Source organism: Macaca mulatta, chromosome 5, assembly GCF_049350105.2.
Source record: "Macaca mulatta isolate MMU2019108-1 chromosome 5, T2T-MMU8v2.0, whole genome shotgun sequence".
Classification (NCBI taxonomy): Eukaryota; Metazoa; Chordata; class Mammalia; order Primates; family Cercopithecidae; genus Macaca; species Macaca mulatta.
The window spans coordinates 187,700,383-187,772,471 of NC_133410.1; positions in this window are offsets into that span (position 1 = coordinate 187,700,383).

Genomic DNA, 72,089 nt, shown 5'->3' on the forward strand with positions numbered 1-72,089 from the left:
CCAAAAAGAAAAGGGAGAGTTTCTAGCGATTTGTACATGTAGACTGTTTCCATAGAATAATATCGGAATTATTTACAAATTCACTCTTGCTTGTCAGGGAGAAAGTAGGGGATTGAGACAATAAAGCAATGGTTCACAGAGCAAGAGGGAAAGTGGGAGATGGTTGACAGAGCTAGAAATGATGTTCTCACCACCTCATTTCTTGCAAGAATGAATCAATAGAAGAAACATATGGGATTTGTCTCTGTGTTGAGTATTTCCCTATGGTAATGTCAAGTCCTGTAAACACGCAAGCAACATGCCTTTGAAGATCAAAAGAAGGCAAGCAGAAAAGCAACTTAGTAGGAATTGGCATTCTCGTCCTAAGGAGTCTGACCATCCTTTCCAAATCCCTTTTCTTCATTTATTCCCTGCAATCCACGGTTCACCAACGTCATTTCCCATCTTGTGATTCTCTGGTTTCTGGATAAACTATATTACAGTTTCTGGAGAAAGGGTCTCCTGTTTACACATCTTCATATTGCAAACAACAGCTGACAGTTTTACACAATTGAATACTGATGGACCTAATTACCATATAGTATTAGTTGATTAGAGTCATGGCACTTCTTATATTATCTAGGTAGAAAGAAAAACGTGAAGCATTTTGCTTATTCCTACACTCAATAAATTGATATTAAGCTTCTCTTGTGTGCCAGGAACTGATATAAGCCCTGGAGATATAATATCAAACAAAACAAACAAAAACCCTTGCGTTCCTGGAGCTCATACTCTAGTTTAAAAGGAGGGACAATAAACAAAATAAATAAATAAACCGTATAATACTTTATGTGGTCATAGAGTCACTGAAACAAAATAAAGCAGAGAAGGGGACGGGATTGCACTTGGATTGTAATTCTACTTCAGGGTCTTGCTGTTTGCTTGTTTGTTTCACCCATGCAGATTTCCTTTATCAACCTCCAAAAGACTACATGTACTTTCCTGAAGTACTAAAAGAGGTTAATGAAGCTGTGAAACCAATTAATTATTGATTCCTTCAAGGCAAAGACAAATGTCACTAACAATTTTTTTGTGCGGAGAGTCTGTGTGTGTTTGATGCATGAGGAGATGGTATACTACTCATACCTCAACTACATATTGATCTTTGGCTGGAAAAATTCATATATAATTTTATCAGTGCAAGTAATCATTTTTTATGTTTAATTTATTATTCAAAGCCATGGCATGTGTTGATCATCCATGATACTAGCATTAATACATGACAAATAAGGGTTAATTCTTCAAAGCATCATTTTTCTGTCTTCCTACCAAAAGTATCACTGTCAACTCCAGGTCTTCTAACAGAGAAAGTAGATTTTTTTTTCTATAAAATATGGTAATCTGTGCCATGGAAATCTATTCACACATATTATAAACTTAATAAGCATTAATAGTCAATAAAAAATGAAAAAATAGAATTTTAAACATCAGGTCAAGGAGATACAAATATATTATCCTTATTGTCTAGAGCACAGGGACTTCAAGGCCTGTGATGATCTGAGCCATCTCTCTCTCTTTCTTTCTCTCTCAATCAAGCAAGCAATAAAACAACTGCATTGCAAAACTATGTTAGTACTTATATATGTGAATTAATTAGGCATCAATAAAAATACGAAATATCAGAAGCACCGAACCTTAACATTGGATATGAATATAGCAATAGATATAGAGTCAGTAGCAATGACTCTCCGTCCTAAAAATATATGAGAAGAATAAATACAGATAGGACAGTAATTACCAAATGAACAAAGAAAATTACTATGAATTTTTCATTTTTGACCAACTCTGTAATTTTGAAATGTTACTTTATACTAGCTAATTTCTCTATTTTTGATCCAAATTTTTGATAATATCTTTATGAGCCTAGGTCTAGTTTAATGAGTAGGCTTAGTTTTAGATTTGTAACAGATTTAATCTGTATATGCTTTTTGTACTCATTTTAAGAGCATTCTTTTAGGACCATATTAAAAATATGCTCAGCTTTTCCTGATATTTTTTCTGTTTATATTAATTATTTTAGTTGTATTTTTCTTGTTTAAAATATGTACAGTAATGCTTTTAAATTTACTTTTAAATAGTTGTGTACATATTATTCTATACCTCTTGAATGTGGATATTTCCATTGAACTTAGAGCAATAGGTTGTTTTTACCAACTTAGCAGCAAATCAGAGTTCTATATAAACAAGTAAAAACAAAGTGAATGAAATAACACAATGAAACTGGAATATTTTCAGGGAGAGAGCTACTGAGAAAAGGATTGAAATTGTACTACATTTAAAAATAATTCTCAATATGAAATAAAAATTTCACAATAAATATTGGAAAACAAATTTTTTCATCCCATAACTTGCACCATTATTTTGCTTGAATTGACAGACCCTTTTCCCAGTGGATATAAGCATAAGGGTCTGCCCATTACTGAGTTTTCCAGTAATCCAACTCTTCAGCATCATAGCCAGTCGGCATTTTTCCTGTGCTTTTTCCAGATGGTAATGACCCTGGCATTTCTGAGTCTTCCCAATGCAATTGCTCAGTGTTCCACATAATGAAGAATAAACTCTGCAGATGCCTGAGCAGCACATTAGTTACTTGCTTTGACAGATTAGCAAATCCAGCATCTCAAAAAGGGAATGTCCTTTAGAATCTCACACCTAGCACCATTTTGGCATAAAAAGAATATATATATATACACACACATATATATGTGTGTGTGTGTGTGTGTGTGTGTGTATTCCTATTTCTGTTAAAAGAGAAAGGCATGGTTTCTATTTTATAAAATTATTGTTTAATAAAACAAAGTAGATCTGTCACTCACCTATGGTTCTCAATTCTTAGGAAAATTGAACATGATGAGTCTGTCATGTCCCAACAGTACTTTACACCATGTAGTGAGTGTCTTGACAGCAAAATAGGAAACAGTGTTGAGAGGGTCACTGAAATCATTCAGCTGTACTGGAAAGTTTGCTCTTTGTTAGCAATGCCATGCAGCTCTTCCAGGTTTCTCCCTCACTGTACTTTCAGGGATGGACAAAAAATACCTTTCAGGCCAGTAGAAACTGCTTGGGCAACCTGTGAGGGAACAGTTGGCATATTGAAGCAGTTCTGAAGTGCAGTCAACTAAGAGGCTGTTCTCAAAAGCAATTCCCTTCTGGTCAGCTGTCCCAGCCCAGGAAGTTTATGACAACCACAGGGTCCCAGTCTGCTTCAAAAAAACAATCTTGTAACAGGAATTTGTGGATCATGATTTGCGTGAACTAATGAGTACCACATCTCTTTGCAAACCACTTGGCCTCACAGAGTTGAGCCTGTTCAGTTGCTTGGACATGCAAAAGAAAACAGGTAAACAAAATGCATCAAACAAGCTACACTCCTTTTGAGGTTTTAAGAGTCTATATTGGCATCGAAATGTTTGTATACACAGAGATATATAGGTAGACATAGACACAGACACAGGTAGCCATCGAGTTAGAGACAGAGATATATCTATGTGACTGTATGTGTGTGTGTGTGTTGGGGTAGTGGAGGGACATAACTGTGTATGCATGGTTGGGAAAGACCAGCATGGAAACATTGGTAGACTTCCATGTTTAATCTTTTTCAAGATGACTCAGCCTGAACTTAACGTGAGAATGAAGACTACTGATACTCAAAAGGAAAATCCATATCGAAGTTAGAAAGTGACACATCTTGGCTCAGAATAGCATCTTTTATGTCATTATATCCAGTACTTGCCGCAAAGGTATCCTTTTTCTAGATGTTGATTGCATATACGGCTTGCTTACTGGCTTGCACCCCATTACAGCCTTAATGAACATAAAGATCCATCATAAAATAAAATAATTGGGCAGACATTAAAATGCTGGAATGATGTTACTAACTATGCAAGGGTGTTGTCACTTTGCCTTTAGTTTGTCAATTTGCAAAATACTTCATTTTTCTTGCAACATGCTCCATTTTTTGTCATTTTCATATTTGGGGGACTACATTATAGGAAATTACTTTTGTCCAAATGTCTACAATTAGTGAAAATGTAAATGTTGGACCTCAACTATTTTAACTACAAAATCTAGAAATATCATAATAATAACCAATTCTGATTAAAAATGCTGTCGTGTTCTTTAAAATAACTTGTCAGTCCCTTTTTGTCATTCAATAGTGATCAGATAAGGAATCAGTTTTCTTTATAATTTCAACGAGGGCATATTTTAGATTAGTATATTATTTAAATGTGCAAACTACAAATTGACAACATCTGGTACTTTAATGAAAGATGATATGGCACTGATTGTAAGATCAAGGTTATAGGATTTGACACAGGATCTTTATGCATTAAAAATAGCAATGATTAATTCAAGGCTGCAACTGACTGCATTTTGATGCCCTTTGAACTTTGAAATGAGAAGATCTGTAGTATACTCTTAATTGGTACACAAAAGGAACATAGAAATGAATAATGGAAATATGACATGCTTTAAAAATGAGAATAGCTGCATGATTAATAACTTTTGCATTCAGGACCATTAAATAAAGTATGTTTTCTAAGTGGTCATTGAGATCTAATATATTACTGACTATCTCACTGTAAATCAATGATATTTCATTATTAAGTTTATTTTGAGGTAAGTTATTTCTTCATAGAACAAGATTCAAAAATAACATGTTATTTGAAAGAGAAAAAATATCTGACATTGGGCAGTTAAGCAAAACAAATATGTTCTATATATACAAGTGAAAATTACTATAAAATAATATTATCCATAGGTATCTAATAATTTCTTCAAAAGTATTTAAAGTAAGACAAAATTATTTTTAAAGGTTAACTCAAAAGAAAGCCATAATAAATAACAAATTTTACTCACTAATTAGGGTTCTGTCAGTTGGTGAGAAACTGCTCAATATACATTTTCTCTTTTACTAAGCACGTTAAAAACATAATTATATTTCATTACCAAGAAAAAATATACTTAACCTTTTTATCTACTTCAAGTGAGTGTAAAAAAATATAAAGCTGAAAGCTGCAACAAATAAAGAAAGTCATTAACATAAAGAAATCAAGTTTTTTTATCCTTACCACCAATTTATTAATATATTCAACAACACCTTGAAACAATCTGTATTTATTTCTATCTCTGAAATGTCATTAAAAATCATTTCTAAGAGCGTTACAAACAGCAGGGAAAAATTTTGTAAAGATCAATCACTAAGACAATAAATATGGAATTTTATAAAATTTTGAATTTTTTTACGACAATTTCAAAAAGTACTGAAATATTTTATTGATATTAGATGTGTAATCTGAGAAATGCAACATAGTTTAGTACTTAAAAGAGGACATTATAAGTCATTAATTTTATTCTCAATTTCTATTAGCTGTGAAATGCTCTCAGAATAGCCTCTTTTTTTTTTTTTTTTGGAGAGGAAGTCTCACTCTGGCACCCAGACTGGAGTGCAATGGCACAATCTCAGCTCACTGTGACCTTCGCCTCCTGGGTTCAAGCGATTCTTCTGCCTCAGCCTCCCAAGTAGCTGGGATTACAGGTGTGTGCCACTCCACCAGGCTAATTTTTGTATTTTTAGTAGTGACAGAGTTTCCCCATGTTGGCCAGGCTAGTCTGGAACTCCTGACCTCAGGTGATCCACCCACCCTGGTCTCTCAAAGTGCTGGGATTACAGACATGAGCCACTGCACCTGGCAGCTTCATATATATATTTTACGCAGGGAGAAAATACGGATAATAATATTTGCTTCTTGTCAGAAAAAAATGTTCTAAGGATTCACAGGCTACTCTTAAAAAAAGCTTTGAAGTCTGTAAGGGAAGAGAACTGTGTCATTTATAGCTATCAAATATTACTTCACAACTGAACTATGAATCTTTGCTTATCCTGAATTTCAAAATTAATCTCAAAAGAAAAGAATTCTATGCAGAATTTTTTTCTTGGTTAAAATGTCATGAACTTGGCAAAATCTTTAGTGATTCAGGAAAGGATCGACATCTGAATAAATTTTCAGAGTTGAAACTTTTGGAATTGTCTCTAGGTATTTTAAATAATATATAAATATTAGTATACAAGTGTTGAAATTTTTGCTCAGCACAAAGGTGGGCTGTGTCTTAGAGGATGACATTAGCACTAAGGAGAGATAGGTCATCTTCCAGGAGCTCCCAAAGCTCTCCCAAAGTTCTCCTGATTTTATTCCATTTTACTGTGAAATAGTGACCATGTTTCCAACAAGATCCTCAATCAAATCTAAAAGAATGGATTATGGATAGATATTGAATGTTTGAGTATGTAAGAATGTAGAAAGCAAGAGAAGGGCGTATATTAGTGTCTTGCATTTATGCTTCAACACATTCAACACATTCAACAAGCCTCTTAAAATGAATTACTAGTTTTTTCATTGAAGAAACTGAAGTAAATCATGATTAAATAAATTATGGAGGGTTACAGAGTTAAATAGTTATTCACTAATAGGTCACCTGACTCTAAATCATTTTTATTTATGAAGTACCAACCAGGGACTAGATAATGTTCCCTAAGATCTGAATGTTTTGTTTGTAGTACAAATGATTGAACTAACTTGATTACCAGAGATAAAATATTTCATTTAACACAATGAATATATATATATGTGTGTGTGTGTGTGTGTGCACGCACGTGTATCTATATATACCCACAAGTATATATGTGTGTGTATAATTTATATATACATACACACGCATAACTTATACACACATGCACACACACAGACACACACACACATATATATATAACTTCACTATTTGCCCTGATAACACTTTCTCTATCTTCCTGAAACATTTAGAGTCAAACTGGATACTTGACCAAAGGGAAAATTACACAGAGGCATGAGCTAAGCTCTACCACATGATTTCAAATGCATAACTCTTAAAATATGGATAACTACAAACATATGGGGAATATATATGTGATCCGTCTGTTGAGTGTGTGTTAAAAAAATTGAGTAAGATTACTTCTCTGTTAGTAAAAGAACCATGTAGTTATTTTATTTTAAAACTCGGTAAGAGCTTCGTGTCCTAAGTTTATGCTAACACAGTCACAGCCTTATTGCCTCTTGGGACTGATGTAAAATATTAAAAGGGCACATATATTGTACATGTTTGTGGACTAGTTACCTAGACATTTACATGTGAGTTTTTTAGTTAAGCATTCTATGTTTTCTAGCTTCCAATATTGGTGCAGTAAAACATCTGAGGAAAAAAAATTCCAGGTAAAAAAACTTTACAATATCTATCAAAATTATATCTGCATTTTACACTCATTTTCCTGTGGTATAAATTGAATAGAGAAAAATTTCTTATATTCAGCTAAAGATCCAGTTAAGCACACTAAAGTACATTGTCAGGCACTGGTTAAACTTAACTTCCTATATGAAGAGAATATCTTTTTCAAAGTGGAGTTATTTTCCCCTGTGCAGTCATAATTATATAATCAAATTCTTTTTTCTCTTGTATGTAATATGTCTCCACACTTTAGTAGTCATATATATTTAAGTAAAATAATAGATGCTTTCCATCAAACAATCAGGATACTGTAGAAAGCTTGAGTAAGGAAAGAGTCCAGATATCATTAAGCCAAATACATAGCTTTGCCTTCTGGAAAAATCATGCCTAGGGAGACTGATTGGACAGTTCACAGTCACATGGTAGTGATCTAGTCAATACCCATGAGAATTGTAACAAAGAATCCTGATCCCTAGACTAGTATCTTGCCTCATGTTATAAATAATTTTAGGTAATAAGTACTGTCCTTAGACACAAATTTAAATAGTTTTCAGATTTCAGGGAAATAAAAAAATAGGTCCTCACTTTCATTGACTTTATTATGATAACATGGAAGAGAACTTTAAAAGAAAATGGAATACTTGAGACTAATTATTTTTTAATTTTTAATTTTTTGAGATGGAGTTTCACTATGTTGGTGAAGCAGGATTTTTCTCAGTCCTGCTTTGACAGCCGGAAACATGTGGCCAGCAGGGACTCAGCTTCTTTTTTCTCATTGCCCTGCTCCAGCCTGCAGCTCCCAGACTGGCCTGGTCCTGCTGCTGTTTCCCATCTCATGGAGATGCCACCTGGCACTGGCAAAGGATGGGAGGGCTATAGCATATACCTCTTTTTGCCCCTGCTGTTCAGGGGGCCCCAGGTTCTTGTCCCACATCCAAGAAGAATGAAGGGTGAGGAAGACAGGGACAAACTTTACTGAGTGACAGAACAGCTGTCAGTGGAGAGAGGATGCGAGGGTGATCCCCCATCTGATGTCAGGTGGTTTTTCCCCCAGTGTGGCTGGGTCCGGGGCTTTTATGGGCTGAGAATTGGGGAGTGCATGCTGATTGGTTTGTCAGTATGCAAAAAAGTTAAAACAAAGACACTACTCAAAAGTAGGCATGACAGAGTACAAAAATCAATTAGGGAAGATTAGGTATATGAAAATACATGAAGAATGAGGATCAATCAGAGGAAAGTGTGCCAAACGGGAAGTGAGGCTCCTAATCTGGTCCACGGATTTAACTTCTGGCTTGGCTTTCAGGCTTTAAACTGTCTTTGGCTTGAAGGTGGGGTTTCACCAGGGACTTTCCACTATCTGCCTAGATATTTGTTTCCTGCCACTATCAATTTTCCCCTCTGAAGAAGTACATCTAACTGCCATTAGGATAGGGATGATGACTGATCTTCACTGCTTCCTGCTGACAGGGGGCACTGTTTTAGGAAGACAGCAGTCATATCTCCCTTGGAGGCCTGTCTAAGGGTCCCTGTTAAAAGACAGCCATTGTCTGAGGCTCCCATTTGCTTGACCATTTTGGAGTTTGATGGCCTAAACGTGAGAAGAGACAAACTGGGTTATTAGAAGACATGGATCAAAACAAAACAATGGGGGAAGGACAGTTTAAAAATCCCAAGGCTGCCAACATGCCCAGATAACTGGAGGCTATGATTATACCTGCTAAGACTTGGGTGCATGGGTCTTGGCTTGGTTATCTCCATTGGTCTTATTTTCCATTATTGATCCATTTTGTTTCATCTGAGCTGCAGCCAGAGATCACTGGTTGGTTCATAGGGATAAGCAGGGTTAGTCTAAAATGCAGACAAGAACTTAAAGACAATTAATGATACTAGAATTTAATGACAAGTGTATGATCAGTTTTGAAACATAATTTTCCCTTTCCAGTTCTTATTTTTGCTAAAAACAAATCATAATAGAACTGATTTGTTTGCAAAATAAACTTTAGTCTTACATTTGGCCTGATTATTTGCATAAAGTGCAGCAAGAACAAATATTTTCACATAGGCTTTTTAAATTGGCTCAGATGGAAGTCTGGTCCATAAGGAACCTCAGGTAAGAATTTTTAAAGCTGAGCCCAGCCATGGGTTTTAGTCTCAAATACTTACGAACTGGGTAAATTCCTCTCTTCTTGAGGTCACAAGATAACTTGGGGCTCCTGGACCTGTAAAAAATTACATTCTTTACTTCCCACAGGTTAAGAACCCTGTACAGGAACTGTGTAAACAAGGTATGAGGTCAGTTTTCCCAAGGGGTTTTTACTGACTCTGCTTGATTCCTTGTAGGGAAGGACATTATTCCAGTCAAAGTCATAGTAAAACAACCAGCTTCTCCATTGTGTCCTGTTGCAAAAGAAAATGGATTCTTATTGCTCTTATGCAAATAATTATATTGTCATAAGTTAAGAATACTCACAAATAGTTTCCCCATTCTGGGGAAATCAGACGGAGAGAAACAAATATGCTCCAAATTTTGTTCACAAGAGTATGCCTTATTCAATTCTTAATAGCTGTAAATAGCTCAAAATGAAAGTTTCTATGACTCTGAAAAACAAAGTGTTTCAAGCAAAATGTTAAAAAGATTACTTTAGTCTTCTGTTTATTTAGTGCATTTAGTTAACTCTAGCTCTGCTTGATATTTATGAACATTTCAGTTCGCCATCAGTCCTAAATGTTTTTCCTCTATTCGAATGTCATAATCTCCAATAAGAAACCTGCATTTGAGAGCACCCGCCAAGGTCTTATAGCTGATTATAAACCACCTTTTGGGCTGTGAATGACAAAATTGTCTTCAGGTAGTCACAGTCAAAAACATGACTAACAAAGAAATTTGGTTATTTCTGTGGTTTATAATAACTTAACAATATAACCTTAATTATGAATGATAGGATGCACTCAGACATTACAGTTTTAGAAATCTCATGTAACTAAACACATCAAATAATCCTGTATACTTCTCTTTTGGATGCTCCAGGAGCCCTCTATAGTGTCCAAAAGTTAGGGGCTAGAAAAGACAAATTTGAAGCTAAAATTTGATTTTTGGAATCCCACCAAATATGTTAAAGGTTTAAAGCTTAATATTATGCTTAACCAGTTTGACCATGAGGGGAGATTCTTATAAACCTTTTATAACCCTTTACAAATTTTTGTTAAAGAGTAGATCAGTGTCTTAAGAAAACCTTGTTGTGCTTTGATTCCAATGGTCAATTTACAGAAAAACCAAATAATACCATTTTGAGTTTAGTCAATATGTTCATACAAAGAATTTATTTTACAAGATTTTTACAAACAGTCCACAACCTATTCAAACCTTTTGCTCTATCTAATTTGAAACAATCCTTTAACCCTCTAAGTGAGGCAAAAATTTACATTCCCATGCCTTCGTATAATCTTTTACTAAAAACACATTCTACTTTCCTTACACACCTTGCATGTAAATCTATCTTCAGTGGTCTCAATAACATTATAATGGTAATTCTTAGTAATTTTTAATTTTGGTGTAAAACTTGCCAAGTTATTTTAATTATGTACTAGGTGCAGATAGGGTCTGACTCTTTCCAGCATAGTTAGGGGCATGGTTAAGTCCACATGACTCCATGCCTTATCAAACTGTAAAGCAGGCAAGTCCAACATTTTTCAAAAGCCAAAGAAGCAACTTATAACCTTAAAACATTTAGCAGATCCAATATCTGACCATGTAATTTAGACCACATGTTTACATTTTGAAGACATTTTTGTTTTGCTAATAACCTTTAAAGCTGCTTTTATTTCTCAAAGGTTAAAGTCACATGAACTAAAAGGCATTACAGCTTTTATTTTTCCTTTAAAAATGTTTGATCTAAGTGCTTATTTTTTCTTTAAGCCAATTAATTGGAGCTTTTTAAAACTATGAACATGATACAAATTACACATATATAATTACACAGACAGACAGAAAAAGATCCAATAGTTGTATGATTTTTCATTTGCCAGTCTCCTAATTGATTACTGGCCTCAGGGTGGAGCCTTTCAAGAAGTATGGCTATGAAAAAAATGCAGTTTTTATGATTTAGCAAGAAGGCACAGCTGGAAGACAAAAACAGATTTTGAGAGGGATCTATTCACTTTTAATTCTTGGGTTCTGTGATGGTTAATATTGAGTGTCAACTTGATTGGATTGAAGGATGCAAAGTACTGTTCCTGGGTGTGTCTGTGAGGGTGTTAGCAAAAGAGATTAACATTTGAGTCAGTGGACTGGGAGAGGCAGACCCACCCTCAATCTGGTTGGGCACCATCTAATCAGCTTCCAGAATGGCAGGAAGGTGGAAGGGCAGACTTGCAGAGTCTTCTGGCCTTCATCTCTCTCCTGTGCCGAATGCTTCCTACCCCTGAACACCAGACTCCAAGTTCTTCAGCTTCTAGACTCTCAGACTTAACACTAGTGATTTGCCTGGGGCTCTTGGGACATCAGCCACAGACTGAAGGCTGTACTTTTGGCTTCCCTACTTTTGAAGTTTTGAGATTTGGACTGACTTATTTGCTCTTCAGCTTGAAGACAGCCTATGGTGGGACTTCACCTTATGATCATGTGAGTGAAGACTCCTTAATAAACTCCCTTTTACATATACATCTATCCTATTAGTCCTGTCCCTCTAGAGGACCTTGACTAATGCAGATTTTGGTACTAGTAGTGGTTCTAGAAGAACATAATTTTAAGGATGGATTTCTTTAGTGGGTTGTAGTTTTCTGGAGTTTGGTGCTTAACATGATTAGCCCCCTAAATGCTAGGGACTCTACTTCTAAGAGTATGGAGAACACTAATAGTTTATGGCATGAACTATTTAGAGAGTTATGCAAAATAAATGCATTTGACACTCATGATTCACTGCTAATTAGAGGCAACGAGTTTAGTGACTCTATACATATTACTTTTGACCGTATGTGGAGTATCAAGGAATATAATGAAGTTGTTTAGTTGCTTCTAAGTTTGCTGGACAAAGTGATAAAAGAAAAAGGATGAACTCAGGGATTCTAACTCCTGGCTGCAAAAGCACATACTGAGCCTCAAGTCTTCCAAGATTGCCAAATATGAGTCTTATCTCCTGTAGACAAAGGGCTGAAATTGCAGAAAATGGGGCACGAGCTCTTCTCATGCAAGTGGCTAACCTGCAATGAAAGGTACACAGTCAATCTCAACAAGTGTCTACTGTTAAAGTAAGGGTTTTGATTGGAAAAGAATAGGACCCTGCAGTTTGGATTAAGGAGAGTGAGAGGACCCTGTTGAAGCTGCGGATACTGAGCTTGTGAATTCTTATGAGTCCTTTTTTGCCAGAAGAAACAGCCTCCCCACCTCCAGTGGTAGCAGCATCCACTCCCTGACCCATGCTGCCTTCAGCCTTTCCACCTTTGTCTGAGGAGATTAACCATGCACTACCTGAGGAAACAGTGATGGCTTCCCCCGAGGCAGTTGTCAGTCAAGACAATGCTGATTCTCCCCAGGACCAACCCTAACACCGCTGTTTGCTTCTAGACCTGTAACAAAAGTCCTGGCAGGCCCTCAGAGGTGAGATTCAGAATGTGACCCATGAGGAGGTGCACTACACTCCAGAAGAACTGCTTGAGTTTTCTAATTTATACAGGCAGAAATCTGGAGAACAGGTATAGGAATGGATATTAAGGGTGTGGGATAACAGTGCAAGGAACATAAAGTTGGACCAGGCTGAATTTATTGATATGTGCCCACTAAATAGGGATCCTGCATTTAGTGTTGCAGCTCGGGGAGTTAAAAAATGTTCTTGTCATTTATTTGCTTGGTTAGCTGAAATATGGATCAAAAGAAGGCCCTCTGTGAGCAGGCTGGAAATGCCTGATCTTTTAATGTAGAAGGGATTCAAAGGCTTAGGGAGATAGGGAGATTGGAATGCTGGAGTGGATTAATCACTTTAGACCTTATAACTTTAGAGCTTACAGCTCCTTTGGACCATACTGCTCACCGGGTCCTAGATTCTTATCTCACATCCCAGAAGAATGAGTTTGCACTGACAACTGAAGTGGGAGAAGGGTGGAGAAGAATTTTATTAAGTGACAGAACAGTTCTCAGTGGAGAGGCGATGCGAGGGTGGTTCCCCACCATTGGGTGGTTTCTCTCCCAATGTGGCAAGGCTCAGGGCTTTTATGGGCTCAGAATGTGGGAGTGCATAGTGACTGGTTTGTGAGTATGCAGAAAAGCTAAAACAAAGAAGCCAGTCAAAGGTGGGCAGGGTAGTATAAAAAACCAATTAGGGAATAGTAGGTATATGTAAAACAGTCAAAGGTCAAGGATTAATCAGAAGAAAGGATGCTGAACAGGAAGAGAGGTTCTCAATCTCGTCCATGGATTTGACTTGTAGCTTGGCTTTCAGGGTTGAAAATGGGTTTCACCAGGCATCTGCACCTAACTGCTTGAGCGCTTACTGCTGCTCTCATTGGTCTTGAATTCTTGAGCTCAAGGGATCCTCCTGCTCCTGCTTCCCAAGTAGTTGGGACTACAGGCACACACCACTATGCCTGTCTTAAGGTTAATTTATAAATAAATGCATATATAGATCCAAATATAGAGTATGTGAGCAAACTTGGGTGTGTGTATAATATTCCTTTAAAATGGAGGGAGGTAAGTAAGAAACTACAAAAGGGAAATCAACAACAGATTTTTGACTGTTGAGGGCATTGAATTCATAGTTGCAAACTTCCTCACAAAGAAAACCCTAGTGGTAGATGGAATCCAAGTTATATTCTACCAAATATTTAAGAAAAAATTAAACTTATTCTACTCAAACTTTCCAGTAAATTGAAGAGGTGGAAATACTCCTTAATTCATCTTTGAGATCAGAATTACCATATATTGACAGCTGATTTTTTTAACAAAAGTATAAAAGCACATCAGTGAAGAAAAGACAGAGTTTTTAACAGATGTTTCTGAAACTATTGAATTTCTATTGGCAAAAATAAAAGCATTTTTATACATATCTCATACCATAGACAGGATTCACTCAAAATGTATAAGGCACCAAAAGTTAAAAACTGAAATTTTAAAATTCTACATAAAACATACAAGAATTCTTTTGCAAACTTGGTTAGACAAATATTTCTTAGATATAACATCACAAGCATGATTCAGAAATAAACAAATGTATTCATTAAACTTAATCAAAATTTTTAAATTTTGTCCTTTGAAAGATATTATTGAGAAAAGGAAAAGACCAGCCACACACTTAGAGAAAATATTTGAAAAATAAACACTTAATAAAGGTCTTGAAAAATAGAATCTATAAGCACAAATACAATAATAGCAGAAGACTGCAGTATTTCACTTTCATCAATGGATAAAATATCCAAATAGAAAATTAGTAAGGAAACATCAAACTTAAACAACACTATAGACCAAATGGACCTGACATATACAGAACATTCCATGCAACAGCAGCAAGACAAGCATTCTTCTCAAGAACACACAGAACATTATTAATGATACCTCACATGTTATGCCACAAAGCAAGTCTACATTTAAGAAGACTGAAATCATGTCGTTATGTTTTCCAACCACAATGGTATGAAACTATAAATCAATAACAGGAGGAAAATTGGAAAACTCAAAAGTACACAAAAATTAAACCAACAGTCCTAAACTCCCAGTGAGTCAAAGAAGAAATCAAAAGGGAACTGAAAAAGAAAATTAGAGAAATGAAAATGAAAACTAACATATCAAAATTTATAAATGTAGCAAAAGCAATCAGAAGGAAGTTTATAGCAATACATACCTACATAAAGAGAGATCTTTAATAAATAATCTAACCTTATGTCTCAAGTAACTAGAAAAGTAAAAAGAAACTAATCCCAAAGTTAGCTGAATGAAGAAAACAAAAAAGATTAGAGAATAAATCAAGTAAGTAGACTAGAAAAACAATAGATCCAGGAAACTAAGATTCTTTTCTTTAAAAAAAAAAAAAAGCATAAACGAAATAGGTAAACCTTTAGCTAGTCAAAGAAAATGAGAGAATACTCAAATAATAAAGCTATAAATGAAAGATAATAAATTATAACTGATGCTACAGAAATACTATTTTCAATTATATAGTAACAAAGTGCATAACCTAGAAGAAATGAATAACTTCCTAGAAACATACAACTTATCAAAACTGACTTATGAAGATACAGAAAGTCTCAACAGACAAATAATAAGTTAGGAGATTGAATCAAATCAAATATCTCCCAACAATGTAAGGACCAGATGGCTTCACTGGTGAATTCTACAAAATATTAAAAGAGGGATTAAGGTCAATTCTTCTCTAACTTTTTCAAAAAATATTGAACTGGAGAGAACATTTCCAAATTTATTTTATGAGACCAGCAATAACCTGATACCAATGCCTGACAAAGATGCTCTAAGAAAAGAAAATTACAGGACAATATCCTGCTGAATATAGATGTAGAAAATTCCAGCAAAATACAACCAAATTGAATTCAAGAGTACATTAGAAGGATCTTACTCCATGCTCAAATGGGATTTATTCCTGGGACGCAAGGATGGTTCAACATATGAAAGATAAAAAGCATATGATCATTTCGATAGATACAGACTAAAAATTGACACAGTTTAACACCCTCTCTCAATAAAAACGCTCAACAAACTAGGTTTATAGAAGGAATGTATCACAACTTAATAAAGGCTATATATCACAAGTGCAGGGCTAACATCATACTTCAAGGTGATAGGTTTGAAGTCAGGAGAGTTGGGGAGGAAATGATAGATATACACATTACCATGAATGTGGTGATGGTTTATGAGCATACAAATTTGTCAAAAGATATCAAATTTGTCACTTTAAACATGCAGTTTGTTGCAAGTAGATTCCTTCTCATGAAACCCTGCCTCTACTAAAAATACAAAAAAAAAAAAAAATTAGCGGGGCGTGGTGGCGGCGTCTGTAGTCCCAGCTACTCTGGAGGCTGAGGCAGGAGAATGGCGTGAACCCAGGAGGTGGAGCTTACAGTGAACTGAGATCGTGCCCCTGCACTCCAGCCTGGGCGCCAGAGTGTGACTCCGTTTCAAAAAAAAAAAAAAATTCGATATTCTTCCAAAATTGTTGTATTATTTATCAAAACATTTTTATTAAGAATATTTTGAAATCCATACACTGAGCTAGCTTACTACAATGTTAGAAGACAGAATAAGAAAACTGTATTTTACATTGATTTAGAAAGGACCAATTTAGAGAAAGTAAACTCTTTTCAGTGTAAAACCTTAACCATTACTAAGACAAAGTCAGGTTCAATATAGTACTGCAGAAAGAGAAAGACTTTGCATTTCAGACTTTCATTTTGAACTGTAATCAACAATGCTTATTTGAATATGGTGATTATTTTTCTGTTATAAGATGGTGGTTAAGGGGAATAAAAACCAAAATTCTACACCATCTGTATACAAATCTCAACCCTATCACTAAGTCTAAATATCTCTTTCCTCATCTGTAAATGGGGCAATACCAATAGTTACATGCATTCTGTGAAGACTGAGCTAGCAAACAGGTGGAGAGTAGAATGATAGATACCAGAAACTGGTAAGGGTATGTGAGTGGGATGAATAAAGGTTGGTTAATGGATACAAACACAGAATTACATGGAAGAAAAATGTTCTAATATTCAATAGCAGAGTAGGATGACTATAGTTAGCAACAATGTATTGTATATTTCACAGTATCTTCAAGAGAAAAGTTAAAATGGTCCCAACATATAGTGATGCTTAATACTCAAGGTGATGGATACCCCATATACCTTGACTTGATCATTACACATTCTATGGATGTAACAAACACTCACATGTACACCATAAATATGTGAAATATTATGTATCAATAAAATAAACTGAGTTGATACACAGAAAACAGAGTTTCTAGCACAAAGTAGATATTTTAAAAAGTCAGCCAATATTACTAATATCAGAAAGCTTTATTTTCTGATTATTCTGTTTACCAAAATTTTACTGCTTATCAAAAGAATTTAATCAATTATTCATATTCTGATCATTTCATAGTCTCTTATATTACTTATTTTGAAAAGCAAGTACAAACTTTCAGAAATGTGATTGAAAATGTTAGAAATTAATTTACTATAGATTTTCAATGAATTAAACACTAAGAACTAACATTCAACGTTCCTTTCATTAAGGCAAAAAAATCACTTGTGGCCAAACAACATACTGTGAGCACATACATTGTCAAGATGCAACTAACATATGGGAGATGTTTTAGAATGAAAATACAGTAACTATAATTGAATAAAATTCTTTTTGATTTACTTTTTATAATTACAGTAAATGCATATATTTACTTCTATCACTTTGGCATTTTATATGTGGTACTTTTGATTTTTTAATAATAATTAAACAGTAACATTAAAACAATAATGGTAATTGCTAAGGCTTATACAGCAGTTACTAGTTAATAGACACAAATTTACATTCTTTACATCTATTTACTACTATAATACTTGTAATATTCCTATAATTTAAGTATATTATTGTTCCGATGATGATAATAAAAATGAAGTAATTGAGATACAGGTAACTTGAATAATTGTCCAAGATCACACACCTAGAAAAGGGGCAGGATTAGGAATTGACAAAACACTCTCACACAAATTTACCTACTGACATTTCTTTATCTACATTACCATGCAAAATAGAATATATTCTACAACAGTCCATTTATCTATACCTTGATTTCTCTAGTCATCTGTATATTTCAATGTCTTCCGTGACACTCATTTATTATTTCAAAACTTTAAAGTTCAGTAGCTTTCAACAATATTCTTGCTAGCATGCGAACATATCTGTATTCACCCATGCTCTCCCTCTCTAGTGCTTTGTAACACTTGGTCATAGTGATAAATATGTGCAGTACCTACAGACACAAACATTAGCATTGCTTTGGCAATGATGACATTAGAATATGGCACAACCTACCTGCTTTCGTTGTGTGTTATGATGTTGACAAACATTGGCATAGATCACAGTTAAGTTTGAGTTATTATTATTATTATTGAGATGGAGTCTCACTTTGCCTTCCAGGCTGGAGTGCAGTGGCACGATCTCAGCTCACTGCAACCTCTGCCTCCCGTGTTCAAGCAATTCTACCTCAGCCTCCTGAGTAGCTGAGATTACAGGTGTGTACCACCACACTCAGCTAATTTTTGTATTTTTAGTGGAGATGGCATTTCACCATATTGGTTGGTCTCAAACTCTTGACCTCAGGTGATCCAACTGAGGCCTCAGCCTCCCAAAGAGCTGGGACTACAGGCGTGATCCACTGTGCAAATTTTTAAATGAATAAAATATTGTCATTGAGGTTGTACCTAAGTTGAAGGTTACATATATTTAGAGCAAATGCTTTGCAATTCCAACTGCACCATATGTATTTCATTTCCCATTACCTATATCACCATTTAGTTATTATTCTGTAGTAAAAATAATTTTTTTCATGCTGTGTATTTCTTACATGTCCCTTTCTTTGATAAAGCTCAAAATAAAGAAAGTTCATTTGAGTTCTACATGAGCAGGCAGGAAGGATACGGAAAAACATGCCTATGGGATAGGAATATTTTTATTATATGAAGTACATAGAAATTACTTGGCAAGGCACATTTGAATAAATGATAATACCTCTAAAAAGTAAAGGGAAGTGAAAATTATCTCCAGCTCTTTGCCCTGCTTCTGTTTGTAGTAGTTTTTTTTAAACAAACAAACAAAAACAAAAAACCATGCAACTTTTACAACCTAGTATACAAATATAATTATAGTAAAAGTTGATTTAACATATTTCTCTTTTTATTATACTTTAAGTTATAGGGTACATGTGCACAATGTGCAGGTTTGTCACATATGTATACATGTGCCATGTTGGTGTGCTGCATATTTCTAAGCCTGATTTATTTTTAAACCAATTGTAATGAAGATTCACAAGCAAAATAACTTTAGTCTTGTGGTTCTCGAACTGCCATCCTGTGTGCAGCAATGTATTCAAAAGGCACAATGGGATATTTTTAATTTTCTAGGGAAACACAACAGTACCTTTGGATATCCACGACTTCTACTATTAACTTTTTGTGCTTAACGACTTAATAAAAAGAATTGCTGGAAATTTATTTTAGCTTAGGAATAATTTTGAAAAATTACGTGCACCATAAACCAAAGAATTATGGGAATCCCTGTTTTAGACACTTCCTTATATTATTATATTAGAATTTTAGTTTTAATGGATACTACAGGGCTAATTTATGTGTGTCAATTGCTAAACCAGAATCTGGCATGATTTGTTTTATGCGACCACCAGAGCAGGCACCAGAGAAAAGACAAGTAGGCGAGGTAAAAAGAAACTTTATTAGCTAGCCAATGTGAAGGAAGAAAGGGCCAAGTTCACTGGTCTCCGGTGGTGGAGGCGGAGGAAGTCGCTCCGGCATTCTCCAGCGAGGTTCCTAGGTCCGCATAGGAGGAGAGGCCGAGGAAGTTCGCGCCTCACGCTTGCCAGGAGCGGCTTTTCTGTCTACGGCTTGGGAGTGGGAGGGCAATAGACGGGACACGGGCGTGTCGGGGGCATTCCGTAGGTGCGGCCAGGTAAGTTTCGGCTTATGCCATGTTGCGCCTGCGCAGTTGGTCTGTATTGTTCCCGGGCGTGGGCTGCATTTTCCCGCGCGCGGGTAAGTTGGTGATGAAGAACCCGGAAATGCGCCATCTTAGTCGTCTTTGTCCTCTCCCCGCGTCCAGACATGGCATGCGTATGGTGAGAATTCATCTGAAGGTAACAACAATTGAAACATGCTGTACCAATCCTCATGCCCTATTTCTCAAGCAGGTCTGTATCATTAGAGAAAAGGAAATTAATTGGTTCTCTCTACAGACTCTCTGTTTATGTTCTGTCAACAAAGTGTGGAGATCAGAAACCACCTTTTAACATTTTCCTCTTGCATGGTAATTGTTAAAAATCCACCCCCCAATGGCTTCCATTATTCTGCTAGGCTACTCTTTCCTTTTCACATATTTGCTTTCCCATTATTTTTCTACTATGCATTTATCCAGAAGTTTCAGTGTGAATTAATAGCTTTTCTTTCAAAGAAAAAATATTTCTTACAGGGTATGTTTTCATATGCAGCACTAGAGAAATAAACCCAACAAACTCCGTGACATAACATGCAAGCTAGAGTAACACACTCTGTCGACGAAATTAATAAGTCATCATGATATCAGATCCATCTCTAATTATAAAGACTTCTTCCGAGGGCCTCATGTTTCTTAGAGACCTATCATCTCCTCTTGTACTTTCGATAAATCTCAGATGTGTCTTAAGCTGTATATAATTATGTGACTTCAGATTGTGTATTTGAAACAAATTCCAGTTGAGTGAAGACTCTTAATACCTAATGATGTAGGAGCAAAGCACCAAGAGGGTCCCCTATTGTAACTACTTTGACAACCCCATCTTTTAGTGCTGAAATTCAGCTTTTTGGAAATAGCTACTTTGCAGTTCCATGGAATGAAACTCAATTTGTGTCACTGGCTGCTGTGCTGTAAAGGAGAATTTCAATGCCCTATTGAGTACTAAGTCTTTTGGTTAGTTTGTTTGCATGTTTGCAGAATAATCTTTACACTGACATAATGACATAACCATAAAATTTCCTGAATTGAACTTTTGCTTCCCTCTGGAAATGATGAGATTGGAAGAAAAAAAAATTAGTGTAAAACAAATGAATACAAAACAGAGTCTTCTCTGTAATTAAGGATACACGGGGCTCATTATTGCAATGTAGGAAGGGTATACCCAAGAAAAGATTTAAACATCCCTCAGTAAAACTGTGGAAGAAAACTCTGCTAGATGGTGAGAAATAACAACAGAGAACTGAGAGTGAACAGTTCTAGGAAGGATAAACACTTCCTGAATGTTAAGCTAATTTTTAAAAATTATGATCTGGTTATTTTAAAAATGTTAATCTATTACATTAGACCATTTTGTATTGCTAGAAAGGAATACTTGAGACTGAGTAATTTGTAAAGAAAAGAGATTTATTTATTTAGCTCACAGTTCTGCGGGTTGTACAAGAAGCATGGCACCAGCATCTGTTCCTGGCCAGTACCGCAGGAACCTTTCACTCATGCTAGAAAATGAAAAGGCGCAGGCGTGTCACATGGCAAGAGAGGGAGCAAGAGCGAAGGAAGCAAGAGAGATGCTAGTCTCTTTTAAACAAGCAGCTTTCCCGTTAACTGAAAGTGTGAAGACTGACCTATTGCCATGGGGAGGGCACCAAGTCATTCATGAGGGATCTTTCTCCATAACCCAAACACCTCCCACCAGGCCTCACCTCCAACACTGGGGATCAGATTTCAACATGAGATTTGGAGGGGACAAACATCCAAACTACAGCATCTATTAAAATGAATTTTAGTTACTGGAAACTAAAAAAGAACATATCTCAATAAAAATCTACTCCAAGAGATCTACTTTTAAAAAAAGGTTAAATAAATAAATGCAGGCATTTTATGGATTTTTAATGCAGAGCTCTTATTTCATGATCTTTATCGCCTGTTTCCCTTTATAAACGTAAAGTACTGCATTCTCTATGAAACGTTTTCTAATTCAATTCTGTTTTGACTAAAAAATATGTTTACATCTAATTTATTATTTTATTTATTGACTATCCGACCACTCGAGTTCTATTTTTTACTGACAGATTTTCTAAACATTTTAGAATTTATGTCTTCTATTGCGGGAACTTAGCCCATTTAAACTCACTGTTATACTTGATATTGTGTACTTCGTTGCTAGTATTTGCTATTGTCTGATTCTTTAACGGCTTATATATTTATTTACTTTTCTCTATTGTAGTTATTTGTTCTTCTTGAATCCTGTTCATTCTTTTTGATTGTTTCACTTTAATAAAATTTTTACTGAAGTGTAAATTGTCTACAAGTGCCAAGAAATTTAAAAGAAAAACTAATTACTTTTATTTTTCTATGCATTGGGAGTTATACCTGATGTAAATGACGAGTTGATGGGTGCTGACGAGTTGATGGGTGCAGCACACCAACATGGCACAAGTATACATATGTAACAAACCTGCACGTTATGCACATGTACCCTAGAACTTAAAGTATAATAATAATAAATTAATTAAAAAAAAAGGAAGAAAAAATTCAATTTTAGTTCAAAAATAATCTTCAGTCTTTCCAACCCCACTCTTTGAAATGTAAAAGGTGTATATCTACTCGAAATAAAATATGTTTAATATTATACAGTTATTTATTTATGTATTTATTTTTGAGACGGGATATTGTCTTGTTACCATGCCGGAGTGTGGTGGCATGGTCTTGGCTCACTGCAGCATCAACTTTCCAAGCTCAAACAATCCTCTCACCTCAGCTTCCCAAGTAGCTGGGATTATAGGCGTCCACCATCACGTCCAACTAATTTTGCTTATTTTTAGTAGAGAAAAGATCTCACTCTGTTGCCGAGATTGGTCTCAAATTCCTGAGCCCAATCTCCTGCCTTTGCCTCCCAAAATTTTAGGATTACAAGCATGAGCCACAGCACTCAGCCAATATTATACAATTTAAACCTACGCTTACATTCCCGAAATTATTTTTATTTCTGTATTTTATTTTTAAATCATAATCATAACAGGCATTACAGTTTAACTTCTTTACTACTGTGAAATTTCCTACTTGAGTTCTGGATTTTGATTAATTACTTAAAGAGTAGTTTTCATCCCAATGGAAAATCCTGTCTCATTGATAATATGTCCCTGCAGAAAATAACATTTCCCAGAGAGCTAACTGTACCTTTAACTCTTTTCCACTCCAGAAAGCATAACGGAGGTGTAAACTGTTTTCATCATGTCAGAATTATAGGCTACTATCTTGTTATTTTTTTATCTTGCAATTATATGTACCCTGCTATTTCTAATTATGGGTACTTTTCATTAATTTTGCTTAAAATATGGTGAACAATTCTGATTTATTGCATCATTGTTCTCTACTTCCACCTTTCTCTGTCCCCCTGCTTCCCTCTCTTTCCCTGTCTTTTTTCTCATCTTTCTCTCCTTGTTTCTCTCTTCTATGTCCTTCTTACCTTCTTCATCCCATCGTCTCTTGATTTATCTGTTTTCTTCATATTCTGAATTTTTGAAATTTCTTCTTTATACCAAACCAAAAAAAATTGTTCTTTTTTTCTAGTTGATAAGTTATTTACTGTTCATACCCTTAAACAGATATTTATTATTTTTCTGCTTCACTTTCTTCCTTATTTCTGTCATCTCTGTATTCATATTTACCTCTATATCACCCTTTTGTCTCTCTGCTATTATTTTCTAGAACCATTCCCATTGTATTATTTTCTTAAGAAATAAGGCTGATGTTAATGTTTTATATATTGGAAGATGCTTGCAAAGATGCTTGTGCTCTTCTGACTCTAGCTAGCCCTGGAATTTTGCTACATATGGAAGGTAGCTGAAAGGCCATAATATTGCTCCCTATTATCAGTGATATTAGCTACTTTTGCCATCTTAGGAAAAAAAAATAAAAATAAAAACTCCATGGCGTTTGGATGAGACTATGAATTACTGTCGCAGTCTGCTTAGTTCCTAGTTCAGCTAGGTCTGACTTCTTGTCCCATGACCAAGATCAATAAGATGCACAGACACGAAGAATGAGTAGAGTAGGATTTATTAAGCAAAAGGAGAGCTCTCAGCAAAGAGAGGGGACGTGAAAGCAGGTTGTCAGAAATGGGGCTGAGTTCTAGTTCTTTCATGTGGCAAGAGCAAGGAAGTCTTCCATGGGTTCTGCCCAAAATGGGAGAAGAGTGTTGCACCTGCACATGCTTGGGGTTGGCCAGAGTAACTCCATCTTGCTTATTACCCATGAGTGCCTTAGCAAACCCATGGCAGGGAGGCAGGGAGGCAAGGAGGTCGGGGGCTAAAAACCACAATATTAATGTCACGTTAATAACATTATAATGAGTTGGATCAAGTTAAGGACATTTAGGTTGATTTATTCTGCCGGGGCCTAAGTTGGGACAGTCCCACCTGAGCAACAACCTGGCATAAGGGAAAGTTCTTAAGCACATTTCTTCCTGTGAGCTGCAGAGGGAGTGTAGGCGCTCTCCTGTAGGTGTTCCTGTGAACGTTTACCTTCTGCGACCTTCCTTCTCTATCTGCCTAACCAGCCTTTAACTGCCTCCTCTCTCATTACTTTAAATCTGACACTTTAGAGACTTTTATGTAGTACAAATGTTCCATGAGAATGTTTTGCATTCTCCTGTTCAGTCAGTTTGTCTGACTTAAATAAGATTTCTTTTTTAAAAAAAAATAGGTTAGATACTGGTGTTAAAAGCCACAATTCACCCAAATATACCTTTCCCCCACTGTGTTTCCTGTCTGCTGTCTTCCTTTGCTTGAAGTTTAGGGGTTGGGAATAAAATAAAAATATTTCATTCTATGTTTCTTAACCACAATCAAGACTGCACTTACAGAACATTATATTTGAGTCATAGATATCAATTTTTCTTGTTGACAAAGTTTTTTTTTCTTAGAATTAGGTTTAAAAAATGAGAGTTACTAAATACTATTTCTTCATTCTTTGAAAAGCAGAAAAGCTAAGATTATAAATAGGTAATCTAGACATGTGCTCCTCACTCCTTCCTATAAATTAAAAAGAAATATAATCTAGAGGCTTGCTAAAACATTTTGCAAGATACTGTGGTGTAGTAAAGACCACAAAATTTAGAATCAAAGAGGTCAGGGTACTAGACTCCATTCTGAATATATGACTTTTGTTCAATACACACCCTGATGATATTCGATTTACCCTTTTCTCTCTCATAGAATTGTTGTGAATTCAATGCCAAGTACTCATTTACTTCAAGTCACACGTAATAACCAGGATTTTTAAGTAATGCTTTACTTTTGCTTAAAAGATGCTAAAATCAAAGAGTTGTATCTTTGTATCTCCTAATAAAATTAATAGCCAATCTTTTCTACAAATGATTATAAAAGTCACTGTGATGATATAAATCTTAGAGGAGAATAGTTTCAGATTAGAGGAATAATCATTTCTCATGACTTCAGAGAAAGACAAAGCAAAAATAAAATCCTAGAAGGTAAAGCCATTGGGGGGCCCTATGGGCAATAAGAGAGCCAGATTTGTGTGGCTCTTAAAGGTGTTTCTTTGAGGATTATTGATGACAATAACTATCTATTACATATTGATTTCTGGTATGCCATTGCTTTGAGTCTTGCAGACATGAAAGAAAGTAGCTTACATTATAAGTGTCATGATGACAAACATAAAACAAGTTCTGAATAGCTTTTGGGGGAAAATTACATTTTACATGGTGATTATGAGTGTGCTTTTTGTTCTCTATAACTTCAGTTTGGCATGTTTTTGCAGTTGCTGGTACTGATTGTTCCTTTCCATGTTTTAGTACTTCCTTCAGGAGCTCCTGTAAGGCAGGCCTGGTGGTGACAAAATCTTTCAGCATTTGTTTGTCTGTAAAGGATTTTATTTCTCCTTCACTTACGAAGCTTAGTTTCACCGGGGCCTATAGGGGAGTGGGGAGAGGAAGAAAGAATATTATTAGGAGATAGACCTAATGTAAATGACGAGTTAACAGGTGCAGCACACCAACATGGCACATGTATACATATGTAACAAACCTGCATGTTGTGCACATGTACCCTAGAACTTAAAGTATAATAAAAAATAATAATAATTTAAAAAATAAAAATAAAAAAATAAAGTCACAGTGAACATTCATTTGTTAAATTTGTTTTACATAAAAACATCTCTCTTGACTCAGGACCAGATTTATCACTAGGAAAATCCAGGCATTTTTTTCAGCACCTGGCTCTCTTTCTCTTGTCATCTGTATGATCATCATATTTATTTCCTCCCCTCTATGTTCCTATTAAGGATCTAGAACCATCACTATCTATCTCATGCTCCCCTTTCTTAAAAACTCTACTTTCTAAAGTGCATTAAAGTCCTTTTATGTAATGTTTTGTGTACATAACAACACTGGACAAATAATTAGTAATTAAAAAGTGGTGGTTAATTGACAAATATCTAAAATGATATGTTTGAGTTATTTACAGTAACTGATACAAAATTTCTGCAACCAAACAAGTTGAAACAAGAACTGGCGTGTCCTCATTTTCCTGTTTCACCTTTCCTCTGCTGCTTTGTGAATTTTGGGCTTCACTGGATATGATTCTAGAGGTTCTCATAACCTTTATATGGTCACTATGTCACATATTGTTGGTAGAATTTTCTGTAAATTCCCTCTTATATAAAAATTTAATCTAATTTTTTAAATATATTTTTCTAATTGCCTTCCCCCCAGAAGTAAATTTGTATTTTTAATTAAACAGAGAATTCTTCTAATAAGTAAAGAGAAATTAAAAAGCTAGTAGAAGGAAGACATTTCTTTAATAAATCTCATAGTTTCTGCTTTGAAACTAATTGCCATATTGAATTAAATGGGTATTTTTGCACACACATACATGAAGATATATACATACCTATTTTGAACTTAAAAAATAATTGTATATTATAAATGACAGAAACCTCTATGACATAGTGTTTGGCTATACAGAGTTCACACTTTGGCTTTAGTTAAATTCATCTTCTGAATAGTTATGTTCTATACCCAAAAAACTAGAAGCAAATATTACAAACCATCAAGGCCATAAGTATTTAATTCTTTGCCTACATGCCTTCATGGCTTCTGACTATGCTAATAAAAGACACAAAGTTTCAATAAGTATTTAAGTATTTATGAGCACAAAAGTTGAATAAACAGAGAATTAAAATACAGTTCTTTAAATCCTCTCAGCAATGTATGAAAAAATTGACTTTCATTCACATTTGATATGTAATAACAAATATTCTATAAATACAGATATATAGGTACAGATAGATGATAGATGACATAATATTAATAGATACAGTGATCGATGCAGAGACACATGATCTGAAACAGGATCCACAATCTACAATCTGTAGGCCAGGTTCAGTCACCACATTTTTCTGTAAATCTAGCTTTGTAGAAACACAATCATGTCCGTGTGTTGTGTTTCGTCAATGGCTGCTTTCGCAGAGTGAGAGATGACAAGGTTTGCAAAGCATAAAATATTTACTAGATGACTCTCTAGAAAACTTTCAGAAAATATTTGTGAACATTTGTTCTAGAACAAATGTTTTTGCAATGACATAAGAAGCTTGGACTAAAACAATGACCATTTGTCTGCATTCTCTGTTGTTCCGGAATGAAAGCAAGTTACTCTCACTGGTTGTTCTATTCCACATGGGCTTGGCTTAGATTATCTACTGGACGGAGTACACTTAGTTGGATTTGGAAGATCCAAGAAACAACTTCACTCATGCAGTTGGTGCTTCACTGCTTCCCTACAAAGTCTCTTTTCACCCTTCCCTTCTCTTGCCTCATCTCCTCTTTCTCACTGCACCCAGCCTATATTGGCTTCAGGTTTCACAGCGTGGTAGTCTAGGGCATTCAGACTTTATATGCCAGCTGCTTCAATAAAGGGCCTTTCAAAAGGAGAATTTGAAAGTTTCGGGGTTTTTTCCCTAGATTTAGTTGTCATAAAAAATAGCTTCCACCACTTTCTTTCTTTTTCTTTATGAGACCGAGTTTCGTTCTTGTTGCCCAGGCTGGAGTGCAATGGCGTGATCTTGACTCACTGCAACCTCCACTTCCTGGGTTCAAGCAATTCTCCTGCCTCAGCCTCCCGAGTAGCTGGGATTAAGGCATGCGCCACTATGCCCAGATAACTTTTTTTGTATTTTTAGTGGAGACAGGGTTTCTCCACGTTGGTCAGGCTGGTCTCGAACTGGGTCTGCACAGACCATAAGGCCAGTGCAGATACAAGGGGAGGGGGAACAAAGATACTTTTTCACAGGGAACTAGCAAAGTCACATTAAGGAGCACCACTTGCGATGAGAAATATTTTTGCACCAATCTTTAGAATCACCATCTACCAGAAGGATGCTTAATGACACAATCTTTTATATTCTGGCAGAGTTCTTCATCCCATCACAGAATGTTAACTAAAAGTGTGCAGAAAGCTAGCCAGTCCAAGGAACACATTGAGAAGTACTGACTTTGATCCTGGAACACTACAAAGAATTCTAAATTTTTTGATGATCTTAATGAGATAATTTAACATACTCATTTTATGTTGGATTATATATTTATATGTAGAAAACATTTTAGGAAAGATGTATTAGTAAATTTCTAGTAAATGTATACTCAAAATTGCATTTCCGAAATATATTTTTCCCAAACGAAATATTATTGAAAATTCGTCTTTGCTTAATCAAATTCTTAATACTTAAAAAGCTGGATATGGATTTGTGAAAGCAACCTTCGTTCTTCTTAAAAAAGTATTCTTATCCTTCCATTTAATTTGAGCTTATGCTTACTATATGTTACTAAAATTGACTGAAATAGACAATTTTTATACAAAGATGTCTTAGGTCTAGTCGTAATGACCAAAACTATAGATCATAATCTCTCAAGTAATTTCAAAAGACTTCACTCATGTGTTTGGTGTCTCACCACCAAAACGATAAGCTCTGAAAGAAAGTGAGCTGCCAATATTTGACAAATAATATTCCGTAAAGTAAAATATTTTTACTTATAATAACCTGAAAAAATGAAAAAAAAATCCATTTAGTTCTTAAAGTGATCAATTGTATATTTTCTATATTTCTATGCCACATGGGATATTAGGAATTTTTAATTATATTGTGGATAGCTTTGAGATCTTTTTTTAATAAGTTGATTCACGAATAAATTTAAAAGAATACAAAGTTTAAAAAACCTATAATTAAAATTGTTCTTGTTAGTAAACATGGAATAATAAGGTATTAAAATAAAACAATATTACATAAAGAATTATTTGAAATTTACATAGCATGTGATATACATATATAACCTTCCAAATGGTCTATGTGTCTGATTTCATTATATAATTTGAGGTGAAGATTATACATTCATTATGAGAGTAAAAACTATATATTAAAAGATTTTTGTTCAGAAAAAGACTAAGAAAATTATATCAGGAATAATTTGTGCAGTCATGTATTTCTGGGACTCTCCATGAAGTAGCGATTTAGCAATGCTTTCTCAAAATGATGGCTGACCAAAGCCATAAACTGTGTCCTAAGAAAAGTGTTTTTTGAAAACATGTTGTAGAGGTCTATACCCTTGAATAGGAATTTTAGCGTGGAATACAGTAACCATTTATTTATCATATATTTGCATACCTGTGAATGTAGACCTAGTGATGTTTTGTACTCTGGAAGAAGCATGTGGCTGCCACATCTTTATCTTTGTTTTAGTATTTGCCCTCTGGCTGTATTCATGGACATGGCTATCCAGGATGCTCCCACACACATGCCATTATTGACTAAATGGATTTAAATATACACTTGTAAATTCCGTAAAGAGTTGACTTTGTCTTCTGCAAAAATAAATGAGTAAAATGGTTCCCCAAATTTATTTTTTTTACTAATCACCTCCTATGGGCTTAATAGGAAAACCATAAGCACTGAAAGAAAGTGGGCAAATAAACTGAAAAACAAAAAAAACTTGGAAAAGTATAATATGTTAAAAAAATTCAAACCGTGTAGTATACGGGAACATGTCACTGCAGCAGAAAGTTTGAAAGTTGTGATATCCATGCAAGTCCTACCATAAATGCTAAGATGAGATGTAAGAATCAGAAATGTAACTAGAACGTTTGTAAGAGCCTCTCAAGCATTTGTTGTCTGTTAATGAGATTCCAGTGCTTATTTGTAGCAGTTTTATGTTCCCAGAGCACAGAGAGTATGGTAACAGAGAATGAGAAGGTGAAACATACACCCACACACCAACCCGGCCATGTCTAAGCAGCACTCCTGTCAGTATTAAATTTAATAGGGGTAACACACAAATTCATGTGTAGGTATGATTATATTTAGAGGGCACTACTCTTAGCAATATGCTGTGATATGTGGCATGAAGGCTCACCAAAGAGGTCAGTGTCCTGTGAAAATACTACTTTACATGACAAAAAGGGATTAAGGTTGCAGAAGGAATTAAGCTTGCTAATCACCTGACTTTCTGAGATGAAAATTATTCTCATAATAATTTGATGCTGGGCCCAATGTGATCATTTTTTTAAAATTGGAAGACGGAGAAGAAAGTGTTTGACTCAGAGTAGTGTGATGTGAGAAAATATGGCTCACTGTTGCTGGCTTTGAAGATGGAAGGGAGTCACTAGCCAAGGAATCATGGAAGCCTCTAGAATCAAGAAAAGGAAGGGATTGAACTCTCCCCGAGAGCCTCCAGAATGCAGCCCGTTGACGCCTTGATTTTAGCCCCGTGAAACCCATTCAGCACTTCTGATCTCCCTCGGTGCAATATAATAAAGTAGGGTGTGCTAAGCCCCTAAGTTTGTGGTTATATGTTACAGCAGCGATAGAAATCTAATAAATAGGTTTTGACTTATCCAGATACACTAAGCGCAGACTGCATCCTTCTGCCCAGGCTGTGAATGACCCAACAAAAACTTAATGGAGACCTTTCTCCCTTACCTGTTCCCCCACTTCTTTAAACATTGTTTTGCCCTCATTTCTGCCATGACTTACCCTCTACTGACTTCCCCACAAACACATGAAAAGTCTCTTAGAATAGCCTTCTTTGTACTGCAGCTACTGGACAGTTATGATCTTTGAATGTTTAAGTGTTGACTAAGAAAAAATCTAAAAATCAAATGAAGAAGGAATACCAGCTTTGAAAGTAAACTGCTACGAAGTCTGCCAGGATTTTACTTCTAATTACAACAATAAAAATTGAATGGCTGTTCATTCTGAAGAAAAAAATAAGTTTTTTCGCCACTACTACCAGAACCCAGCTGATTCTGGAAACTATAGAAGTGTGGAAAAAGAAATATAAAGGAAATATTTTTCTTTCTACGTGAGAGAATGTACAGAAATGCAACACACACACACACACTGAATTGAACAGAAATATTCTGGTGCCTACAAGCTTCCTGCAGGTTAATTCCCGCTGTGGTGGGAACTGGCCTGATTTGCACTGACATGCAATGCTCTTCATAGACAAATGCCTCCTGTAGAGAAGTGCCTTCCGGTTGCTCCTGTTTGGGACAGAACATTCTATTACACATACTTGGTTACATCTTATTTATCGTTAGACACATTTTTAGATAGAAAACATTCTCCATTTCCATCATTACAACTTTTGTTGAGATTCCAAAATAAATTATCCATGCTATCATACTCAGTCACAGTCAAACAATAAATATGGTAGTATATTAAAAAAATAAGATACATGACGAATGATAATAAAAGGCGAGAGCACTATTCTCATTAAATTCAGAGAGCCAGCTCTGGGATGTGTCAGATGTGATATTTGATGACAATAACTGCAATTAATCTTGCATAAAAATTTGCCTAATCCTGTAATGTAGACACTTTATTTTTTTATCATCTAATAGCTTATTCTGAAGTGAAAAGAAAGCATTTGTCAACTAGGTCAAGGGGAGTAAGAAAATTGGAAATGTTAAAAAACATAGACAAAGAATGTACACAGAATAAAGCCAGTAACTTTCAGCACGTTGTGACCCATTTGAAGACAACTATTAAATAAGTTTAATTTCATTTAACTTTTAACTCATGTCAGCCTAACAATATATTGACATTAAAGTAACATGTAACTTGCTGTTCTTACACACACACAAGAATACACATAGAAGCATACATATGCAATTTTTCAATGTTCTATAAGAACTATTATTTATGTAGTTATAAGCTGATGTTAAATTATAAATGGTGAATGGTATTAACATATGTCATAATTTAAGACTATCTCTAAGAGCAGCACTATTGGTTAACCCATTTTAAAAATAATGTATCAGAGGCTTTCACATATGATTTAAGACTCACAGATGTATCTTAGATTTGCAACATTATCAACAAAGCAGCACCTTTTAAATAATTAAAAATTCCTCATTTGAAACATGCATTATTAATGAGACACTTTGATTAATATTAAGAATAGGCATTTAATTTGTGAAGCACACCATATACACACAACAACAGTGCACTAGTCATAAGTATACAACTTGATGAGTTCTCACAGTTTACATACCTACATAACACTGCATAGATATAATGGAGTAGGCAATGTTTTATATCATGCTTTTAAAGCAACAATAAAGTTTTGATTCTCCAAAGAGGAAAGAAGATAAAATCTATAATATGTTAAATAAAATATCATTGCAACCTTATATAAATTAGAGAAAAAAGAAGAAGAAATGATATTCTTTTGAAAACAGTTATCTGAAAATAAAGCAGAGAGCCAGCCAAAGAAACCAGTGCAGATATGCTCTGAGCATTGACAGTTGTTAGACTAAACACCAGGGAACTGTTGATGGGGAATGTAGTGGATCTACTATGTTGAATATGAAGGAATCAACATGTATTTAGGAAATGTGATATTTGTACTAAATTAGACAAGAAAGAGGACTCAAGAAAGGGTTCTCCATGAATGGAATTATTTGCGTTACAGATCAAATTTTAAGGTTGGCTTGCCTGATGTTGTTTAGAAAGCAGAATTCTAATATTATGAGAGTTATTTTTGTTCTTTCTAGAGTACCTGAAAATTACACATCAAGGAAAAACAGAGCTTACATTTAGAAATTGGAAGGAAATCTGTGAATCACAGGAATACTTTTTGATTTTTTTTAAACAGCTTCATATGAATCAACATAAGTGAATTTGAAAAGCAGCCAAATAAAACCCATGAATATTATTTTGTTTTTTGTTGTTCTTTTCTTCTAAAAATAATGATTGGATATAAGTATAAATTCAGACTTCTCAATACTTAGCTCTCAAAGCGTGACCCCCAAACAGCAACACACTCAGGCCAAGAATTTTGAATTGTTTTTATTTCTCTCAAAAAGATGGATTCTCTCAGAATATTCTTAGTCCATTCTCTTACCATACAGTGACTAATGAATTATCACAGGAGCTTGTTTACCATCCAGTTTCCTGGACCTTACATTCAGAGACTCTGACTTGATAAACCTGTGTTGCAACCTGGAATTCTGAATTTGTAACATATACCCCCCAGGTAATTCTGTGGAGAATAATTCAGTTAGTAGTAACTAGTAGCAATAATTCAGAAATAGAAGTACTTTGATTCATGGCATTGACTATAGATATCATTTCATAGCATTTAATGATTTGGCCAAAAGTTTTAATTGCATTGCTACTCTACAATATATGTAAATATGCAGCCCAAGTATACACTATTTGAAGCTGCATTAATTCTTCCAACATACCATAGTGCTTTTAAATTTATTTTTAATTTAGCTAATGTTCTGTATCTCTGCTCTAAGGAGTTAAACATCGAGACAATCTGAAGTTAATGAATTACCAACAAATACCATGAACAAATTGAGTTTCCTTATAGACAGATGAGGCATAAATAAATGTTAACATTAACTTAATCATGGCCTATTTTATGCAAGATGTTTCTAGGTGGAATAATGATTAAAAATGTATGTTCTACTGTTGGCAGTCACTCACGATGGTGGCAGAAATATTAAAGGGAAATATTAGGAAAATTATAGGAAATAGTCATAAACCTTTTGGAAGGCCGAAAAGTTACATAGCTTGTAATAATTGAACAAGCTGAAGGCAGCCGCTTGTTACTTTTGAGCATTAGCTCATAAGGTAAATATTAGGGACAATAGAAGTTTCCCCAGTTAAGTCTGTTTACCCTACTTCCATTAACTAACCTTTCAGCCAGATGGCCCTCTTGGCGGGAGGTCGACTAGGGATATTGCCCCAGTGGAATTTACTTCAGACCTTGGTAACTGAGCTTTAATCATTCATAGAACTACTCTCGTAACCATGTTAATTATCCACAAGTGTGTTTACTCAAAACTTCTGTTGTTAATTGTATGCTAAATAAATGCCTGTAGTGCGAGCTGCTCAGGGCGGCCACAGAGATAAACCTCTCCTGGTGTGCGGGCAGTCAGACACTCAACTGGACTGGAAAACCGAGTATCTGTGTGTCCGTGTGTGTTTTACTCATATGTCGTTTGGGTCAGGGTCTGAGGGCAGACCCCCGCAGCTAACGCCCACATGTGAGGAGCCTTACCTCATTCTACAGTCCTACGAAGAGGGTAGTGTAATGTCAAGTGTGGAGTACGTGTGTGTGTCTATGCCTGTGACTGTATTACTCTAGTAAGGCCACAAAGTGCATCTCTTGAAGAGATGATATTGAATTATAACAAAGTGACCTAAAGTTTGCATTCAGTAAAATAATCAGAAGTATAATGTTAGGTAACATTATACTTATAAACTCTTTGCCAGGAAACAGGGAGATGAAAGAAACAGTCTGTATTGGGTATCAACTCTGGATCAAGCAGTTTTTTATTGCTTCTCATATATTATCTTCTTACACATTACCACCCAACATCACAACTTGTACTGGATAAATATTCTGAAAGAATGTGACTTAAGTGAGTCCCAAAGCCCCCAGATTAGAAGACCACTTTTCAAGGCAATTAGCATAGACACATCAAGGTGCAGAAACACCAAGTCCGTCTCTCTGTCTTAAGATACTTTTATTTTTTATGAGGGGACACCAATAATAAGCAATAAAAATAGGTTGACCAGGCCCAGTGGCTCATGCCTGTCATCCCAGCACTTTGGGAGGCCGAGGTGGGCGGATCACCTGAGGTCGAGAGTCCGAGACCAGCCTGACCAACATGGAGAAACCCCATCTCTACTAAAAATACAAAATTAGCCAGGCGTAGTGACGCACACCTGTAATCCCAGCTACTAGGGAGGCTGAGGCAGGACAATCGCTTGAACCTGGGAGGTGGATGTTGTGGTGAATCGAGATTGCCCCATTGCACTCCAGCCTGGGCAACAAGAGTGAAACTCTGTCTCAAAAAAAAAAAAAAAAAGTAGAGACTGTATCATATTAAGAGGTGATACATGCAATGAAGAAATAAAGAGTAAATAAAGAGGAAAATCAAGGGGAAATTAGAGGCTGGGGACTACTGGAAGGGAGGCATCTTGCCATATTAAACAAAGTGGCCAGGACAGACCTTTTTCAGAAAGTGACTGGAACAAAGACTTAAAAGAGGTAGGGGCCGGGCGCGGTGGCTCAAGCCTGTAATCCCAGCACTTTGGGAGGCCGAGACGGGCGGATCACGAGGTCAGGAGATCGAGACAATCCTGGCGAACACGGTGAAACCCCGTCTCTACTAAAAAATACAAAAAAACTAGCCGGGCGAGGTGGCGGGCGCCTGTAGTCCCAGCTACTCCGGAGGCTGAGGCAGGAGAATGGCGTAAACCCGGGAGGCGGAGCTTGCAGTGAGCTGAGATCCGGCCACTGCACTCCAGCCTGGGCGACAGAGCCAGACTCCATCTCAAAAAAAAAAAAAAAAAAAAAAAAGAGGTAGAAACAGCCCATCATATGTTTAGGAGGAGAGCGTTTCAGTAAGTGGAAGAAAAGCTGGAAGAGAAGCACCAGTATCAAATGTAACATGTATGTTGAAGGAACATCCAGGAAGTCAAGATGAGAGCAGGTCAGAGGGTTGAATCAGGCAATGATGGTTGAGCAGACCATCACCTGCATTCTGACTTTCACTCTGGGCAAGCGGCTAATGGTGAAAGTGTGGGAGCACAGAGGAGCTGTGATCTGGCTATCATGTATAAGAATCCCTCTGATCTCGTTGGGCATAGACAACAAGAGTCAAGTGCAGAAGCACAGAGATCTGTTAATCGCCTACCTTGCCTACCTTTCAGGTTCTTCTGCTTGTTTCTTTTCTTCCTCCTGATTTCTTAATATTGAAGTCTCCAGGGTCAGACTTTGCTCTTCCCTTCTGGCGCACTCACACTCTTGATAACTTCATCCTGTTTCGTAGAAATAAACCATCATCTGATTGTTCTCAAATTCTTATTTCTATTGAGATCTCTCTTCCACATTCTAATCACATATGAACAATTTCTAGATTTCCTCCTAGAAGCCTCCATTTGGATTCTTAATAAGAGGTCCAAAAGTGACTTTCTCATCTTTCTCCTAAAACTTGTTTTATTGGCTGCCTTTGCTGTTTTTGGTGACCACAATCCCCCCGTTTCCTGTTGCCAGGCCACGAGGGGTAACCTAACAATCTGGATTTTTTGTGGTGGTTGACAGAAACAGGAAAACATTATACCTAGAGAATTCAAGGAGAGTGGCCAGCCATGAGTGTTGGGGTGTGGGGATGCTAGCATTCTGTGACTCCCTTTTCCTCCTGCTTATGCAGTAAAAGGCCAGGTAGGGGTTTCAGGGCTGTGCATGCTCCTTTTTAAACTTCTTCACCTCCACCTGGAGGCTTGTGCAAACAATGAACAGGAAACTTTTCAGCTGTTTTTCCCTCAGGATGCCAAGTCCAGGAATGCAGCATCTCTTTTATTCTTAAGAGAGCAGCCAGAAACCTTGACATTTCTTTGTTTCTTTAGTTGGTTGCTTTATTAATCATACATGTGGCTGCTGTGGTGGTACATGGTTCTGCATTGTTTCTACACTGCTTCTAGTTATAGTCTAAGTCAGAAGGAGAATGACATGTTTTTCTGCCCAGAATCTCTCTGACAAGTGCATGATAGAATGGTCTCACCATAATCAGGAAAGCAAGATTATTATCCCTGTCCCCCAACACTAGCATAACCGTAGAAATTCTGTTGCAAAATTTCTACAGCATGTGCTTTAACTACTCTACTGAAATGTATTTGGAAGTGATACAATCCTTTTTGTTTTCTAATGGAACTGTAATGGTCCTAATCAGTTTATTCAGGCTTGACCTCTATAAAGACAAACAGCTTCTTCTAATCTAGTCAGACATAGGCAGAGGAATGGAACTGCAACTCTTCTCTCACCATATACAAAAATCAACTCAAGATAGATTAAAGACTTAAATTTAAGACTAAAACTATAAAAGCACTAGAAGAAAATCTAGAGAAAACTCTTCTAACCATTGGTGTAGACAAAGAATTTATGACTAAGACCTGAAAAGAACAGGCACAAAAAACAAACAAACAACAACAAAAAAAAACACCAAAAATAGACAAATGGGATTTAATTAAATTAAAAAGCTCACCACAGCAAAATAAATAATCAACAGTGTGAACAGACAACCTGTGGAATGGAAGAAAATATTTACAAACTGTATATCTGACAGGGAACTAATTCCCAGAATTTACAAGAAACTCAAACAACTCAACAAAAACCTCCAATAATCTCATTAAAAGGCAGGCTAAAAACATGAATAGACATTTTTCAAATGACCAACAAGTATATGAAAAAATGTTCAATATCATAAAGCATCAGAGAAATTCAAATGAAAATCAAAAAAGACATCACCTTATACCGATAAGAATGGCTATGAATAAAAGACAAAAAAATAACAGATACTGGAGAGGATGCAGTTAAAAGAAAACTGTTATACATGGTTTGTAGGAATGTAAATTAGTACAAACTCTATAAAAACTGGGATTTCTCAAAGAACTGGAAATAGAACCATCATATGATCCAGCAATGCCACTACTGAGTATATCTCCAAAGAAAAACAAATTATTGTAGCAAAAGATACCTGCACTTGTATGTTTAACACAGCACTATGCACAACAGCAAATATATGGAATCAACAACCTAAGTGCCCATCAAGGTGAAACTGGATAAAGAATAGGTGGTGCATATATATACAATGAAATACTATTATTCGGCCATAAAAAGGAATAAAACCATGTCTTTTGCAGCAACATGGGTAGAATTAGAGGCCATTAGCTTAGGTGAAACAACTCAGACACACAAAAACAAATACTGCATGTTCTCACATGTATACATGGGAGCTAAATAATGTGTACACGTGGAAGCAGCGTGTGGAATGATGGACAAGGGAGACTCAGAGTGGGGGAGCTCGGCAGGGTGACGGATGATGGAAGACTGCTTGGTGGACACAATGTGCATTTCTCCAGTGATGAATGCACTGAAGGCCCTGACTTCACCACATTGTAATATGTCATTGTAGCACAATTGCATTTGTATTCAAAATATATACAAAGACAACACACACATATACACACAAAAGAAAAATCTAGGCAGAGAGACTGGGGAAAAAGAAGATCCACATGACCCCAGGAAGAATTGGATTTGACTTTCTATACTCCTTGTCACTCATTGCATGACCTTGAGCAAGGTACTTTGCCTCTGACTCTCAGCTATATGTCTACGCCTGGCAAAATGATGCCTGCCCTTTACAATTTTTTTCACAAGAGAATTTCAGATAGGAGTGTCTATAGGACATTGCTTTTAGATAAGAGGAATTGTGAATATAAGCATTGTCCTTCTCCCTCCTAACTCCAAACCTGATTTGTAACCTAACTTTAGTTGTTTCAGCCACCACAAGTGAGGTTGGACTGACCAGCAAGAGCAAATGGAGATGCTTAGCCAATGAAAACCAAATTTGGAGACACAGCCATGGTCAGGACAGCTTTACTGTCCACTTGCTTGACTTTCTTGTCAACCAGGTCTTCCTTGTTGTAAGACCAACAACCAATCAGGACAACAGGTCTTTCCTGTTGTAAGACCGACAACCAATCAGGACAACAGGTCTTTTCTGTTGTAAGACCAATAACCAATCAGGGAAAAGATGATGGAGTAACATGTCAGCGCAGGCTCACTCCAGTGTTGTGTTTGGCTTATTCATACATGCAATAGTCATTGCTCACAGAAGACTTACAGACCTCTAACCAATTCCATTGCTCTGGACCCCAAATGTATACAGCCAAGTTAAGTACCTTCTTGAAACTCACCTTAAATTAAGCTATATAGTCACTTTATTTTCAAGCCAAATTTAACCCATATAGTGACTGTTCCACTATTAAATTGTTGTAGCATTTTGTAAAAAAAATTTTTTTTTCTTGCTTTCAACTTACCTTCTAATATCTTATTGAAATGGAGAACTGGGAGTCTTGCAGAATTATAGCATTTGAGATTTTGAGGGTGCAAGTCCATCAGACTTTATGGTTCTTGGCATTTTTATATGTATTTCCAAAAGAGAGTGAAAACAATTATGTCTAAGCTGTGCTATCAACACAGATGCCAATCTTGAGTATAAATTAAGGAGATAATGTTACTGCATGGGTGATAAGCTCTGAGAAGATCAGTCATATCATGAATCCCCAGTGGCTCTCATATATGTGAACTCTTAGTGGATGTTACACATATTTTGTCATTTTTTTTTAGCAAGTTATTTATATCATGAATTTACGAACACGAAGAACAGGGTGAGGCTAATATAGCAAACAAGCAACCCATTCTATTTTACTTCAATCCCCAAATGCCAGTAAAGTTTACTTCTCCTTTGACAGCTAGAAAATTGCAATTTGGAATGGAAAGCTTATCCCTGCAATAAAGATCAGCTAGTAAAGTTTTACAGAGAAATGAGAAATTTGGCTGCTGGTTGTATTTGAATCTTGTTGGAAAGGAGGCTCTCACCAGAAAAGGTTGTGCCCTTGATGTGTTAAGCAGGCTGTCCACTTAACCCAAAGGTCTATTCAAACAGTTCAATCAAATTGTAAGCTGTCACAACAGCATCCAAATACATTAGGGCAATCCTGTTAACAGCTGAAAGACCTCGTCTAAGCACTGAGTTATGTTTATTCAGAAAAAAAGCTTCATTCCCAGCTGAGAAGCTGAAAATAGACCTCAGGTTAAAAAAGATAAGTTTTTAAATTGATTTTTGATTGTACTGATTCCAAATCTATGAACAGTGGCCCTCTAAGGCAGTGGTCTTCAAGATAGGGTCTTGTAAACTTGTTAGAAATGCAAATTTTTTGCCCTGCTCAGGCCCTAGTGAATCAAACTCTAAAGGCATGCCCGGTAATTTGCTTTTCAACAAAGCCACCAGGCGGTTCTGATTCAAACTGAAGCATAAGAAACACTTCTCTAGGAGTTCATATTTTTGGTGAAGCATTAAGAATGCTGTGTTCATTTTCACAGTGAAAAATAAATTTTGCAAATTGAATTTATCACGATCATTGAATAGGTTACAATTTTTTAGAAAGATCTTTTTTTTGTATAATTACTGAAATGCAAAGCTGAATACTAGTGAATTAAATGTAACATTAATATGGATTGTTGGGATTGTTTACATCATCATGGAAAGGAAAACCAGGTAAAGTATAAGCTGATCATTATAATGTTGTTATTAGTAACAACAAGAAAATAAATATGCGGGATAAATATCGCCTTCAAAAATGTGGGTGGTATTTCTTCACCAGAGAAATGAAAATATATTACAAATCTATTTATACAGTAATTATGCCATCTTAATTTAGGTTGATTAACTCCAAGTAGTTGAATAAAGTCTGATAATATATTCTAAAATTTGTATTATTGGTTCAGCGTAGAAAATAACCACTTCCACACTTCAATATGGAAAGGACCTTGTTATTGCTTCCCAAGAGATCTGGGATGAATCTGGCCTCCCATTACTGTGTGGATGACTTTGGAAAACACCTTAACCTTTCTGAGCTTCTGAAGTTAAGGATTTTGAAGTTGTTTTGCTTTGTTTTGTTTGGATATTGAGTTGATAAAACCAAACTTGCACGGCTGGTGTGAGCAGTCCTGACTAAGGCAGTGAAACACGCATCAGAGTAGCTGCCACACTCTGGCTGTGTCATTCATATTGCCTCTTCCTTTCACTTTACCAGTGTTCTTTATCCCTGTTGTACATTTGCCATCTGTGATGCAAATCTTTCCAGGCATCTCTGTCCTTTGGTTCAGGCCTAGCTCACCTCCCTCAGCTTTCCTCTGCTCCTTCCTCTGTAATACATATTTCATCATGTGCAAGCAATCACGTATCTTCAAACTTGTTCCTTATAATGATCATTTAATTTCCTCACCTTAATGAAATATGATAGCTCCACTTTGCTAGCAATTCTCTTCTCATGCCACAGAAAATTCTTGGCGTAGTTCTAACGTATTCTCTTATCTAGGTCATCTATCATGATCACTCTAAAGCCTTCCTATTTAAAAATGAATGCAATGCAAGCATGCAAACTACTTAGATCCTCCTCTTCTTTTTTTAACCATTCACTTTATAAGTGTCATGGGGTACTTTTATTTTTAATCTAGTCTTCATCTCCTGTGGGTATCCACACTCCCTAGGCAGACAATGTTCTCTAGTCGTCAGCTCCAATCTACTTTTGCCATATGTGACAATCAAACTAGCTTTCACTTTGTTCCTTAACATATCCCTCAAGGTTTTCTACTTTTGTGCATATTTTCATGCCATATATTGAATACAAATATCTTCATTTCTACAATATTCTCTAAAAATACTATCCATTAAAGCCCAACTCAAATGTCATAATCTCCTATCATATATCATCTGTTCATTCTCTTGATTTAAACTGTAACTGCCTTATAATATATGCTACTTATGATAATGTGTTTTGCTATCATTTCACAATTGAAAGTATGTATTTACTCCAAAATGCATGCCTCTGTCTCTTTCCTTCTGTGTCTATACTTATAGCTAAACATATCTATTCTATATATTTTATATAGAATTCAAATTATAAAATAGCTATAAAGATGTAGATGGAATACCATACGTATGTATTCTAGCTATATATTTATGAAATTTATTGTATTCAAATGCATATGTGAATTTTTTAATGTTCTATAGAAGAACATTGGCACCATTTATCAGCCTTATAAGAAGGGAGCTCATTTAAAGACATTATAATCACAGAAAATGAAAAATAAAAGAAGTACTCCAAAAAGCATCTTTGTCATAGAGAGAGCTGATGACTTCTTACCAATGCACTCCCCTATGTGCTTAAAAAATTATTCAAAAGACTAAAAATCCCTGAGTCAATCACTAAGCATCTATTTTCCTTGTTGGATCTTGATTTGTGATACCTGACTGGTATCTATAGGCTACTGCTGACTGCCGGGACCCTACCTGTCAGCATTGTACTACATCTCCTATCTCATTTATACCTGGGCTAGTGGCTTAGTCTTTATGTTTACTTTGCTGAGCCCATGTATTTACATTAGTCAGACTGGAATTTCAACTGGTGACTCTGGGTCTGGCATTCATTATAGTTGTCTTTCAAAGACGTAATAAAAATTTTAATTTTGACTAAAATTAATATGACACAAATAAAAATATGTTAGAAAAAACAAAAACAGGGGGACTTGTCATAATAGCTAACAAAATTTGTAATAATATGTAACAACTGATTTGTAAATACGAAATTTAAATTAATTTCAGATTATGGCAAACAATTTTGAATGTTTCTTACATTTTGGCTCACATCTATCCTCTTGAATATGTTTTCTCTTTCTCAGAAATCATACTGACTAAATTTAGAGATGAAATATTTGCTACTATTATAAAAATGCAATTGTCTTTACAGAATATATTATTTTCTGTATATTCAAAATTCAGCCCAGAAGATTTAGGGGAATACTCTTCTTTCCTGTGTTCAACCTCCTGAAAAACAAAAGCAAACTAACAAAATCAACTTTAAACGAATAAGGCAGATGGGTATATTTGACTTTCACAGCTTTTGACTATGTATTCATTAAAAAATTCATTTAGGTACAATTTTAAGATCTGCTTTAATAATAAAATTGATTAAATTATTAGTTTTAACCTTTAGGTTCAAGGGTACATGTGCAGGATTGTTATATAGGTAAACTTGTGTCACAGGGGTTTATTGTACCAATTATTTTGTCACCCAGTACTAAGACTAGTAGCCAATAGATATTTTTTCAGATCCTCTCCCTCCTCCCACCCTTTACTCTCAAGTAGGCCCCAGTGTCTATTGTTCCCCCTCTTTGTGTCCATGTGTTCTCATCATTTAGTTCCCACTCGTAAGTGAGAACATGTGGTATTGATGTAGGATTTTTCTTTTGGTCAGTTTGCAAGCTGGGACCCCCAGCCAGCGATGTCCCACCTGGGTCTAACTTGGTCACACTACCTGCTGCAGGAGATGGTCACCCATTCAGTCAAGTCTTGCTTTTGCACCGGTTCCCAAGTTCCTGTCTAGCATCCAAGAAGAATGAGGTTGCTGACCATCAAACAGTGAGCAAGGTGGGAAGTTGTTTTGGGTGATGAAACAGCTTTCAGTGGGGAGGATATGTGAGGTAGTCCCCCTATCTGAAGGCAGTAAAACTCCTTTAACATGGCTGAGACTAGGGCTTTTATGGGCTCAGAAGAGGGAATGTGTGCTGATTGCTTTGTGAGTATGCAAAAAAGTTTAAGGGAAAGACACCACTCAAAGGTGGGCACAGCAGTATAGAAAACGAATTAGGAAAGAACAGGTATATGTAAAATAGGTGAAGGGTAGGGATCTATCAGAGGAAAGCACACCAAACAGGAGGACAGGTTTGCTATCCTGTCTGAGGGCTTACCTAGGACTGTCTTTGGCTTGGAGGTTGGGTTTCACCGGGGACCCATCCTTATAGACCTAGGAATTTGGCCGCCTCTGGCCTCTATCAGTATTTGTTTTTTTGTTATTCCATTAGTTTGCTAAGGATAATGGCCTCCAGATCCACCCATGTTCTTACAAAGGACATGATCTTATTCTTTTTTATGGCTGTGTATACTCCATGGTGTACATGTATGACATTTGCTGTATCCAATCTGGCATTGATGGGCATTTAGGTTGATTTAATGTTCTTGCTATTATGAATAGTGCTGCAATGAAGAAATGCATGCCTGTGTCTTTATGGTAGAATGATATATATTCCTTTGGGTATATACCCAGTAATGAGATTGGTAGGTTGAATGGCAGTTCTGTTTTTAGCTCTTTGGGGAATCTCCATACTGTTTTCCACAGTAGTTGAACTAATTTACACTCCCACCAACATTGTGTAAGTCTTCCCTTTTCTCTGCAACCTCACCAGCATCTGTTATTTCTTTACTTTGTAAATAATAACCATTCTGACTGGTATGACATGGTATGTCATTGTGGTTTTGATTTGCACTTCTGTAATGATCCAGTGATATTGATGTAGTTTTTAAATGCTTGTGACCACCTGTATGTCTTCTTTTGAAAAGTGTCTGCTCCTGTTGTTTGCCCACTTTTTAATGAGGTTGTTTGTTTTTTTCTTGAAAATTTGTCTATGTTTCATATACATATAGGTGTTGGATATTAGACCTTTGTCAGATGCATAGTTGACAAAATTTTTCAAACTTTGAATGCATATTTTTATCACATTAGTTCATTTACTGTATACTATCGAGTATCTATTTTGTTATCATCTGTGACATATGCTAACAAGAGCGAGGAAAACAAAATGAATATGAAGAACTTTATGCCTCAGAGAGCTCACAGTTATATGCACAAACACAAATGCACATCTAGGTTTACTAAATAGACTGGTTATCTACTACTACATATTGTAGTAGGGATTAGGACTGAGATTTATTTGCATATTTTGTACTTCATTTTCCCCAAGATTAAGATTAATTTATAATGCTATTGTCTCTTTTGAGATATAGGATTCTATCTACATATGTCTGCCAAATAAAGCTTATTTATTGAGTTTTTCAATAAATAAGTATGATTTTAAGTTATAGTTATTATTTGTGATCTATTTACTATTTTTTAAAATCTCCCCCTATAGGGATTTGTCAATTTTTAAAATTCTGTCAATATTTCCTTTCTATAATTTTAGGGTATGATTCTTCAGGGTTTAAAATGAAGGATTATTATGTCTCCCAATAAGATGCCCTGTATATCATCTATATAGTGACTGACTATAAATCATGACATGTTCTGTATTAATTTCTCTTTTGTCTGATAGTAATACACTATTATGACTTTTTTCAGAACAGTATATTCATGGAATAATTTATCCATCCTTTTAAGTTCAGCTTTTCTGAATTACTATGAGATATGTGGATCTTTTATAAAGACTATACAGTGAAATTTTAATTTTTTTACTTCTGGAATTTCAGTATTTCAAGTAAGTTAAATCAGTTTTTATCTATTGTGATTACTAATGAGTTTTTGTTTTCTTATCCTTCAAGTTTTCTTTGCTTTCTCTCTTTTTGCTATCTAGTATATAATTTAAAAAATTATTTCTTCTCAACTATCTTGTTAATATTTTAGTAGTTATTTTAAATTTTAAAATCCACACTTGAGTCAATAAATGCTGTTTAATTTAATAATTAGAACAAAAATTAGGCATCATTACTAGTATTTCAAAATAATAAGAGCTATTAATGACAAACCTACAGCCAATATCATACTGAATAGGCAAAAGCTGGAAGCATTCCCTTTGAAAACCGGCACAAGACAAAGATGCCCTCTCTCACCACTCCTATTCAACATAGCATTGGATGTTCTGGCCAGGGCAATCAGGCAAGAGATAGAAATAAAGGCTATTCAAATAGGAAGAGAGGAAGTCAAATTGTCTCTATTTGCAGATGATATGATTGTATATTTAGAAAACCCCATTGTCCCAGCCCCAAATCTCCTTAAGCTGATAAGCAGCTTCAGCAAAGTCTCAGTATACAAAATCAATGTGTGAAAATCACAAGCATTCCTATACACCAATAATAGAAAGCCAAATTATGAGCAAACTCCCATTCACAATTGCTATAAAGAGAATGAAAGACCTAGAAATACAACTTATAGGGGATGTGAAAGACCTCTTCAAGGAGAGCTACAAACCAATACTCAAGGAAATAAGAAAGGACAAAAACAAATGGAAAAACCTTCCATGCTTATGGATAGGAATAATCAATATCGTGAAAATGGCCATATTGACCAAAGTAATTTATAGATTCAATGCTATCCCCATCAAGCTATCATTGACTTTCTTCACCTAATTAGAAAAAAAAAAACTACTTTAAATTTCATATGGAACCAAAAAAGAGCCTACATAGGCAAGACAATCCTAAGCCAAAAAAACAAAGCTGGAGGCATCATGCTACCTGGATTCAAACTATACTGCAAGGCTACAGCAACCAAAATAGCACGGTACTGGTACCAAAACAGAGATATAGACCAATGGGACAGGCAGGAGGCCTCAGAAATAATGCTACACATCTACAGCCATCTTATGTTTGACAAACCTGACACAATCAATCAATGAGGAAAAGATTCCCTATTTAACAAATGTTGTTGGGAAAACTGGCTAGCCATATGCAGAAAACTGAAACTGGACCCCTTCCTTACACCATGTACAAAAGTTAACTCAAGATGGATTAAAGACTGTGATGTAAGACCTAAAACCATAAAAACCCTAGAAGAAAACCTAGGCAATACCATTCAGGATGTAGGCATGGGCAAAGACTTCAGGACTAAAACACCAAAAGCCATGGCAACAAAAGCCAACATTGACAAATGGGATCTAATTACACTAAAGAACTTCTGCACAGCAAAGGAAACTACCATCAGAGTGAACAGGCAACCTACAGAACAGGAGAAAAATTTTGTAATCTATCCATCTGATAAAGGGCTAATATCCAGAATCTACAAGTAACTTAAACAAATTTACAAGAAAAAAACAAATAACCCCATCAAAAAGTGGACATAATATATTAACAGATACTTCTCAAAAGAATATATTTATGTGGTCAACAAACATATGACAAAAACCTTATCATCACTGGTCCTAAGAGAAGTGAAAATCAAAACCACAATGAGATTCCGCTCACTGTAGTTAGAATGACCATCATTAAAAAGTCAGGAAACAACAAATGCTGGAGAGGATGTTTAGAAATAGGAGTGCTTTTACACTATTAATGGGAGTGGCAATTCTTTAAGGATCTAGAACCAGAAATACCATTTCACCCAGCAAATCCATTACTGGGTATATACCCAAAGGATTATAAATCATTCTACTATAAAGACACATGCACAGGTATGTTTATCATGGCACTATTCACAATAGCAAAGACTTGGAACCAACACAAATGCCCATCAATGATAGACTGGATAAAGATAAAGAAAATGTGGCCCATCCATATACACCATGGAATACTATACAACCATAAAAAAGGATGAGTTCATGTCCTTTGCAGGGACATGGATGAAACTGGAAACCATCATTCTCAGCAAACTAACACAGGAACAGAAAACCAAATGCCACATGTTCTCAGTCATAAGTGGGAATTGAACAATGAGAACACATGGACACAAGGAGGGAAACATCACACACTGGGGCCTGCCAGGGGGTGGGGTTCTAGGGGAGGGATAGCATTAGGAGAAATACCTAATGTAGATGACAGGTTGATGGTTGCAGCAAACAACCATGGCACGTGTGTACCTGTGAAACAACCCTGCACGTTCTGCACATGTATCCCAGAACTTAATATGTAATTGAAAAAAAAAAAAGAATTACAAGTAGAAATCAAGTGAGTCTGTCAAACCATACATCCTCCTCAGTATATGATACCTTGCTAGATAAGAATTGTTATTTCCTAAGCCCATATATATATTTTATCTTTACCTTCTACAGATAAATAGAAGGAAACAAGGTTTTTTTCTGTTTATTTTTTATAATTTGTTTTCTTTTAGAGATGGGGGTGTCTCACTATGTTGCCCAGGCTATTCTAGATCTCCTGGGCTCAAATAATCCTCTCACTACAGCCTCTCAAATGCTGAGGTTACAGGCATAAGCCATCATGCCTGGCTGACAAGAAGTTTTGATTAAGTGTCTACTCCATGCTAGACATTCTACTATGCATTCTTCTCACCCTATCCTTTATTAAAGGAGGTTTTTGAAATAGTGCCCTTTTCAATACAATATTGTAACAATTATTATTTAATTCATTTTCATTTGCTTATGCAAGTTATACTAGAACTACATTATACTGTCAAATCATACTGAGCATCTAACAAACTAAACATTACTGCTCTTCTTAACATAACTTTCACTATTCTTTATTGCATAATCAATTCTTTTGGTTTGTTTGTTTGAGATGGAGTTTTGCTCTTGTTGCCCAGGCAATGGTACAGTCTCGGCTCACCGAAATCTCCACCTCCCAGGTCCAAGCGATTCTCCTACCTCAGCCTCCCAAGTAGCTGGGATTACAGACATGTACCATTACACCTGGCTAATTTTATACTTTTAGTAGAGATGGATTTTCTCCATGTTGGTCAGGTTGGTCTTGAACTCTTGACCTCAGGTGATCTGCTCACTTCGGCCTCCTGAAGTGCTGGGATTACAGGCATGAGCCACTGCACCTGGCCAGCATAATCAGTTCTTTTTATCAAATACAGAGATTCATACTTACAGGTAAAACAATTTGTGTTTTCCCTTGCCTGTTTTTTTGTTGTTGTTTTTGAGATAGCTTAAATTACCAATTTTTAAAAGTCATATTAACCATGGTTTCTAACATTTAATCATTTAATGTTTTGATTAGCATCCCATTTCTAAGTTCAAGTATTTGATTAAAATGTTACAGTAGATAGAACGTAATCTAAGCACTTTTTTCTTCAACATACTACCAGAAAAAATCTATCTGTGCTAATTTTGGCCATTACTGCTAGTGAAACCTTAATTTTGTCATCTATAATATTATTATGTACAAAATCATGTTCTGAGTGCTAATTTTATTCTGAGAAATATACTGGTGTTAGTTCTAAAAACTTTTAAACAAACTCATTAAGTAGAAACTATTATACACACTTTGCATATGAGGTAAACAAACTTTAGAAAGCAGAGCTAATTTTCATAATGACACAGAACTATTAAATTGTAAAGCCAGAAATCAAACTCCCATGTGTCTAAATGGAGAGTCCCACTGTTTAACTCTATGCTACAAATATTTCTGTGGTTTTCCTTGGAATCAACATCAAACTTGTTACTCTGTGTAGCTTCTGAAATCTACTATGATTTACATCAAAATACCATGGCCACGAATTAATTTATCAATATTTCACAACATTTATTAACAATGAAACTTTGATTCCGACTATAGAAATCCTCTGGAATTTAGAATGCGATTCATCTGCTTATAGCAATTTGAACATACTGAAAGTAGCTACGTTATTTTTACTCTATCTTGGCTTATCTAGGCTTTCAACAATCTCAATATTATAAATGTTAATGATAAGCATTTTTACAGTTAAAAATTACTATAAAAAACGGAGATTGAGACATTGAAAAGTTCTGCTTTTTCTCTATCATCTGTTAATATAAAAATATTACCCACATCCAAGAAATATTTTACATTTCATTTTTCTGCTTCTGATTTTTTCCTCTTTAGGATTTTTCTAGTTACCTTCTACTGCTTCTTATTACATACTTGTGAAAGCACTTTCCTTGTTTTTAGTGTTTTCCATTAAGTGTAGCACATCCAGAGATTTATTCTTTATAAAATTATATATATTCATGCAACTTTAAAACATTTTTTATTTTTTTTAGAGACAGGGTCTCATTCTGTCACATAGGCTGGAAGGCAGCAACACTATCATAGCAGCTCACTGCAGCCTTGAACTTCTAGGCTCAACCAATCCTACCTCAGTCTCCCAAGTAGTTACAACTACACATGTGCACCACCACACCTGGCTAATTTAATTTTTTTGTCTTGCTATGTTGCTAAGGCTGGTCTCGAACTTCTGGCCCGTATTGACTCTGTTATCTTTAACTCCTAAAATATTGAGATTACAGGAGTGAGACACTGCACTTAGCCTCATGCAACTTTTTAATAATCTTTCTCGTGCGATTCAATCTTTTTATTATGAGAAGGATATTTATGCATATAGATTAAGACATAGTTTAGATAATGCTATACCAAGCATTAATACTGCTTTTGTATCATTTAAAACAGAAGAATGTGCCCTCTGAGCAGACAAAACACAAGAGCTACCCCTTTTTCAGAGATGATGCTGCTTCTCTTAGGGTGAGTAAGTTGCCTAGAGAGCATTATCTGGATGCCTGTCCCAAGTCCACCCTGGTTAGATAGCAGCCTGCACGTTCTGGTGCTTTCTATAATTTCTATTTTTTCAGAGAGTTGATCTTCTTATGGACTTACCTAGTAGTTCACACTTTTCCTATCATAGAATTTTTCATAACAATTACCTAGATTTGTAACTGTATGATGTCAGGGAGTAGTCAAAGCTTGTTTACTGTTGCATACCTGCAAATAAGATACTCTGTGGAACATATATTGTTATTTACAACATGCATTAACATTTTAAATAAGGACCAAATTAGTACTGAAATATCTGATAAACTCAAATTACTCATTATGTCCAAATTATTTTCTAACTCAAATTAAAATTCAATTCATGACTTCTTTGATATATATACCAATAAACTATATGATTTATTATATGTTATCATTTATCAGGAAAGAATGACATTGCCAAAATGGTGGAATAAAATCAATATAGCTTCACTATCCCCAACAGAAAACCAACAACAATTATCCAGTGCAAAAATTATCACCAACAATATCCCAGAACTCATAATTTAGTCTGAGATGAATCCTGGAGCCACAGAGAAGTGAAAAACCATGAGCAGAAGATAGAAGAAATGGACTTCTCTATTTGCAGTGCCTCTCCCACCAACAGTAAGGCACCATGCAGAAAAGTCTCCTGGATTCACAATTTCCATACTGGATGAAGAGAGATTGATGCAGACAGCCCATTTCCCAGTCATTTTGATCCGTACACAGGAAAACCATTCCCACCTCAATCTGTGGGAAGACTTGTAAGTGCCTGAGGAAGAGGGCAGTTGGAGACAGACAGTGGAGGTAGGGCTAGTAGCCCCAGGAGATGAAACTCAGACAAATAAAATGTCAAATCAGAGAGGTGGGTAAGCAGCATTATTCTGTGAGAGGCACACTCCATGGGCCATCTGGAAAAGAACCCCTAGCCAGTCTCCCCACACAGCTGGAACATGCCCTTTGGGTCCCCACTCATTTGGAACAGGCAGGCCTTCAAATTTTTGCTAGAACTGTGGCAATACTGGGTTAAGTTGCCACCTAGTGGCAAAAAGAGGGAGTGACCTAGAGCTAAAGGGATCAATATGCAAACTGCACAGAATATTTAAACACACGTATGTTAGAGAAACCAAACCAGCCCAAGAAGCAAATAGTGGAATAAATAACTAATCATTCAATGGAAAAAAGTAGACTTACATCCATAAGAAATGCTGACAGCAAACTAGGAACCTTCCCAAATGGACAAAGTAGTGAACTAGTGTTTGATTCCAGCAAGATGGTGACATGAGCTTTCAAATCAATAATTTAAAATAAGAGTATTGAGGAAACTCAGCAAAATCCAAGATAAGGCAAACAAGCAATTTGGAAGTTTATCAGAGATTAACAAAATAAAAAGCAAACAGAAATCCTAGAACTAAGAAATACACTGACTGAAATAACAAATGTATCACTCAACAACAGAACCAATCAAATAGAAGAAAGATTTTGTGACTTCAGAGGAAGAACATTTGAAAATATGCAGTCAAAGCAGAAAAAAGAAAAATAATAATGAAAATGAATTAAAAATGCCTACAAAATCTAGAAAGTCACCTTAAAAGAACAAATCTAAGAGTCATTGAACTTAGGGATTTGAAAAAAAAGAAAGTGGTAGAAAGTTTATTAAAAAAAAAAACAACAGAAAACTTTCACACCTAGAGAAAGATATAAATATTCAAGTACAGGAATGCCAAAGATTACCAAACCAATTCAGCCTCTGTAATACTACCCCAAGGCATATAATAATCAAACTCTCAAATATCAGGTCAAAAAATATTCAAAGGCATCAATGGAAAAGAAGCAAATAACATATAAAGGAGCTCATTTGTCTGGCAGCAGAATTCTCAGAAACCATACAGAGAAGGAGTGAGTGGATGATACATTCAAACTGCTGAAGAAAAAATTGCTAACTGAGAGTAAATTATCCAACAAAGCTATTCTTCAAACATGAAGAAGAGATACTTTTCTAGACAAATGGAAGCTAAAGCAATTCATCACCACCTGATCTGTCTTATAATAAATGCTACAGAGAGTTCTTCAGTCAGAAAGAAAAGGATGTTAACATGCAACACAGAAAATCATCTGAAGATATAAAGCCTACTGGTAAAAGTAAGTACACAGACAAATTCTGAATGCTTTATTGCTGTAACTGTGGTGTGTAAACCAACATACCTCTAGTATTAGCACACAATTCAAATGTATCAAAAATTACTAGATTGATTTGTTAAGAGATAGATGAATATAAAAATACATAAATTGAGATAAAAAAATCAAAAAGTTGGAGGATGGAGTTAAAGTATAGAGTTTTTTAAGTTTATTCTTTGCTTTTCATTAACAAATAATTTCAAATTTTATTTCAGATTTACAGAATACAAGTGCAGGTTTGTTATATCTATATGTTCCATGATGCTGAAGATTGGGGTATAATTAATCCAGTCACCCAGGTAGTGAGCATAGTACCCAAGAGTTAATTTTTCAACTCTTGTCCTCTTCTCTCTCTTTCCCTAGTTGTCCCCAGTCTCTATTTTTGCCATCTTTATGTCCATATTTACCCAATGTTTAGGTGCTACTTATAAGTGAGAACATGTGGTATTTGGTTTTCTGTTCCTAGGTTATTTCACTTAGGATAATGGCCTTCAGTTCCATCCATATTGCTGCAAGGGACATGATTTTTTTCTATTTTATGGCTGCTTATTATTCCATGCTGTGTATGTACCACATTTTCTTTATCCAATCCACCTTTGATGAATCCTAAATTGATTTCATGTCTTTGCTATTGTGAATAGCGCTGCAATGAACATATGAGTGCATGTGACTTTTTGCGATTCTTTTTCCTTTGGATATATACACAGTAATGGGGTTGCTGGGTCAAATGGTAGTTCTCTTTTAAGTGCTTTGAAAAATCTCTAAAATGCTTTCCACAGTGGCTGAAGTAATTTCACTCCCACCAACAGTTTATAAATGTTCCCTTTTCTCTACAGCCTTGCCAACATCTGTTATTTTTTGATTTCTTAATAATAGCCATTCTGACTTGTGTGAGGTAATTGCTTATTGCAGTTTTGATTTACATTTCTCTGAAGATTAGTGATGTTGAACATATTTTTATGTTTGTTGGTCACTTGTATGCCTTCTTATTAAAAGTGTCTGTTCATGTTGTTGGTCCACTTTTTAATGAGGTTATTGCTTTTTTTCCTTGTTGAATTGTTTAACTTCTTTATAGATTCTGGATATTAGATCTTTAATGGATGCATACTTGGTGAATTTTTATCCCATTCTGCATGTTGTCTATTTATTTTGTTGGTAGTTTCTTTTTCTGTGGAGAATCTCTTTAGTTTAATTAGGTCCCACATATCAATTGTTGTTTGTGTTGCAATTGCTTTTGAGCACTTAGTTATAAATTTTTTCCCAAGGCTGATGTCCAGAGGTTTTCTCCTAGGATTCTTATAGTTTGAGAGCTCACATTTAAATCTTTAATCCATCTTGAGTTAATATTTGTATATGGTAAAAGGGAGGAATTCAGTTACGTTTTTCTGCATATAACTAGTCAGCTATCCCAGCACCATTTATTTAGTAGGTGGTCCTTTCTTTCATTGCTTATTTTTATTGACTTCATTGAAAATCATATGGCTGTAGGTGTATGGCTTTGTTTCTGGGTTGCCTATTCTGTTGGTCTATGGTCTATTTGTCTGTTTTTGTACTAGAGTACCATTTTGTTTTAATTATTGTAGCCTTATACTTTGAAGTCAGGCAATGTGATACCTCTGGCTTTCATCCTTTTGCTTAGCATTGCTTTTGCTGAATTCAGCATTTGTTTCTTTTCATTCTTTGTGATCAAAGTTATTTTCTATTTAAAATAACTTTTTATAACTCTGAGATGTTTTTTGTAAGCCTCCTGGTAACTACAAAGGAAAAACACATAATGGATATGATTTAAAAAAAAAGAAGAAGAAAGAAAAAAAAGAAAGAAAAAAAATAAAGCAATTGAAACATACTACAGGAGAAAATCACTTAATCAAAAACAAAGATGTTAAGAAAGAGTTACAAAACTACCAAAAAAATAACAAAATGGCAGTAGTAAATGCTTGCCTATCAATAATAACATTTAATATAAATGGACTAGGTTTTCCATTTAAAAGACAGACTGACTGAATGGATTTTAAGAAAAAGATCCAACTGTATGCTGCCTACAAGAAACTCACTTCACTGTAAAGACACACAGAATGAGAGTGAAGGTATGGAGAAAGATATTTTACACAAATGAAAGTCAAAAAACAGGAGGAGTAGCTGTGTGTATATCAGATAAAATAGACTTCAAGTCATATGATTAATATCAGAATATCAGAATGAGATATTTTGTTTTTGCCTAGACAGAAACATTCCACCTTTACTATATGATGCATGTACTTTATAATCAAAGTTAGAATAGAAAATAGTTTTTCTTTTTATATGGATGCTCTAAGATGCTGTTTTTTAGACCATTACATTTAAAAAAAAAATTAACTAAAGTCACTAATTGCTACTTGATCCCAACCTCTTGTTTAATGATGAGCACATACAAATTGCTACTCTTGAAATTTTTTCTACGAAATTATTTTGACTTATTTCCTCTCATTGGTTTACTTCAATTCCCATACCCATACCTAAAAATTATACTCACTTCTTTTTATTAGAATGCATGACATTTCTTATTTTAAATAGACTTTATTTTTAGAGCAGTTTTAGGTTCATAGCAAAATTGAGCAGAACATAAAGAGGTCTGTCATATGCTCCCTGCCTCTACACATACATAGCTTTCCCTATTATTGACATCCCCTACCACAGTGGTACATTTGTTACATCCAATGAACCTTCATTAACACATCATTATCACCTAAAGTCCATACTTTATGTTAGGGTTCAGTCTTAGGGTTGTACATTCTATGGTTTTAAATAAACATATAATAACATATATCCATATTTACAGTAGCATACAGTGAAAAAAATATGTTCAGGTTAATTAATCAGCACTGTATACCTTTATCAGCTGTTAAATAACAACCACAAACAATGACAGGTTTTCAGTCTCCACCTATTGAGAGTTGAAGCCAGCTGGGCTTCTGGGTCAAGTGGGGACTTGGAGAACTTTTCTGTCTAGCTGGAGTATTACAAACACACCAATCAGCACTGTATGTCTAGCTAAAGGATCATAAATGCACCAATCAGCCCTCTGTAAAAACGCAGCAGTCAGTGCTCTGTGTCTAGCTAAAGGATTGTAAACACACCAATCAGCATTCTGTAAAATGGAACAATCAGCACTCTTTAAAATGGACGAATCAGCACTCTGTAAAATAGACCAATCAGCAGGATGTGGGTGGGGCCAAATAAGGGAATAAAAACTGGCCACCTGTACCAACAGCGGCAACGTGTTTGGGTTCCCTTCCACGTTGTGGAAGCTTGTTTTTTTAACTCTTCACAATAAATCTTTCTGCTTCTCACTCTTTGGGTCCACAACACCTTTAAAAGCTGTAACACTCCCCACGAAGGTCTGCGGCTTCACTCCTGGAGTCAGTGAGACAAAGAACCCACCAGAAGGAAGCAACTCAGAATGTATGGGAAGGAACAAACTCCGGACACGCCATCTTTAAGAGCTGTAACACTCACCACGAAACTCGGCAGCTTCATTCTTGAAGTCAGCAAGACCAAGAACCCAATAGAAGGAATAAATTCCAGACACACTATGATGCTGTGTTTTTATTAAGTTTGCTGTACACTGTATTTTTTCCTTAGGTGAGAAGAAGAAACATCAGAAGCAGTTAAGGAAACAGAAATTGGGTTCTCTACGGAAGAAGAGGCATTCAGCTGGATGGCTTTTGAAAAGCGTTTGCTGTAGATTCATCTGCAATGACTTTTGTCTTAGAAGTCTTTGATTTTATGCACTGACATGGTTTCTTATTCTGTTATAAATATACACGGTTCCAGTCCTTCAATTAGCCTGTCACATTTTTATCATGTCTAAAGGCACTTTTTCTGCAGTGTTAACAATGTCATCATCATCGACACTAATGTGATCATTTTAATTCAGAACGATATTTGGCTATGTTTCGATAAATGGACAACTGGAGCCTCATTATCAATGTTAAAACATTTACAATATTTACTTATTCCAGCTTGCTGACAGACTCTGAAGGTATATTTTTGCATGTGTAGGGTCATATTTTTTTCTTTTGACATACAGAATTCTTCAAAATCACCAATTTATCATCAACCTTGAACATAATTGCAGGTCAGACATTGAGTTAGGCATACACTACTGTCTTCAGTCACTGTGTTCCAAGTGTTGGCAAAAATATATACAGAATCTTTTATGCTAAATTTATTTGGAAAACTTTCCACAAATACACCTCTGTTCAGAGTAGCTAGCATTTTATTCAGAAAAGTGTATATATATATATATAATTACTCCTCATTGATGTAAGAATACCCTGGTCACATGGCTAAATTAATGAAGTTACAGTTGAGGGAAAGTATTGGCAAAAACTGCAATTAGTTTTGCACCAACCTCATACATGCCATAAGTGTTATTTTTGATAATTTCAGCTGGAGAATGAGCAGAAGAATTGTTAAGGAATAATAACATCTCACAGTTTCCATACAGTTCATTTTATTTGAAGTGAGCATAAGCCACTGGTAGAAATGTTTGGGAAACCAATCAGAAAAGATGTCCTTGGTAATTCATGCCTTTTTGTTAACATAGTAAAGACCTGGTATGAAATTCACTCTTGAAAATAGTAAGAATGCAAACTTTTGCAAATCAAAGCAAGTCTACATCCATTTATGCCTACTACATTAGCACATCCAAAGACAGTCATTATGCACTTGGCATCCTTAATTCCTGCAAGGGCCATTTTATAAGCTGTAATCAATGTCTTTCTGGGGCAATAACACCAAAATGGTGATGATTTATCAGCACTACAGACTTATTCTAATGTCAGATTTTCATCAGTGATGATTTTGGCAAACTCATAAATTTCTCCACTGCTTCATGTTTAGCAGATCCGTTATCACCACAAATCTTCAAAAAACTGATGTCATGCCTTTTCTTACATTTCTACAATCAGCCTGTTAAATACTTCTAATTCTCTTCGGTTCTCAGTCCATTATGATATATGATTCTTGCATGATCAGCATACCATCAGCTGGCTTGTGTTCAGTGCTGATGGATATACACTCTCAATACACAATCAAGATCCTCATTTTTATCTTTATGCTGTATTTTTCTATTTTAATGAATTTCTGTTCTTCATTTTCAACATAGAACTTCAACGGTTTTTCCTTCTGATTCTTCAGGTCATATATGGTGGCCATTCAAATATCAAACTCTTCTGTAAGATATTTTTCACTTACAACACTGTCCAGTTTTCTCCAATAGCTAGAAATTTTGTGGCATAGATAAAAATAAATGCTTCCTTTGTTTTCTTATCACTGTTACTCATTGGGGTATCTGCAGGTCTTTTTCAACATTTTCAAAAATACCTTTACATAATAGAATAAGAAAAAATAAAACATAATGAGTAATGTATGTAGGCTTTGGGCCCACGTGGGGTATTGTGGTGAACATGCCTTTGATGTTTGGGCCAGGACAAACATGAGTTATCACTCTTTGTGGGTGTGATTTTGCGTGCTTTTTGTCAGGAAATCTAAGCATGCACACAAAGACATAAGAAGCTAAAGAGAGCTGGTAGGGTTGTTTTTCCCTTGGGAATGCCAAATAAACTATACGTTGTGCAGCAGTGTTTTGACTGCAATCTGTCACATGAGGTCAGGTGTGACTTTTTCCAGTGTTGGTGTCATGCCAGCACTCAAAAAGTTTTGAATTTTGGAGCATTTTGTATTTTCGATTTTTGGATTAAAGATTTTCAACCTGTATCTTCTTTGGTGTGTTGTCTGTTAGGGTCTTTAGCTCACATTTTCATGGAATTGTTTGTTTTCTTGTTGTTGAGCTTTAGGACTTACTTGTATAATTTGGATAACAGTCCTAATATTTTGTTTGTTTGTTTCCAAGTATTTACCCCTAGTCTGCAGCTTGTTTCTTCATTTTTTTGACAGTATCTTTCACAGAGCAGAAATTTCTCATTTTAATTAAATCCCAGCTTATCAATTACTTTTTAATGAATGATGCCTTTGATGATATATCTAGAAATTCGTCACCAATTCAAACTCATCTAGATTGTCTCATATGCTTTTAGTTTTATAGTTTTGCATTCTCCATTTAGGTCTAAGATTCATTTTGAGTTAATTTTGTCAAATGGAACGTATATTTTTAAATTCTTTTTTTTTTTTTTTCCTGCATGAGGGTGTTCATTTGTTCCAGCATCAATTGTTTAAAAGACTACATTTGCTCCATTACGTTCTTTTTGTTCCTTTGTTAAAGATCAGTTGACTATATTTATTAGGTCTGTTTCTGGGCTCTTTATTCTGTTCTACTGATCTGTTTGTCTACTCTTTTGACAATACTGCACTGTCTTAATTATGGCAGTTTGTAATACATTTTGAAGGCAGATAGTGTCAATCCTTCACCTTTTTTTCCTCTTTCAATATTGTGTTGTCGCTTCTGTCTGGGTATCTTACATCTCCCTATAAACATTAGAATCAGTGTGTTTATATGTACAAAATAACTTGCCTGGGTTTTGATTGGGGATGCATGGAATCTATTGATACAGTTGAAAAAAATTAACGTCTTGAATATATTGAGTCTTCCTATCCATAAACATGGAATTCTCTCCATTTATTTGGTTCTACTTCGATTTCTTTCATCAGATTTTGTAGTTTTGCTTATACAGATTTTGTATGCGTATATTGTTAGATTTACATCTACGTATTCCATTTTTTTCATTGCTAGCAAAAGTAGTGTTCTGTTTCTAATTTCGAATTTGACTTGTTCATTGCAGCTATATAGGATGGTGGTTGACTTTTGTATACTAACTTTGTGTCCTACCACCTTGCTATAATTGCTTATTAGTTCCAGGAAGAATTTTGTCAATTCTTTTCAACTTTCTACATAGATGATTAGGTCATCTGCAAACAAAGACAGTTATATTTCCTCCTCCATAATATGTATACCTTTTATTTTCTTTTCTTGTCATTGCATTGATTAGGACTTCCAATAAGATATTGAAAAGCAGTAGTAAGAGGGTGTATTACTGCTTTTTTCTTGGTCTTATTGGGAAAGCTTTAAGTTTCTCAACATTAAATACTATGTCAGCTGTAGGTATTTTTATAGATGTCTTTTATCAAGTTGAGGAATTTTCCCCCATTCCGAGTTTACTGAGAGTTTTTATCATTAAATGGGGTTGGATTTTTTCAAATACTTTTTCTGCATCTATTGATTTGTTCATCTGATTTTCTTTACATTTAGGTTATTAATATGATGGATTAATTGATTTTCACGTGTTAAATCCTCCTTTCATCAGTGAGATAAATCCTCCTTCGTTATGATTCATAATTCTTTTTATACATTGTTGGACTCAATTTGCTAATATTTTTGTTGAGGATTTGTGCATTTATGTTTATAAAATATGTTGGTTTTTAGTTTTCTTGTATTGTCTTTGTCTGTTTTGTGTATTAGGGTAATGTTGGCCTTAAATAATGAGTTAAAAATACTTCTTTTGCCTCTGTCTTCTGAAAGAGATTGTAAATAACTGATAAACTGTCTTCCTTAAATGTTTGGTAGACTTCACCAGTGAATCCATCTGGGTCTTGTGCTCTCTTTGGGAGTGTTACTAATTAATGATTCAATTCTTCAATAAAAATGTCCTACTCAGATAGTCTATTTCTTCTTGTGTGACCTTTAATAAATTGTGACTTTCCAGGAGTTGGCCCGTTACATGTAGGTTATCAGATCTGTGGGCATAGAGTTGTTAACAAACTTTTTTTATGTCCATGGTATTTGTATTGCTATTTCATGTTTATTTTTGATATTACTGAATTTGTGTCTTCTCTCTTATTTTCTTAGTTAGCCTGGCCATGGGTTTATACTTTTTTCATTTTCTGTATTGATTTTCTGTTGTTAGTTTCATTGGTTTCTTCTCTCTCTCTCTCTTTTTAAGAAACAGGGTCTTGCTATATTGCCCATGCTAGATTCGACTCTTAGCTAAAGCGATCTTCCCACCTCAGCCTCCTGGGTAGATGAGACTACAACTGCATGCCACTACAGCTGGCTTTCTTATTTTTATTATTTCTTTTATTCTGCACACTTTGGATTTAATTGGCTCTGCTTTTCAGTTCTTAAAGAGGAAGCTTTGATTATTGATTTTAGAACTTCCTCTTTTCTAATATATGCAATTTTATATATTTCCTTCTAATCACTGCTTTTTCTGCATCCCACACATTTTGACAGTTTGTATTTTTATTTTCATTTAGTTCAAAATATTTTTTAATTTATCTGAAGACATTTTACTCCATGTGTCTTTTATTAGTATGTGTGTAATCTTCAAACATTTTGGGCTTTCTAAGTTATCTTTCCATTATTGGTTTCTAGTTTAATTACATTGTCACCTGAGAGCAGACATTGACTGAGTTTATTTTATTCTAATTTGTTAAGATGTGTTCTATCATCCAGAAAGTGGTCTATCTGGATGAAGTTTCCATGTGAGCTTGAGATGTGCAATCTGCTATTATCGGAAGAAACAGTCTATAGATGTCCATGATATCCAGTTAATTTATAGTGTTGCTGGATTCAATGATATCCTTACTAATTTTCTGCCTGCTGAATCTGTCAATTTCTGACAGAGGGTCATTGAAGTCTCAAACTACAACAGTATAATAGTAGATTCATCTATTTCTTCTTGCTGTTCTGTCAGTTTTTGCTTCTTGTATTTTGATGTTCTGCTATTATAAATATACACGTTGGAAACTGTTATGTGCTCTTGCTGTATCTTTAATTTTCTATAGCTGAAATTATGTGCCTAGATGTGCTGGTTTCTTTTTTTTGTTTTTTGGCATGATGCTGCTTGATGTTCTCTGAGCTTGCTGAATCTGTGGTTTAGTGTTCAACATTAAAGGAAACGCTGTAATTATTGCTTCAAAGATTTCTTTTTCTTTCTTCTTCTTCTGGTTTTCGCATTAAATAAAATTTACTTTTGTAGTTGTCCCACAGTTCTTGGATAATCTACTTTTTTGTTGTTGTTGTTGTTTTTCAGTTTTGGAGATTTCCATAGAGATATTTTCAAGCTCAGCAATTTTTTTTCCTGAACCATATCAACTAACAAGCCGATCAAGAGGCATTCTTCATTTCCGTTACAGCATTTTAAATCTCCAGTGTTTCTTTTTGGTTCTTTAGGAATTTCCATCTCTCTGCTTACACTTCCCATATGTTATTTTATACTGTCTACTTTTATTATTAGAGCCCTTAGCATATTTTTATGTCATAAGTTTATTTATGAACACATCTAGTCTGCCGTATGAATTTGAGTTTGATCCATTTTTCAAATAAACCTGTTAAAATGTTCTTCCTATCTAACAATGAACTAAAACATCTTTATTTCTTAAGTAGCTGGTGTCTTACTATAAAGAAAGGTGTAGCAAATTCAGATCCAAAGTACAATATCATAATTAATAAATACCACTTGTTTTCACAATCTCTGCCTCCTTAGGAGCCATTATGAGGAAGGACCAGGGAAGAATTTGCCTCTAGCATGTAAATTAGAGTTGCTTTAAATTCTTAGTCTAATTCCCACACTCTTGCCATATCTGAGTCTGGTTCTGATTTTGCTGTATTTGTTCAAACTGTGTTTTTTTTTCCCCGTTAATATGCCTTGTAATTTATTCTTGATAGCCAGGTATGATATACTGTGTAAAAGGAGCTTCTGTAAATGGAATTTGTATGATGTAGAAGTTAGGTGTTGGGGGAGGGGAAGCATTCTATGATCCTACAATTGGGTCTTAGTCTTTTAATAAGCCTGGGCCTCTAGACTGTGAGTTTCACACGTGCTTTTCTGCCCCCTTTTAAGTGAGACAGAATAGCTAAAATGGGCTGCGGTTGAGTATTTCTCTTCTCCACATGGAAGCCTAGAGTCAACAGGAGTTGTATATTTCCCTTTCTCCATGTAGATTAGGCTCTGGTAAAACCCCAGCAGGTGAGGCTCTAGTTACATAGTTTTTTCTTAGTGAAGACCTTGTTAGGAGGAAAAGAATGTCTAGCATATTTCAAAATGGTTATTTTTCCCCTTCCCTGTAAGAAGAGTGAAATAATTTTTTCTGATATTTAGCATGAGAACAAAGTCAAGCTTCTGGAGATTACACTCACCAAAGGTGGGGACATCCTTATGACTGCCTCAGGCTTGAGCATACTGAGCCTCTAGCAATTCATTGATTACATTTCAGGTTTCCTAACCTGGTACTGATTTCTGTGGTGATTTCTGCACATGGGTTTCTGCTGTAGTAACTTGTGATTCTCTCTATTTGCTTGAGGGTATCTCTAATTTGGAGGGAAGTGATTGGCCCTGTGATCTCACTTCTCTTAGGGATCTAAGAAAAGTTTTTGATTTCTTAGTTTGTTCAGCTTTTTACTTCTTGTTAGGATGGAATGGGAACTTCTAAGCTCTTTACATGCTGGACTGCAAATTGGAAGTTTCTACGTTTTCTATTTAAGTTAATATGTGCATTACTTTATATACAAACTATGGGTAAGGTCACAAGTACTATCCTTAGCACTTATTCCTATTATTCCCTATTAACAATCATGTGCATTAGGCTGTTCTTGAACTACTGTGAAGAACTACCTGAGACTGGGTAATTTACAAGACAAGAGGTTTAATTGGCTCATGGTTCTGCAGGCTATACAGGAAGCATAGCAGCATCTGCTTGTGGGGAGGCCTCAGGATACTTCCAGTCATGAAAGAAGGCAAAGGGGGAACAGGCACATAGCATGGTGAAAGCTGGAGTAAGAGGAGAGATGAAAGGTGCCACACACTTTTAAATCACCAGGTTCTCTTGAGAACTCCCTACCATGAAGGCAGCACTAAGCCATGGGGGATCCATCCTCATAATCCAAATACCTCCCACCAGACCCTAACACCACCATTGGGGATTCCAGTTCAACATGAGATCTGGGCAGAGATAAATACCCAAATTGTATCATTGTGTAGCACCAGAATCTCTTTCACTTCACTTGAAATACCTGATTTCTTCTAAAATATCTAATTTGAGTAATTTACCTATATTTCTTCCTCCTTTATAATTTATCTTAACATGATTTATCAGTTGATTGTTCCTCCCACCTCATTATTTTCTGTTACTTTTTTTTTCTTTCCTTTTCTTTTCTTTTTTTTTTTTTGAGACGGAGTTTCGCTCTTGTTGCCCTGGCTGGAGTGGAATGGTACGGTCTCAGCTCACGGCAACCTCCACCTCCTGGGTTCAAGTGATTCTCCTACCTCAGCCTCCTCAGCTGGGATTACAGGCACCTGCCACCACGCCTGGCTAATTTTGTATTTTTAGTAGAGATAGAGTTTCTCTGTGTTGGTCAGGCTGGTCTCGAACTCCTGTCCTCAGGCGATCCACCTTCCTCGACCTCCCAAAGTGCTGGGATTAGAGGCGTGAGCCACCGCACCTGGGCTAATATAAATAGATATTTGGAAGCCCTGTTTTGGTCATTTGTGATTATAATAGTAATTACAACTTACCCCATACTCTTAAGAAAAGCAAAAGGACTATAACATAGGGATTATTACATTCTATATGTAAGCAGGAAATCTAAAATATAATGAATATATTTACTGCAGATCACACATCTAAAGATGAGGAAGCAGAGAAGACTTCTGCCACTTTTTATATAGAGTAAGTTTTTCTACTATTAAAATTTATCATCCTACTATCTTTAACATAATAAATATTCAATTTCTATTTCCTATTTCTGCTCCCCAGATCTATACCTTCCAATAAAAATAAGAGAGCCAAGCACTTGCCATACATAACACGCAGCATTTTTCTGCACAGAATTCTAAAAATCACTAGAGAAAGGCTTTAGATCAGCAGAATCTATTAAAAGTTTGAAGTTAAACGGGTTGACTGTCTCCCCCATGTTGCACGTATTCTTTCCAAGTAAAGCTCATGCCATTCGTTATGTCATATGTGCAAGTCAAAACTCCATATTCCTGAGCTGGGAAGTACCACATACTACAACATTTAGTGATACTTGAGTTACTAGAATAAATGAGTGAATGAAAGTCCCATGTACTTGCTTGTCTTTGTTAGTATCTTTATTAGCTGAAACATCAAATTCTGCTGCTTCCAATTTTCTCAATTCACTCTTTATTAGATATCGTTTGTAATTGTTTACAAATCATAGTTTTCCTTCCTTTTTCTTTTTTCTCTGTTAATTTTTCTTTCTCTCACATATTATTTTCATTGATATTGTCTCTTTCCCTTGGCAGTTTTTTTCTCTCTGGTTTTATTCTTGCATTGTTTCTCATATTCTTTCTTGACACAGTTTTAGCCTTTTAGCCTTTTAAAAGCCTCAGCACATAGAGAGATGTTCCTGGGGCCTTTAACCTTATCCTTTAGCAGAGAGACTAGCTTGCATTTATAGCATACATAATTGGTGACTACCCCAGGCAAAAGACAAACTTAGCATATACCCTGCAGGTTCCTGAAATAGTTCCCTTGGTGTCCATACTTCTTCAAGTTAAACTCAAGTACTTTGTGACTCTTTCTGGAATCTCCTTCTGCTCTGTCAAATCACACTGACAGCTGGTTGTGCCCGTTTGCTGGGGACTCATGATCTCCAGGGTACTGCTGCCTTTAAGATTGGCTGACCACTATAATCTCCTGATGTAAATCTCTAATAACATGTTCACTCCTACAATTTATCAATAAATTGTGCCCAATAGATGTCAAACCTGACCCCTTCTACAAAGCCTGTATTATTTAGTTTACATCTTTAAAAGCATTGCTGCAAAACATTCCATTAAACAACTCTCATCTCTTTTGCAGTGCATATATGCACAAAACTGCAAGGTGATTTTTGTGTGTGTGCATATTAGAATTTGTTACCATGTAATTGAGCACATTGGAACATACATGCCTGTCAAAATAAGAAGGAATTTAAGGTAACTTGCTATTTCTTTGAAGAAAGGAAAATTGGAAAGAACCATATGCTGTTTCCACCCCATTAGTAACTTATAAATTACTATTTTCTCTGTTTAACCATATGAAGGATAAAATCTAGAGTCACAGAAAGTAAATGAAGAGTTCAGAAATAATCCTGAGAAATAAAATTGAAATATTCAATTTGAAATTCTAGCTTGCTAGTGATACTTCTAATTCTTAAACAGTATAGTGATTCTTTCTTGTGCACACACATCAACTGATTGTTTAATGATGATATTTTAGAAATTGGCTAAAATATATTATAGAATATTTGAAAATTGATAACATTTGTTTTTTAATTACAAAACTATAATTTGATTTAAAAAATCACTAAGTTTTTATACTATAAATTGTTAAAAAGTAACACAAAGTATAGCAACTTTCAAAGAAAGATGTTCATATAACCTATATGTCTTCATAATTCAATGCCATATATCATGGGGTCAAAGCACATTCCAAAGGATAAAAACCACACCTTTAAAGTTTTCTATATCAAATGCATGAGAAAGAAAATCATTCCTTCTGCCATAAAATTTCAACTTAGTTATTCACAGTATAGCATCTTCAAAGAACAACCTGGAAATGAAATTTTGGTGAATAATTTATAAGTCAAAAGTAAAGCCAAGGGAGCAATCCTATATATATATATATATATATATATATATATATATATATATATAAATGTTATCATAGAGCACATAGAACTCAGACAACATATCAAACTGTAAAGAAAAGCAAACAAAACAAAGCAAAGTTTACATTTACATAAGAAGTAAAGATTGCCTTTAAGAAAATAGGTAGGTCATAAATATAGCAAAATGATGATACTGTGAAGAACTATCCAGGGTTAAAAAGATATATGTGTAATTATTTTAAAAAAATAACTAAACATGTCTAAAAACATTTATTTCTTAATATTTTCACATGTAACAATTTGTGCTGCTGAAACAGAAAAAAAAATAACAAAGAGAACCAATTTTCTTCTTCAAAATGATAAATCAAAGCCAATAGAATTTTTTTTCTTTTTCATTCCAACATTCTTTAGCCTTCTATGTTTCATACAGTTCAATCACTTATTTACCCTCAACACCCAACCCATAGTTATTTTTGTTTGTTTCTCATTATGCTTTTATACACAAGGCATCAATATTAAGATCTGCCTTCATCAGAACAAACGTGGATAGTGATTGCTATAGATTTGAGGACTCTGGACGTGCTATAGCAATATATAGACTCAAATGTTCCATAATCACTTACACAATAAAATGGGGAAAATAACTGACTTAAATTTATCCCTCAGGATACTTACTAGTATCTTTAATACTATCTTATAATACTCTATAAGATTAGTTCATATAAGGAAGCTATTTGTGGTATAATAGACTTTTATTCAGAAGCAGAAGGATTTTAATCCTGGTTCTGCCATTTATAAGTTATATGATTTTAGAAAGCTATGTGTTATTTGGAATCTCAGTGATCACATCTAGTCAAGGAATATAAAATATATACTTGCTGTGATAGTTAATATTATGTGTTAACTTGGCCAGGCTACGGTGTCCAGAGTTTGCTCAAACACTGATCTAGATGTCGCTGTTAAAATATATTTTAGAGTCGTTAACATTTAAATCAATAGATTTTGAGTGAAAATTATCCCTCATAGTGTGAGTGGGCCTCACACAATCAGTTGAACAAAGCCTGAGATTTTCCAAAATGGAAGGAATTCTACCTCCTGACTGTCTTCAGACTCAAAACTACAACACTGACTCCTGCTGAGATTTCCAGCCTGCTGGCCTGCCCCAGAGATTTCAGACTTGCCAGTCTCCACAGTTGCCTAAGCGAGTTCCTTAAAAATCTCTCTCTCATTGTGTGCGGGTGTGCACGCATTTACATCCATCCATCCTATTGGCTCTGTTTCCCTGGAGAACCCTAATAAAATTTTACTATCTGTTGTTGAAGATTCAAGTAAAAAATATGCATCAGACGGCATTCTGGTCTTCAATTTGTTAGTTTATCTATTAAGAGAGCCCCTGTATATGGAGAATCAACAACATAAATTTGTCTCCCTCCCAGTCTCACTAGCAAGCACAGCTGCACCACTCACCTGAGAGTCCATCTGCCTATTTCCTTTTGGAACTAAGATGACTAGTTCAGCAGAGCACAAGGGCATGCAGGCAGGAGGCAAAAATTTAGCTAGTGGATCACTAGGAGTAATACAGGCTAATGCAACTTCCATTTCTACCCCTTGATTCCAGGACCTGTGAATCCTAGCTATATTAGACATTAATTTAGAGCATATATAGCTTCCTGGAGAACCTTGCCCCAGCCTTACAAGGCATTGTCACCTAGCTGGCACTGTAATTGAGTCTTCTAATGGCGCCTCCAGCTTTTTATTAAGCCAGCTGCTTCAGGATGGTAAACAATAAGACTAGTCCGTTTCAGAAGCAAGGCCTCCCTTGGCCTCCCTGTTGCACTTCATTTCATGTGAAGTCAGTTCTTTGATCAGAGGTAACGTTGTCTGGAATACTAAGATATGATGACAGATAATGCCCATTTCTTCAATACCACAGACGATAGCCTTGGTAGAAGCATCGAGTATACAGTTGTCAAATCTATATCCAAAGTGTCTATTTCAGTAAGAACAAAATGCTACCGCTTCTGTGATGGAAACAGTTCAATGTAATCAACCGGCCACCAGGTGGCTAGCTGATCACTTCTGGGAGTATTGCCATATTGGAGGCTCAGTGTTTTTCTCTGCTGCTGGTAGAGTGGATACTCAGCAGTGGCTGCAGCCAGGTCAACCGTGGTGAGTAGAAGTCCACATTGCTGAGCGCATGCATAACCTCAATTCCTGCCACCATGACTACTTTGTTCATGACCCCATTAGGTAATAACCAGGGTGTCTAGGGATAGAGGCTGACTGGCATCAAGAAATTGTATCATCCTATCCACTTGAGTATTAAAATCTTCCTCTGCTGAGGTCACTGTTTCGTGAGCATTCTTATGGGGCAAAAATACTTTCATGCATTTTGTGCATTCAGAGAACTCTAGCCACATACCTATTTCCCAGGCTTCTTTGTCATCATTTTACCAGTCATGCTCCGTCCAAGTCCCAGATCTTACAGGTCACAGCCTATGAATCATTATATAATTGCATCTGGCCATTTCTCCTTCCAAGCAAAATGAATAACTAGGCACACCACTCAAACTTCTGCTTAAAGAGTGGAACTCTCTTCAACATTGTCTTTCAGTCTCTTCCCGGAAAGAGGCTGTTGTGTGTGACTCTTCACTTTTGAGTAGTATCCACATACTGCATAGTTTATTTGGTTGATTCTTATAATTCAAGTACTCTCTTCACAGATAAACTAACAAAATGAAGATCAATACAGCACATATTTGTTTTGGATCTTCAACCACAGATAATAAAATTGTATTAGAGTTCTCCAGAGAAACAGAACCAACAACAGGTGCGTGTGTGCATTTATGTACCCTCACTTGCACACAAATATGTAGAGAGAGAGTTTAAGAAACTATAAGACTATGGGTGCTGGACGGTCTGAAATCCATGAGGCCGATTTGCAGGCTGGAAATTCCAGCAGGATCCGATGTTCAGTATTGAGTTTAAAGGCTGTTGGGAGGCAGAATTCCTTCCTCTTCAGTAAATCTCAGTCTTTGTTCTTAAGGTCTTCAAATTATTGGAAACAGCCCATGTGCATTGTGAAGGATCATTTGCTCTATCCAAACCCTGCTGATTTAAATGACAGTCTTTATTCAAGACTGTCTACGACTGATATAAATATTAATGACATCTTTTACAAAGAAATACCTTCATAGCAATATCTACATTGATACTTGGTCAAACAACTGGGTGTCGTTGCCTAGCCAAGCTACTCATAAAATTAACAATCACACTTGTCACTGTAAGAGGTGATCATTAGGCCCAAATTGAATAACAAAGATTTAGTCAGACACTTAGCACAGTCTTGTACACAGCAGCCTTTTTACTACTGCTGTATAATACTACCAGTACTAACAGTATCACAACTAAAAGCACTCCTCATACTACCCCTGTTGCTATTACTGGTACAAAGGCAGGCATATTTGCATACTCTCTGACTTGTTTTCTAAGGTTTACTGAAACATAATTATTTGTTAGTCAAGTAGCTCCCACACCAATCCATTCAAATTCCTTAAATTTTGATCAACTCAGTTGCATATTACACTAAACAATCTCCTTTCATCTACCACCTAAGGTGTTGGTATCACTAGTTTTCCCAAAGAATTTGCTTATTACTCTCTTGTGAATCATCGAGTCACATATTCTATGGAAAGAAGCACAGGCATCTTGGAAATCAATAATCTTATATTCAAAATTCTGGAGATAGCTACATAAATCTTCAGCAAACTACTTTTTTCCAAACTTCCATTTCCGCTTTGTAAATTGCAGACAATATGATCAATATGATCTATGTCCAAATTTTATTGTGTATACTTTTGAAGCTCAATTTATTAGCTTACATAGACTCAAATTTGTATTTATTCATGTTTTGACTAGTCTTATACTCCATATTGGAGACAAACATCTTTTTTATTTTTTATTTTTTTTCTTTTGAGATGGAGTTTCACTCTGTAGCCCAGACTGGAGTACAGTGGCTGGATCTCAGCTCACTGCGACCTCCAGCTCCCGGGTTCAAGCGATTCTCCTGCCTCAGCCCCCTGAGTAGCTGGGATTACAGGCACCCACCACCACACTCGGCTACATTTTGTGTTTTTAGCAGAGACAGCGTTTCACCATGTTAAGCTGATCTCGAACTCCTGAGCTCAAGTGATCCACCTGCACAGGTCGCCCAAAGTGCTGGGATTACAGGCATGAGCCACCATGCCCGGCCGAGACAAGAATCTTGTGAGTAGCATTCACCTATTTGTATTTCAATCCTTTCTCCCCTACCTTAACGACTTGCACACTATAATAAAGAACCAAACTATGTAACTATTATTTAAATTAATACATATCTTTATTTAACCAAATACGTTCTAAAATAAATGATTAATGCCTATTATCCTTCTGGAATTCATGGTAGAGAATGCAGTAAATGGAACAATAGTCCATTGGGAATGCAAACAGAGGAATGGAGATGGGCCCTGTCCTTGAAGCAAGCAAAAAGATTCCGAGAACAGAAACTGATGGTAACTGGAGAAGAGGGTACCCAAAGCAAAATCTTGAAATTATTCATTTTGACCTGGAACATTGCTCAACATTATTTTGAGCCTTATTGTCCAACAGTTTTATTTAGTAATACGTTAGTTTTTAAAGTAAAATGTTCTGTAGCAACAGAGCCTGGGCACACTTTAACTGCTAATACAGTTTTGGAAAATGCAGTTTCAGGACCCAGAATAAGGATGCATGAAAGAATCTAGGGAAGAGGGATAACAGATATAAGGCAGTGCCCTACTGTGTTTCAGAGAACACAAAAGTTGCAGTTTTACATCATTCTCTCAGGACACACCTTCAAGGTTTACTCCTTACCCCACCATTTATGATGGGGAAAATACTGGTTGTGAAATAAAACTGAAAATAATAATTCTACCTACAAATAGTGTGTCTTTACTTATATTTGTCTATTATATAAAGGAAGACATTTTTATATATTTGCAACTATTTCTATGAATAGCTTTAACATGATTAAATTAATACACAAATTTGGGGTTCCTTAAAATAATTTTTAACCCTAATTTAAGCCAACGAATAGAAAGCAGATTGTCCTCAAACCTCTTTTTGAATTTAAGATTAATAATAATTCCTCCTAGACATTTCTTTTATCCCTAAGCTGCCTCTGCACAAGTAAGCAGGTCAAATCATAGACAATTACTCCTTTAAAAATTATGTCCTGGTCCAACATTTTCTTATTAAGCTCAATACAGTTACTGAAGCTGTTGTAAACAACCTGTGTTTTTTATTCATTTAACAAATATTTGCTTATTCATTTAACACATATTTACTGAGTACCTACTATGTGCCAAAAACTCTATTAAACACTAAACAAACAGGAGTCAATAAGGTCGATCAGTCTCTATTTTCTGAAACTCACGTTCTATTAGAGAAAAGCAGCAATAACAACAAAATTAATAAATAAAATTGGACATTTTCTCATTTCCTTAAATGTTATGAAGAAAACAAAAAGTTTAATTCAACAGATAGAAATGTAGAGGGACAGGGAGAAATTTGGCACCACAGAATGTAGGCTGTTTAAAGAAGAAATACTTCCCTTGGAAGCAACATTTGTTCAGAAGGATGAGGGGAAATCTCCAGGCCTGAGAAGCAGCAAGGTAGACAGAGTTCAGTAAGTGGAAAAGTTCTGAAGGTGAACAGAAGTCGGCACTGAAGGCATAGCCAAAGAGAAAGCACTGGAGGAGTCAGGTGAAATTGGAAACACAGGCTGAAGCCCAAGACCATAGAGGAACACGGCGGGTGCTAGAGCTGCTCCTGCAGGCTCCTACTAGTTTGGGAGAGC